We start from the raw sequence: 60,948 nt of genomic DNA on the forward strand, positions 1-60,948 counted from the left end.
GACTTAGCAAAAGGCACAGAGACTTAGGCAGACAGGTAACCTGGCACTAGTCAAATCTGGGCCTCTCGGAGGTGTCTATGACTCCCTTCTGGAGAGAGGAGAAATGTTTACAGGAATCCTTCTTTCTGGGTTTTTCTTACAGTGCAATCCACAGGAATGGATTTCATCCAGATGCATCAGGACAATGCCTGAATTCTCTGCCTGTTTCCTGGGTGTCAGCCATGCCTGTCCCAGCTATTTGTTGCCATATAAATAAACCATCCAAAATGTAGTGGCTCAAAACCTCAATTATCACTCACAGTTTTGTGAGTCAGGCGTTTGGGCAGAGGATTCAGCTGGGCAATTCTTTTGCTCCTTGTGCTGTTGCCTGGGGTCACTAGTGGCTGTTCAGCTGGTGGCTGGTCTGGAGAGTCTAAGAAGGCTTCTCTCATATGCCTGATGTCTTGATAGAAAAATCTGGAAGCCTGGGCTCAGCTGGATCCCTCTCCCTCTCCATGGAGTCCCAGGGCCTTTCCATGTGGTCCTTCCTACAGGCTGGTGGGACTTCTTCCCTGGCAGCTCAGCCCTCTGAGAGACCAGAGTGGAAGCTGCAATACTCCCAAAGCCTAGACCTGGGAGTTGCCATGGTTCCCTATCGTACTCGGTTGTGGGAGCAGCCGCAGGGCAGCCCAGATTCAAGGAGAGGGGAAGGAGATTGTGCCTCTCAATAGAGGCCCCAAAGAAATGGCAGCCATCACAATACTCTCCCTCCGCTGAGCAAGACTTGGAGCTGTATGAAGACTGAGGCACCGAGCAAATCTTAGCTCAAGGTTACCCATGATGGAATGAAAACTGAGCTAGATCTCACTCCTGAGAAGCCAGGGTGGTTGGCCTCGGCCAGAGCCCACGTCTGTGGATCTCACTGGGATAGTCTAAACAATTAAAACTACAGTGAGGTACCACCTCACACCGGTCAGACTGGCCATCATCGAAAAGTCTACAGATGGTAAGTGGAGAGGATGTGGAGAAAAGGGAACCCTCCCACACTGTTGGTGGGAATATAAGTTGGTGCAGCTACTGTGGAGAAGAGTATGGAAGTTCCTTAAAAAACTAAAAATAGAACTACCATAAGACCCAGCAATCCCACTCCTAAACATATATCTGGAAAAGACTAAAACTTTAATTCAAAAAGATACCTGCACCCCAATGTTCACTGAGGCACTATTTACAATAGCCAAGACATGGAAGCAGCCTAAGTGTCCATCTACAGATAAATGGATAAAGAAGATGTGAGATATATATATATATATATGTATGGCGTACACACACACACACACACACACACACACTCACAATGGAATAATACTCAGCCATAAGAAAGAACGAAATATGCCATTTGCAGCAACATGGATGGATCTAGAGATTATCATACAAAGTGAAGTAAGTTAGACAGAGAAAGACAAATATCATATGATATCACTTATATGTGGAATCTAAAAAAATGGTACAAATGAACTTATTTACAAAACAGAAGTAGACTCGCACAGAAAACAAAATTATGGTTACCAAAGGGAAAAGCCGGGGAGGGATAAATTAGGAATTTTAATTTTTTTTTTTTTTTTTTTTTTTTTTTTTTGCGGTACGCGGGCCTCTCACTGCTGTGGCCTCTCCCACTGTGGAGCACAGGCTCCGGATGCGCAGGCTCAGCGGCCATGGCTCACGGGCCCAGCCGCTCCGCGGCATGTGGGATCTTCCCAGACCGGGGCACGAACCCGTGTCCCCTGCATCGGCAGGCGGACTCTCAACCACTGCGCCGCCAGGGAAGTCCAGGAATTTTGAATTAACAGATACATACTACTATATATAAAATAGATAAACAACAAAGGCCTACTGTATAGCATAAGGAAGTATACTCAATATCTTGTAATAACCTATAGTGGAAAAGAATCTATCTATCTGAATCACTTTGCTGTACACCTGAATCATTGTAAATCAACTATACTTTAATTAAAAATTAAAAATAATAAAAAATAAATGATCAGCCAGATCTTATCCTTGTGCTGCATCTGTCATTTTCCACTGCTCATTCAGATTTTCTCTGAGTTAAATCATGGTTCTCTCCTGGAGTCTTTCATCCTTTAGAGGCTTAACCAGTGGAACAAGTCTCTAGTGTCTTCTAAAAAGCTTCACAAATATTCAAAAAAGATTTAATGAGGTCTCATTAGAAAGGCAGATTTTTCTGACCACGAAAAAAAAAAAAGAGAAGAAGGAACTTCATGTTTGAAAAATATTTAAATATTGGGTCAGCTTCTGCAGAGAGCTTCAAAGAAAGAAAGTTATGTCTAAGTCAGAATCTGAACACAAAAGTTCGAAAGATGACATGACAATGCTCACTTGGCAACCCCATCTTCCTGACGGAAACGTAAACAGGCAAAGACAGAGCCTTTTTTCAAAATGGACTGTAAACACTAGGCCCTACCGCCATGCTAATTTGAAGATTATTTTATTACTGTGTACGTTTCAAGGCTAAATTGGAAACATCTGTCTTCCTGAGAACTAACAGGAAAAAGATTACAACTGAGGATGAGATGGCAAAGTTCATTTTAATTGCCTCATGCTGAAGGTGGGAGCATCTCCTGGGTGCAGGAAGCATCTCCTTTCATGCACCCCAGTATTTCATGAACTATAACTAAGAACATACCACAAGTACATAATGCACCCAGGCTCCTATTTTTGAAACGTAAGTTAATTCTCTAAGTTGCTTTTGAAAGGAAAAAAATTTCCCAAGAGCATCTGGAACCAGATGACCACAGGCCTTCCTGACTTGCATGTTCAAGTTAATCATGTTCTATTCCCTCCATGTCTAGATGCTCTGATTCTGATTTGCTTCCTCATTTCTTGAATCACAGGAAGGTGTGTCTTTTCCCAGGATCACCTTCTCCAGTAGTCCTCAAGGTCCTCATGAGAATTATGCACGTAACCAGATTGTTCCCTAGGCTTGCTCTCTGGGGTCCAGGTGAGCTCACCTAGAGTCAGGGCTGCTGCTCGCGCTCTCCAGACCCTCCCATCCAGGGTCCACTGCCCTCTCCATCCTTCTGCTCCACCACGGGGGCGTCCCCCACTGCGATGTCTCTGCCTCCCCAGCCCCGAGTGCCACTGATCTTGGAAGCCCTCACCTCCTACTTTGCAAAAGCCTTCCACACCTCCAGCCTCTGTGGATGTCCTTCTCAGATCTTGGGGAAATGCTTCCTGATCCTCAAGACCAGTCCACCCTCAGACAGACTTCCCACACCAGAACTGCTGAGCTCCTAAATTGGATATAGTTGTTTTCTTTATATTACAGCCCTTTTCTTCCCGGCATGCACAGGCACCAGAAGTTGGGGTGAGGGCTGCTGGAGGGGGAACCACTAGGTGGAGAACTGGTCAAGCACAGCCTCACCCTATAACTGGAACCACTGTACCTTGGTCAGTCGAACTGTGCCACTCAACCTGTCAACTCTTCCAGCCTTCCTTCTCAACCATTGTTGATCTTTTTTTCTCAGTAGCCAAGATATCCTTCCTAGAAATATGGCTTCCTTTAGGGACTCCCCAGTCAAGAATGGCCATTAGACTCATGGAAGAAGGCCTCTGCCTTGAGCCCCATGTTTTAGGGGTTCTGCTTTAGCTTTCTAGGTGTGTTTCATCTCATAGGGTGAAGTGTCCCCAGGCCCAAGGGAATATCCTCACCCGGAGACCATGGTCTTCCACGCTCCAGGCACCCAGGATCCTGGAATCCCTGCCCAAATGGCCCCAAGATCACTTCTAGAGTCTGCACACCCTCTTGTCTGGGGTCTGTTCTCCCAAGGGCAGGCTGAACCTCCAGGACATGAAGCCTAGACCTGGGAGGTGGTCCAGGGGCAACTGTTTGGGGGATTCCGAGGAAGAGCTTAGGAATGAGGCCTAGAGTGTCCACACACATAGACTTGAATCTTCTTTTGCTCCATCACAGATGGAGCTGATGTGCAGACAGAAGACAGGCAGATCTCAGGCCGGGGACATTTCCCCTCACTGCATTTCCCTCACTGTAAGCCTAGGGAAAAGGGCTTTAGTGGAACCACGTAGAAAACATCATGTGTGTCCCCTGCTTGGGGTACCCAGAGGACCAATGTCTGACTCATGCCTGATAAGTCTAAACAGGACAGGACTGGGTGGTTCCTGAACTGCGGGCAGAGGCAAGAACAGGCTGCTGCTGGGTTTGGTCTTAGCAACCTCGCAAAGGATGTGTAATGGGCAAAGGATGGGCCATGAGATCAAGCTGGGGAGGGACTGTCTTAGATCCTGCCCTAAAAGGGCTTCCCTAGAGGAGCAAGGGGACCCGAACAGAAAGAGACCAGAATATTACAATTAGAAACAGACCGTGCATAAATGGTGATGTGTATGTGACAGGTGAGAAATAACCCCATTTTCTCTCTCATCCCCATGACCTGGGCTGGGAGAATCCAGTGAAGGGGGAGCTGCCAGCCCACAGCTCTCACCCACCGGGCCTCTCCCCGCACCCCTGAGGCTTCCCTGCCTGCAGGCCACCCTTCACTCCCTGCTAAAACTGGCCAACGATCACTGAGTCTCAGACTCAGCTACTCACACACCAGGTCAGAAGTACCTGCAACCCCTCAGTGTCTGGTTTCTACATTTAAAAATTATCCAAGTCACACGTACATTCTCCTACAAAATCAACAATTCAAAGTTTATAGAGTAGAAATGAAAAATCTCCCTACACCTGCACCCCAGTCACATGTCCCTTAGCAGATGCGACCTCTAAGAAGGGTCTGTGCATTTCTTCCAGTTTGTCCTCATCCGTGCATTTACATACACACGACATAAACACACACACACTGCACATAAACACACACCCCACACACACGCACACACCCCCCACACATACACAACAACACACGCAGTTTGTATATTTCATAAGTGGGATCACACTGCCACCTATTCATTTCATCTTACAATATGTCTTGGCGTTCCTTGTAAGGATGTCCTGCGATTTACTGATTTTTAATCAGTCCTATTCTGAATGCAGGTTGTAGAGCAAGTGGTATAGAGCACACTCTCGCCAGCCCACCGGGAGTCAGATCACATCACAATTCTGGTAGCTGTGGGACCTCAAATAAACTGCTTCTTCACCCTGTGTGTCTCAGGCCCTTCATCTGTATAATAGGGATAATAAAAGCACGGACAGGGGTGTCACAGAACATTAAGTGAGTTCATTTATGTAAAGTGCCTAGAAAAGTAACAGCCCACAGAAGGTCTTGTATAAGTATTAGCCATTATTCACAGTAATAGCTATATTTCCAATTTTGCAATGATAATATTTTAGCAAACAACTTGTAGACAGTTCCGTGTGAGTATTTCTATGGGATAGATTTCTCTTCCTAGAAGTGGAATTGCTGTATTAAAAAGCATACACATATTAATTTTGCTCAACCCTACTAAACTGTATCTCCAAAAGGGAGAAGATATGTGTGATAGTGTGTATTTATTTGCACCTGCACCAGTACTGGGTGTCATCTCTGAGACTTTGGCAACCCATGGGTTGAAGTGGTGTTGTGATGATTAATTGCACTTTGCTGGTTACCATTAAGGGTGAGAATCCTTTCACAGATTTGTTTCACAAATTTGTCCCACCCCGTCCCTTTTTTCTTCTTCTGTGAATCCACGAGCCATGGTTTTTGCCTGTTTCATCACTGCATTACTTTTCTTTTTCTTATTGATTTGTAGTTGCTTTCTCTATATCATGGCTATTAGCCATTTGTGATTATATATGTTACAAAGGTTTTTCACCCAGTAAGTCATCTGCCTATTATTAGTTTGTCATGCAAAAGTATCAAATTTTTGGCGGTCAATTCTGAAAATCTTTTCCTTTGGCATTTTGTGTCTTGCTTAGAAAGGTTTTTCCCACCCTAACATCATGGAAAACAGTCCTCATTGCTGGAGGATAATTCGTACCAAGGAAATAATGAAAAAAGGTTTGGGTTGAGATTTTATCTGGAAAAAAAATGAAATTAAATAATTGTTTTTATATTATATCTAGCAACATTTCCATTACAATTTCAACTTCAGCTAGTTTTCAAAATGAACTAGAAATAAATCAAGGTTTTACAGAGGGGAATAATTTTTCAGACAAAATTCTATTATTGTGTAACATAGTTTCCATTTTTTACAGAATGGTCATTTTTACAAAACTATTTGCAGGTGTCATCAACTCTCCCAAAGGGTTCTCTGCATCCTTTCATGTCTAAATCATCCCATTTTGAAGAATCTGTCCTGATTTTCTTGTAAACTTCCCTGTCTTCTTTCCTTAACTGGTTCCATGCTTCCAGAGTCTTGTTTGCTGACAGCTTTGCACGAGATCTGAGCAGTGAGCTGCCAACATTTTCACCAACTTCATGAAAAATTCTACCTCTTTGGCCAGATTTGCATCGTCATTATGCAGTCTGTTTATTTGGGCACGAAAGTTTTGACTGTTTATAACACCAGACTCTAATCAGAGATCTTTGGTATCTGGGACAGATGTTTGAGCAGAGGAAGATTTTACTGTGGCCAATTCATTACTTACTATTTTCAGCATGTGTATAGTTTTGCTTTCTGGGGAACTCTGTAACTTCAGGAACTCAGATCATGAGCCCTGGGACAATGAGGACTCCTTAGCCAGCCATGCCATTTAATTCACCCAATATTGAGTGTGTGTGCTGAGCACTATTTTAGACACAGTGAATAAGGTACTGTGTTAGGGTTGTCCAAAGAAACTGAACCAATAAGATACATATAATATTTATATTAAATATAAATATATTTATTATGAGAAGTTGGTTCATGTGATTATGGGAGCTGAGAAGTCCCCTGATCTGCTCTATGTAAACTGGAGGCCCAGGAAAGCCAGTGGTGGATTTCCAGTCTGGGTCTGAAAGGTGCGAGCCCCAGTCGGAGGGAAGGAGAAGACACATGTCCCAGCCCTGCAGTCAGGCAGAAAGAGTGAATTCTCCCTTCTTCCGCCTAAGTGTTCTACTCAGGCCCTCACAGGTTGGGTGATGCGCCCCACATGGGGAGGACCACCGGCTTTACTCAGTCCCCTGATTCCAGTGCTAACCTCTCCTGGAAACACCCTCACAGGCACACCCAGACATGATGTTTAACCAGCTATCTGGGCATCCCATGGCCCAGTCAGGTTGACACAGAAAATTACCCATCGCAACATCTTTGGCAGTTGTATTTCCTATAGCTGCAGCATTTATCCCCTTTTCTACTGAAGAATAGGACACACTGAACAACTACTCCCTTAACCTCCCCCCTCCATCCCCTTCACATACACACACACATACACCAATACCACCTGGCCCACTTCCTCCTAATCGTTCCCATGAGAACCTCCAAAGATTGTTTCCAGAAACATCAGGGATAAACCAAAATGAACACCTGTGAGAAAGTTAAACCCTGGTCTGGGCAAGAGGAAAGTTCAGAAGTGAATGATGTAAGGAACACGTGGCCTCATCCTCTCACCTGACAAATGGTGGATGGCATCAAGCTGGGAAGAAGACGGACCCCACTGTCTTCCAGCTCTAGAACTCCATAACTCAGCATCGGGCTGTCTTGAGCCAGGACTGACTTGTGTTAGCCCAAGCTCCCCAGTATATTGTGTGAAACAACTGTTTCAGAGCCTCTGACAATACCAGACACTATGGTGAGGGAGGAAGATGAAAAGACCATGGTCCAGGGCTTCCCTGGTGGCGCTGTGGTTAAGAATCCTCCTGCCAATGCAGGGGACACGGGTTCGAGCCCTGGTCCGGGAAGATCCCACATGCCGCAGAGCAACTAAGCCCGTGTGCCACAACTACTTATCCTGCGCTCTAGAGCCCATGAGCCACACCTACTGAGCCCACACACCACAACTATTGAAGTCCGCACACCTAGAGCCTGTGCTCCGCAACAAGAGAAGCCACCGCAATGAGAAGCCCGCGCACCGCAACGAAGAGCAGCCCCCGCTCACTGCAACTAGAGAAAGCCCGCGCGCAGCAACGAAGACCCAACGCAGCCAAAAACAAACAAACAAACAAACAAATAAATCTTTTTTTTTTTTTAAAGAGCATGGTCCATGCTCTCAATGATATTCCAATACAGTTGGAGAACAGGTAACATTACAGCAAAGGCCGTGAGGGTCGCTCCTGAGTGTGTGAGTTTGGGGTGGTGGATTCACACTGGGTTCCGTGGGGTCCCAGAGGCTCCAGGAAGGTTTCCACGAGGCCACCACAAGAAGAGCCGGGCTCTGGGCTGCCCCCCACCTACCCGGACTTTGATGGGAGCAGCTGCTTTTATCAGGTTTACATTTGGGGTGTGATTAAAGATGTTATTGAAAGAAAAGATTGCTTTTAAAGATTAAAAACCTGTGATCTAGAGCAAGGGTCAGCCTGGGGACCCAATCTGGCCCATCCTCTATTTTTATAAATAAAATTAAATCGGAACCCAGCTGTGTTCGTGCATCCATCTCCCATGACTGCTTCATGCTCCAAGAAGCTGAGGGGAGTCGAGACAGAAACCGTGTGGCCCACAAAGCCAAAAATATTTACCCTCTGGCCTTTGACAGAAAAAGGTTGCCAATCCCTGATTTAGAGGAAAGACATCTGGAGCCAGACCAGCTCAGATAACTGTTCATCCACGGAGGCAGTGAGTCATGAGGCAGAGGCGGGACAAGCCCCAGTGGCCAGATCTCCTTCCCACGATCACCCAACATCACCATTAAAGTCTCATTCCCTCAGCCACCAACTGCAGTGCAAATCCGTCTGCCCTCCCCAGGGACGCTGGGCAAGTGGCCTCTGTGCCCTCCTGTCCCACCCGCGCTGTCCTCGAGGTGATTCACTGTGTGGAAAGGAAGCATGGCTTCAGGGCCTCTTCTGCAGCCTGGTACCAGGTTTTGCATTTTTTTCTTAAAGAGGGCCCCAAAAACGTGGAATCTGCTGCCAGTTCTCTTTAATACATTCCAGGTAGTACCTGCCCTGTCCGGTAGAGCGTTTGCCTCTCACCCCTTTAGACCTGTTGAGTTCAAAGGACAGTGAGCTCTCCACCCCCTCTCCCCCACAGGGCAGGCCCCTCCCTGCCAACCAGACCCCTTGTTGGGGAAGGGGGGTCGTTCCCCCACTGATGACTGAGGCTAGGTGGGTGTGATGATTCATCTTGTGTGTCAGCTTGGCTGGGCTGTGGTACCCAGACACTTGGTCAGACATTATTCTGGATGTTTCTGTGAGGGTGTTTTGTGGGTCAGTTTACCATTTAAATTCATAGAGTTTCAGGAAAGCAGATTGCCCTTCCTAGTGTGGATGGCCCTCATCTCATTAAAGGCCCACATAGAACAAATGCCTTCCTCCCCTGAGCAAGAAGTAATTCTGCCAGCAGACGCCCTTGAACTTGAACTGCAGCCTCATCTCCTCCCTGGGGGTCCTGCCTGCCAGCCCATCCTGCAGATTCTGGACTTGCCAGCCTCCATCATGGTGTCAGTCAATGCCTTAAAATACAATACGCCTCTCTACATAGACATCTCGATGTGTATCTCTCTACACACATCCTATTGGCTCCGTTCCTCTGGAGAGCCCTGACTGATCCCATGGGTAAACCAGGCCTGGCCTTCCTGTCCATCCACACAGGTTCAATTCGGGGCAGGAAGTGGGAGGTCCAGAACATTATCTGACCTGGCATTTCAGGGCCAGGCACTTTGAGGTCACTGGGTACTTGCTTTGTTACCATTAATAAAATCAATGCTTAGACCCCATTTGGACCCCTTAAGTCTGTTCTCTGTCAAATAGAGAGGGGAAAGGGACCAGCAGTTGGCACCCTTAACCTTCAACATTTATCACAGTCAGTTTAAAAGGGATCTGAAATTCATCCAGTCAAAAGTATAAATGGGGCTTCCCTGGTGGCACAGTGGTTGAGAGTCCGCCTGCCGATGCAGGGGACACGGGTTCGTGCCCCGGTCCGGGAAGATCCCACATGCTGCAGAGCAACTGGGCCCGTGAGCCATGGCCGCTGAGCCTGCGCGTCCGGAGCCTGTGCTCCTCAACGGGAGAGGCCACAACAGTGAGAGACCCGCGTACCGCAAAAAAAAAAAAAAAAAAAAAGGTGTAAATTATCTTCTGGAAAAACAAAATCTTTTTTTTCCCAGAGATATCTGAATTCCCAAAGGAACAACTTTTACTGGTTTTCCTAGTGGTTTTATTTTCTTCCTCATACTTCTGTGAATTTTCCATATATTCTTCAATTAGTAGATGTCATTTTTGTGTTGGAAAAATAAAATTTAAATATAAACTTAGGACTTTGCTGGAGGCAGGGTGGTTAAGAATCCGCCTGCCAATGCAGGGGACATGGGTTGGAGCCCTGGTCCAGGAAGATCCCACATGCCACAGAGCAACTAAGCCCGTGCACCACAAATACTGAGCCGGCACTCTAGAGCCCGCGAGCCACAACTACTGAGCCCGTGCACCACAACTACTGAAGCCCGCGCACCTAGAGCCCGTGCTCCACAATGAGAAGCCACCGCAATGAGAAGCCCAGGCACCGCAACGAAGAGTAGTCCCTGCTCGCCACAACTAGAGAAAGCCCACATGTAACAATGAAGACCCAACGCAGCCAAAAATAAATACATAAAATAAATAAATTTATTAAAAATAAACAAACAAATAAATAAATATAAACTTACTGGGTTTCACTGCTTCCTGTCCCCCAAATCGCTGTCATTTTCTACTTGCGTTTGATATTGAGGTGACCTGCATTGTAAACTCAAGCTGGAGTTCAACGCCCCTGTTTTTGCAGATGCATTTATTCATGTGCTGATTCACTCAACACATTTTCACTCAGCACCCATGTGTCCAGGCACTGTATCAGGTGCTGGGCCTCTGGAGTCAACTGGCCTGAGTTCACATCCCAGGTCTGCCCCTAATTAGCTGTGTGACCTCAGCCAAGTTACTTCATCGTAAAACAAGACAAACACTGGATGAAATGGGTCAGCAAGTGAAGGGGTTAAGGCAGCCTGAGGGGCTATAAGCTCTCAGTACCAATCAGCTGTTACCATTTCAGATGCTGATAAGGGAACAACTTTGGTGGCAGGAGTTTCTGTCGGCTGGTTTCTGTTTTCAGAGTGAAAGGGGCAATGGTCAGGCTGTCATTTTGAGGGGAGCAAAGAAGATGTGAAGAAAGAGGGAAGTGAACGGGATGGATGGTAGTGACTGGGGTCCATACACCCCTAGCAGCCGTGGGCTGGGGTCTTGTGATGCTCTCCAGGGCACAGTGTAGGAGCAGAAGGAAGGCCTGGATTAGTCCAGCTGGGTTCCACCTGGGTGTCATGGAAGGTTGTAGGATCCAGGGACCTGGGTGATAGCATGGCCATGTGACAGAAGAAGCAGACACAGGAGTGCGGTGCCCGGCCTGATGCCATAGAGGACACCAGGCTGTTACATAACTAGAAGGGGCCTCCCCATGGCTCAGGGCACAAGGCGGGCAGCATCACTTGTATTTTCAAACTGAACCCGCCTCAGGCTCTAACACACCAGATTAGTAAAAAGTTAAATATCCCCGGCTTGCGGTTTCCCACCAACCTCCTATCATTGTCCAAAAGCGCATGGGCTTATTAGTGTCTCCAAGGCCAGTCCCATCCAGTCATGAAGCAAAAGCCAGACAAATGCCTTTGGGGCTGAAGGAAACCACAGTCACCCCCAGAACGCAGCTGTTCCAGAATTAGCAGCCCGGCCAGGCAGCGGGGATCACAAGAGCTACAAGCAAATAACTCATCTTGTCTGATTCACAGAAATCATTGATGCTACTGTGGGTTTCAAGATGGAGCAATTCTTCAAGTGGAATCCCACTTTCCAAGGATAAATCTACCCCAAACCAGCCCAGACCCCCAAAGTCCCACTGCAAACACACACTCTGTAGCTGGCAGTGAGGTGTCCCCACCCAACACTACTTCAGGACCATCTTCTCCCCAGGACACCCTAGATCATCCCATTGAGTCCAGGTCCCCTTCTCCTCGTGGCTGGGGGCTGAGGAAGGCCTTGGAGGGAGCTCTCCGTTGACCTGACTCAGGAACCTTCTCAATCGGTAAAGATCCAAATTACATTCAACCTCAAAAGGGAAAAGACTAGAGTTTCCGTTGCTTTCCACAAGGGAAGTTGTTTATCTTCCTATAGTTTGGTGAAGAGAGGGATGGGTGGCCTCAACCGAGTCACCACAAAGGTCTGCCCCACCTCCACAGGGCAGAAAAATAACTGGCAATGGCAGCTTCTCTCCACGGGGAAAAAAAACCCACTAAACTAAAAATTGATTAAAACTCAACAATAATAAACACCACAACTAAAAGATGGGCCAAAGACCTGAACAGACACCTCACCAAAGAAGATATACAGATGGCAAATAAGCACATGAAAAGATGCTCCACATTACACTGTTTACTTTGCAAGGAAATGCAAATTAAAACAACAGTGAGATACCACTGCATACCTTTTAGAACAGCCACAATCCAGAACACTGACGACACCAAACGCTGGTGATGATGTGGAGCAACAGGAACTCTCATTCATTGCTGGTGGGAATGCAAAAGAGTACAGCCGCTTTAGAAGTCAGTTTGGTAACTTCTTACAAACTCACATAGTCTTAATATACAATCCGGCAATCACGCTCCTTGGTGGTTACCTAAAGGACTTGAAAAACCTGCATATGATGTTTATAGCAGCTTTATTCATATTTGCCAAAACCTGGAAGCAACCAAGATGTCCTTCCATAGGTGAATGGATAAAAAAACTATGGTACATCCAGATAATGGAATATCATTTAGCACTAAAAAGAATCGAGCTATCAAGCTGTGAAAAGATATGGAAGAACCTTAAATGCCTATTCCTAAGTGAAAGAAGCCAATCTGAAATGGCCACATATTATATAATTCCAATTATATAACACATGGAAAAGGCGAAACTATGGAGACAGTAAAAGGATCAGTGGTTGCTAAAGGTTAGAGGAGAGGGAGGATTAGGTAGAGCATAGAGGATTTTTAGGGATGTCAAAGTACCGTATATGATAATGATGGATGCATGTCATCATACAGATGCTCCCTGACTTACGATGGTTCGCCACAGTTTTTCAACTTTACGATGGCGCAAAAGCAATACACATTCAGTAGAAACCATACTTCAGATTTTGAATTTTGACTTTTTCTGGGCTAGGGATATGCAGTGCGATCCTCCTTCATGCTGCCAGGCAGCAGCAGCTCCCCATCGGCCATGCGATCACGAGGGTAAACGACCAAACCGGTACATTTAGACCATTCTGAACCCAACCATTCTGTTTTTCACTTTCAGTACAGTACCCAACACATGACATGAGAAATTCAATGCTTTGTTATAGTATAGGCTTTGTGGTAGATTATTTTGCCCAACTGTAGGCTAATGTAAGTGTTCTGAGCGAATTTAAGGTAGGTGAGGCTAAGCTGTGGTATTCGGTAGGTTAGGGGTATTAAGTGCATTTTCAACTTTACTATATTTTCAACTTAAAATGGATTTATTGGGACATAACCCCACTGTAATTCAAGGAACGTCTTCTGTCCATTTGTTCAAGGCCTTAGAATGTACAACATCAAGGGGGAACCCTAATGTGAGCAGTGGCCTTTGGGTGATGATGACGTATCAACATAGGCTCCTCATTATAGGAGACTTACCACTCTGGTGGGCTATGGGGGAGACTGTGCCTGTGTGTGGGGCAGGGGGTCTAGGGGAAATCTCTGCACCTTCTCAATTTTGCTGTGAACCTAAGATTGCTCTAAAAAAATAAAATCTTGAAATGTTTTAAATAAATAAATGACTGATTAGTAAAGATACCATTGCCATTGCTTTATTCAAGCAGAAGTAGATGGGTTAGAGAGAGTATATTTCTTCTTTCAAAATTAGATTTACCTTGGACAATGGTCCTCATTCATTCAACTCACAAGTAGTTATTGCATGACTACTATGTGGCAGGCACTGCTCTAAGCACTGGGGATGCAGCAGCGAGCAAATAAACCAAGACCACTGCGCTTGTGAAACTTACATTCTCATTAGCTATGTGAGGTCATGAAGCGCAACAGAGGAAAATATCAGAGTCGGGGAGGGAGCGAAGAGCCCAGTGGTCCATAGGGTGGTCTGGGAAGGGCTCTCTCATAAGATGACTTTTGAGTAGAGACCTGGAGGATGGAAGGAATGTTTTTCAGGTGGAAGGAGCAGAGAGGGCAGAGGGCAGGACCCCACAGAGTGAGCTTAAGGAGGCTGGAGCAGGGTGAGGGAGGGCCACAGTGACGGGAGGCGAGATCAGAAGTTTGGGGTGGGCACAGAACATGCAGGGCCTTGATGTGAGAACTTTGTATTTTACTCTGTGTCGTATGGGCAGACACTGGATGGTTTGAGCAGGGAAATGATATGGTCTTGCTTCCATTTTAAAAGGACCATGCTGCGTAGGGTAGATAGCTAGTGGGAAGCAGCCGCATAGCACAGGGAGATCAGATCGGTGCTTTGTGACCACCTAGAGGGGTGGGATAGGGAGGGTGGGAGGGAGACACAAGAGGGAAGAGATATGGGAACATATGTATATGTATAACTGATTCACTTTGTTATAAAGCAGAAACTAACACACCATTGTAAAGCAATTATACTCCAATAAAGCTGTAAAAAAAATTAAAAAATAAAAGGACCATGCTGGCCCCTGGCTCCTACGTGGAGAAATAAGCCTTAAGGGGGCAAGTTAGAAATATGGAGACCTTAGTGGGAAGTTTTTTTCCAATAGTCTGAGGGTGATGTTGGCTTGGACGAGGCTGATGGTAGTGGTGGTAGTGAGAATTGGTAAAACGCTAGATAAAGTCATGAGGATTTGCCAGTGGGTTGGATGTGAGTACGAGAAAGAGAGTGAAGGATGAGCCTTTGGAAAGATGATGTGGCAATTTACCGAGATGAGGAAAACCAGAGAAGGGCTGGTTGGGATGCGGAGTTGGGAAGAAACCAAAAGTTTGATTTTAACTGTGCTTGATTCGAGATCCCTATTAGACATGCAGGGGTGACGTCAAGTCTGGAATTCAGGGGAAACGGCTGGAGTGGTTTGGAGTGGTCAGCATATAAATGGTACTGAACATGGAGAGACTGATGAGATGGCCGAGGGAGTGGATGTCGACGGGGAAGAGTGAGCCATGGGCATCCTAGTGCTTAGAGCTCAGAGATAAAGGGAAGAACAGGCAGTGCACCCTGGGAAGGGGTGGCCTGTGACATAGAAGGGAGAACCAGGGGAGAGCAGGGTCTTGGAAGTGGGGAACATGTTTCAAGAAGGGACTCAGCAACGATGTCAACCACACTTGGTCAAGATGAAGACTGAGACTTGGCCATTGGATTTGGAGAGTGAAAGTCACTTGTGGCCCCGACCCAGCAGTTTAGATGGAGTGTTAGAGGCAAAAACCTGATTGGAAAGAGACCCAAGAGAGGACAAGAAAAGAGGAGTGAGGACAGCAAGTATAGAAGACTCTTTTGAAGAGGTTCGCCACCAAGGAGGGCAAAGAAATGGGGTGGTAACTAGAGAGAGGTCTAGTGTTAATGTAAGGTATTTGGTTTTTCCTTGGTTTTGTTTTGTTTTAAGATGGATGATAAATGACTTAATAGAGAGAGAAGAAATGACAGATGCCAGACAGAGGGAACTATTCCCAACACTGTCTCTGGGTGAGTGAGAGAGGAGAGTTTCAGCGCACAGCAAGAGGTAGTGTTCTTATTTTGAGCCCAGAATAATTCCTCTCCTGCAACAGCGGAGATGCCTGGGAGTTTCTTTTCAACTTTTTGCCATCAGGTGGCAGTAGACAGCTTCGTATAAACCCAACGAGCCTTAAAGAACACCTCTGGGAAAATGGCAAAAGCTGAAGTCAATTAAAAAAAAAAAAAATTTAAGACTCGCTCTGAAGGACCACACTGCCCTCCAGCCTTCCAGCTTCGTCTTAAATAGCATCTTCTCGGTCAGTCCTTCCCTGTCCAATCTCGCCCTAAGTAGGTCCACAAGGCTTTCTGGAGGAGGTGATACCCAATCAGACCCAAAGGATGTGTGGTGCTCTCCGGGGAAGAGCATGGGGGAGGGTAACTGCCAGGCGGTTACTCAGGCAACTACCACTGGGACTGATTTGAGAACCAGGCTGAGGGCAGAAAAGAGTAGGATGGTGGCAGGAATCCAGCCAAGAGACGCTTGCCCACCCTCCACCCCACCCCTGGGACTGGAGCAGGGTGGTAAATATAGAAAGGACAGGAGGGCTTAACACATACTTAGGAGGTAATAGGAAAGGGACGCCTGGAGACTGGCTCTCAGGTCTCTATTGTGGGTGAACCGAATGCAGACGACCAGAACGGGGAAGGCAGAGCCAATTTCGAGGAAAGGTGACGGCCATGGTTTTGGACAGTGGGGTCTGAAACGTGTGGAGAGTATTCAGGGAAGATGCGCAATTTTACACATAAACACGGTGCCTGGAAGAGAGGGCTAGGCAGAGCTCAGTAATTATTGTGAACATAGTTAAAATACAAGAGAACTGGTTACTGTCAACATCGTTAAAACCTAAGAATAAGTGACATTTGTTGGGCAGAGCCTCTGTAATGAGAAAGAACATCAACACTGAGAACCATCAATATTTAACGATGAGCAGAGGATGAAAAACTCTCCAGAAGGAGAATGTGGAGGGGGAATCCAGGCCATAGTGCATTTCAATAAGGGAGGCTGCATTAGTCTGCTAGGGCTGCCATAACAAAGTACCACACACTGGGTGGCTAAAACAATAGCAATTTATTTTCTCATGTTTCTGGAAGCTAGAAGTCCAAAATCAAGTGGGTGGCAGAGTTGGTTTCATCTGAGGCCTCTCTCCTTAGCTTGTAGATGGTCGCCTTCTCCCTATGTCTTTACATGGTCTTCCCTCTGTGTCTGCATCCTAATTTCCTTTTCTTATAAAGACACCAGTCATCTTGGGTTAAGGCTCACCTTCATGACCCCCTTTTTTAAAATTTTTTAAAAATTTCTATTGGAGTATAGTTGATTTACAAGGTTGTGTTATTTTCTGGTGTACAGTAAAGTGAATCAGTTATACATACACATATATCCACTCTTTTTTAAATGCCTCTTAAAAGTTCTTGTGTCCAAATAAATAATAGTCACAATCTGAAGCACTAAGGGTTAGTACTTCAATATATGAATTCGGGGGGACACAATTCAGACCATCACAGTGGATATGATAGAGTCAAACACAGCACAGAGACCCGGTAATTTAAAGATGCATAGTGTCCTTTGGGTTTGGTGATGCAGAAATCATGGTTGACCTCAGTGGTGCTTGCTAAAACCAGATAACAGTGGGTTATGGGAAGTTCTTCAATGGAAACAAATACTCTTTAGAGAAAAGTGGATAAAGGCATATCCCTAGAGAGTTTGGAAGAGGAACTATTAATATCTCTGCCCACTTCTTTCATTTGGGAAGCAAGGTATTGATATAAGGATATTGGGTACCAAATAATTGAAATATTATGAATACTATGATCTCTAGAGTAGAATAATTTCATTTATTGAGCATTTTTTATGTGCTAGAAAAATTCATTTTAATCCTCACAACAAATCTATGAGGTAGTGTTTGTTAACTTCATTAACAAGTTAAGGAACTAAGGCTTTGGGAGTTTAAGCAATTTGCCCACAAAGACACCACTTCAGATGGCCTGGCTGGGTCTCAAACCTGTTTGAAAGCTCCAAAACCCTCGTCCTTACCCACTTCATTATATTGACTGTATTTAAAATAGACAGCAAATATGAGACAGTTTATTTACTAAAACTTTGTAAGTCATTTGCTTAGATCTTAGAATACATTTTCCCATGGAAATGTGATTGGTAGTGACTGGGTTCCCACCAGCCCACAAATGTATGTTTAAAGTATAATGTATGAAAAGATGCTTTTTATAAACTACCAAAAAAAGAAATATCTAAGGCTTTCTGCCATACTAATGATTAAATGAAACAGCAAAACAAGAATATCACTGAGTAAGAAGTTTTTAAAAATTATCTTAAATGGTAGGACTTGAAAATGTCAATTAGGAAGTAAGTCGGAGAAGATTCTGGAGCATTTTGGTTTTGAACATTTGAATTTTTGTGTGTGTGTGTGTGGTGCGCAGGCCTCTCACTGCTGTGGCCTCTCCCGTTGCGGAGCACAGGCTCCAGACGCGCAGGCTCAGCGGCCATGGCTCACAGGCCCAGCCGCTCTGTGGCATGTGGGATTTTCCTGGACCGGGTCCCAAACCCGTGTCCCCTGCATCAGCAGGCGGATTCCCAACCACTGCGCCACCAGGGAAGCCCTGAACATTTGAATTTGAAACCCAATTTATCTTTATCTTGTCCAATTTACTTCAAACATATGGTTTCCCTCCACTTTCCTGAATTCAAGTCATTCATTGGCCATGATTGGGGAGTTTCTTAACCAATAAATGTAATTTTAAGATGGTTAGAAATTTTTCTTGTAAATTAGTTAATATTTGTAAAATTTAGAATAGTGCCTGGCATAAAGTAATTAGGTTATAAGTGCCGAGTACTCTTCTAGGTTCTTTGAATCCACTATATTAACTCATTTCATCCTTATTAACAATTCTACTGTTGCCCCTGGCTTATATTGGGGGAAATGGGGCCCCAGAGAGACAAGGAACTCTCCCAAGGTAACACAGGTAGCAAATGGCAGAGCTAGGGTCCAAACCCAGATTTTTAATGCCTTTAAATGGTAGGAAAGAGGCTAATGAAGATGTGTGTATCCATTTGTGAAGGTTAGTTTTACGTGTCAACTTGGCTAGGCTAAGGTATCCATTTGTTTGGTCAAACACCAGTTGAGATGTTGCCATAAAGGGTTTTTTTTTTTTTTTTTAGATGTGACTTACATTTAAATTAGCAGACTTTGGGGAATTCCCTGGCGGTCCAGTGGTTAGGACTCACACTTTCACTGCAGTGGCCTGGGTTCAATCCCTGGTCAGGGAACTAAGATCCCGCAAGCCATGTGGCACAGCCAAAAAAAAAATTTTACATAAGTAGACTTTGGATAAAGCAGATTACCCTCCATAATGTGGGTGGGCCTCTTCTAATCAGTTGAAGGCCTTAAGAGCAAAGACTAAGGTTCCCTAGAAGCTGCCTCTAGACTGCAACAGAGAAATTCTGAGTTTCTAGCCTTCAGACTCAAGACTGCATCCACTCTTGTGCATTTCCAGCCGGCCTGCCCAGCAGCTTTCAGACTTGCTAGCATCAAAAACTTGTAGAAGCCAATTCCTTAAAATAAATAAATCTCTCTCTCTCATATTATACCTCCCTCCTAGTGGTCTGTTTCTGTTATCTAGCCTGAGCACCCTGACAGCACACAGGTCATAAATATTACCCAAGGTCAGCAATAAAGCTGTGAGAGTGAGAGGCAGACACGAAAGGGAAAGTTCAGCATGTGCAGCTCCCCTGCCTCAGGGGAGGACTTGTGGGGAAACGGCTCCCGTCGGCTCATGTTGGACTTAGACCCAGACAGCCCAGCTTCTGCAATGATGGCTTCTCTTGTTGCGGAGCACAGGCTTCAGTAGTTGTGGCACGTGGGCTCTGTAGTTGTGGCTCGCGGGCTCTAAAGCACAGGCTCAGTAGTTGTGGCACATGGGCTTAGTTGCTCTGCAGCATGTGGGATCTTCCCGGACCAGGGCTCGAACCCGTGTCCTCTGAATTGGCAGGCGGATTCTTAACCACTGCGCCACCGGGCAAGTCCCTACTTTCATCTTTATTTCTTTCTCCCTCATGATTTTTGTCAGCTTCTTTGAGATATAATTTCTATACAATAAAATTCATCAATTTGAAGTATCCAGTGTGATGAGTTATGACAAATGTACACACCCATAGTACCAATCACCACACTCATGCCACAGAACGTTTCCAGCTCTCCCAAAAGCTCCCTCGTGCCCCTTTGCAGTCAATCCCCACCCCACTCCTGGCAAGCACTCTGCTTTCTGTTACTGTAGTTTTGCTTTGTAGAGAATTTCATATAGTGGAATCATACAGTACGTACTCTTTTCCACCTAAGCTGCTTTCACTTAGCATTATATGTTTGAGCTTCATCCATATTGTTGCTTGTATCAATTCTTCATTCAGTTTGCTGAGTGGTGTTCCAGTGTATAGATATACTAAATTTGGGCGCCATTTACCAGTGAGTGGCACATTTGGATTGTTTCCAATTTTTGTCTATTGCGTAAAGTTACTCTGAGCAGTCAAGTACAGGCCTTTGCCTGGACATACGTTTTCAGTCTTTGGGGTAAATGCCCTAGAAGTGGGATTGCTGGATCATGTGGTAAGTGTATATTTAACTTTGTAAGAAACCGCCAGACTGTGTTTCCAAAGTGGTTGTATATGATTTTTAACTTACAACAAGAGGAAGGGGGAAAAGAAGAGATATATCTTGCTATTGTTTAGTAAAGATCAAGCCCCCCAAAAGGCTTTAAAGGAGGAAAAGCAGTTTGGGATTAACAGTGGGGTCTTCTATGTGCTATTCCTTTCCAGGGATCACAAAATCCAGAGCTGACTGTACCTTGATTTCTGCAAATTAACATAATGCGAGATGGTATGACTACTCTCAGACCTCAAATTCAAGTACACCAGAGAAAATGGATTTTGAAGGCTTTCTTTAGATCAAATTAATTTCGACTTGGTGCCCACATTCCCTGGGCTGGAAGGGAACTTGACCTCTATCCCTAGTAGGGCGCTCTTCCCATCTACAGGGAAGTGAAAAGGTGGCAGGTCTTCGCTGGACCAAGGCAAAGGGATGGGTCCTGTAGTCCTTGGTCACCAGCACCTCTGGGACAGCGAGTGACCAGTCCTCAGGTCACTTGACTGCACTGGAGAGTCACTAGGCTATTTTTGCCAATCTTAGAGGACTGACGACAGGAAGCCCCTGTTGGTCTAAGCAGATTCCAAATGTCAAGCGCCCTAATATGCCTACGAAATTCTTGGGGCACAGGGACATTTGACAAGGCTGAGGATACTGTACCCTGTTCCTCTCTGAGACGTTGCCGCCCCTGAGCGCAGGACACAGGTCCCAAAGAGGTTTGTAAATAAAAAGCAGAAAGAAAAATTCTGGGCGATCAGGTCTCCTTTCCACCCAAGTAACCTCTAGCTACTTGGAGAGGAGAAAGAAAGCCACAAGGAAGGAAAACAAATACTACAAAACATCCTGCCAGAGTATCGTTTGTTAACATGGTTCATAGTACTTCCTGCTTTGAAAAGATGACAAAATGAACACACAAAACTATTAGACGTACTGTTACCAAATGAAAAAGGGTTGACGTTTTTCTCACATTCTGCCTTTGAGATGAAGACACGTTTTAGGAGACCCCGTGCCCCCCCGAGTGGCCTTCAGATCGCTCCCCCAGAATCAGCCAGCTTCCTCAACCAGGCCTGGTGGAAGCCGAGGTGGGAGGTGAAGGCAGGCAGCCCCTCCTCAGAGCGGGGTGGGGGTCATGTCCACGGCCACAGCAGACCGGGTGGGGCTACGGGGCTTCTCTCAATAGACACGTCCTTTTAATCTCAGATGTTCAGCTTTTTCATGCAACAGAGAGTAGAAGCCAGACTCAGATGGAGACGATGAGGAGACTACAGGCACCAGGATGGTGAGGCTGTGTCGTGCGGTGCAGGAGGCTGATCCAACTCCACGCTCACGGTGATGACTGGGACTCATGCTGGTGAGACTATCTCAACGGATAGTCACTACGTATCTCTGCCAAGCGTTGTGGATGGATGGCAGTGGGACCTCCCCTGGCCAAAGTGCTGGGGTGTCATTCGCTGGAGCATCTGACTCCACTCAAACTGCTCGTGGTGAGGGAACCATCACCTCCATTTTGCCACATCCAGCGACAGTGCCCTAAGCTCACCCCCCAGAATCACCCAGGGGCTCACCAGCTCATCCCAGCAGATGCGTCCTTCCTCCTGGCACACCCTCTTCTCCGGGCTTCGTGATATCGCCGGTTTTCTGCCTTGTCTCTGGCCACTCTTCTCCCTTGCTGGCTCCCACCCCTACCAGACCTCTCAGTGGTGGCGTCTGTCCAGCTCAGCCCTCCCCCTCCACTGTCCTGACAGTCTCGTGTGTAGGTCACCTGCTGGAGGCACCGTCTCCTCCTGAGCAGCCTCTCTTCCGCTGCTCTACAGTTTGGATATCACCTGTAGGATCTGTCCGGGTCTCATGCGCTCCCAGATACTCTTTCTGGGAGGACGGAGTTAGGCGTGGCTGGGCGATAGGACAGAGCTGCTCAGCTGGGTCTTGGATACTCATTTCTTACCTCGATTAACAATCAGCTCTTTCCTTTGTTGATTGCAGCTGGGGATTTTTTTTTTTTTTTTTTTTTCTTTTTGCGGTATGCGGGCCTCTCACTGCTGTGGCCTCTCCCGTTGCGGAGCACAGGCTCCGGACGCGCAGGCCCAGCGGCCATGGCTCACGGGCCCAGCCGCTCCGCGGCATATGGGATCCTCCCAGACCGGGGCACGAACCCGTATCCCCTGCATCGGCAGGCGGACTCTCAACCACTGCGCCACCAGGGAGGCCGCAGCTGAGGATTTTTGCGGACTCTTATTATCCTTTGGTTGTTCACACTACTAGGTTTTAGAGGAAGGTTTTAAGATTGATTGATGGCTTCCCTGGTGGCGCAGTGGTTGATAGTCTGCCTGCCAATACAGGGGACACGGGTTCGTGCCCCGGTCCGAGAAAATCCCACATGCCGCGGAGCGGCTGGGCCCGTGAGCCATGGCCGCTGAGCCTGCGCGTCCGGAGCCTGTGCTCCACAACGGGAGAGGCCACAAGAGTGAGAGGCCCGTGTACAGCCAAAAAAAAAAAAAAAAAAAAAAGACTGATTGAAATCGACAGAGGGAAGTCCAAAGGTCAGAAATCCAATGAACGTTCTTTTGTTTTAAAATCTCATTAGAAGAAGTATATGTTTCTGTTGTATCACAACAAGCCTATCTATCATTTTCCTTTCCAGCCCTTATCACAGCTTATATTTATTATATGTATGTATTTGGGAAGTTATGTTTTAATTTCTCCATCAGAAACTCCATCAAGGACCTACTGTATAGCACAGGGAACTATACTCAGTATTTTGTAATAGCCTATAAGGGAAAAGAATCTGAAAAAGAATATATATGTATATAACTGAATCACTGTGCTGTACACCGGGAATTAACACATTGTATATCAACTATACGTCAATTAAAAAAAAAAAAAAAACTCCGTGAAGGCAAGTACTATATCTGCCTTGTGGCCTCAGTCATTATCAAACTGCCTGACATATGACAGGAGCACATAAAGTATCTGCTGGGTGAATGAATTATTTAATCAGCCAATCTGTCAAGCAATTAGTCTATGACTCGGGCCAGGCTATCCCTTCTTACTCACAGTAACAGCCAATCATGGCCCCTACTCTGACTTTGGGGAGTGTGTGTGAAGTTAGCATTGACAGGCCTATTTGAATAATAAGTATTTATGGTAGGCTGGATACTCTGCCACAGGCCAAGGTGAATGGATTTAAAGTATGAATCCTTCATGTCTTTTTGTCCCCATGCAGCTTATAAACTAAGCGACAGCAGCTAATAAGTGCCAGATTAAAAATATAGGCCTGGGCCTCCCTGGTGGCGCAGTGGTTGGGAGTCCGCCTGCCGATGCAGGGGATGCGGGTTCGTGCCCCGGTCCGGGAGGATCCCATGTGCCGCGGAGCGGCTGGGCCCGTGAGCCGTGGCCGCTGGGCCTGCGCGTCCGGAGCCTGTGCTCTGCAACGGGAGAGGCCACAGTGGTGGGAGGCCCGCGTACCGCAAAAAAAAAAAAAAAAAAAAAAATATATATATATATATATATATATATATAGGCCAAAATATATTGTAGTACCCACATATAATGGGGTATGATTTGGCCTTAGAAAGGAAAGGAATTCCAACAGATGCCACAACATAGAAGAACCTTGAGGACATTATGCTAAACGAGCCAGACCCAAGGGATAAACACTGTATGTTTCCACTTAAATTAGGGACCCAGAGTAGTCAAATTCAAAGACAGAAAGTAGAATGGTGGTTGTCAGGGGGTGAGGGGAGGGGGGCATGGGGAGTTATTTTTAATGGGTATAGAGTTTCAGCCTTGCAAGATGAAAACAGTGAAGATGGATGGCGGTAGGGTTGCCCAGGATTGTGAATACACTTATGCCACTGCACGGTACACTTAAAACTGGTTAAAACAGTAACTTTTATATGTTACCACAATTAATAAAAAACTTTTAAAAGCGTAGCCCAAATGCTGTGGGAGCTCAGAGGAAAGGCTTCCGTGCCTCCCAAGAGGGTTCTGAGGCCAGGTGCTAAACCTAGTAGAGGCTTAACCAAGATCACATGGGGGGGGCTTATGAGCTTAATGAAAGATGGCGTACAACAAGAGAAGGAAAATGTCTTCCAGTGTTTTTCGTGTAAAAGGACGTTTGGAAGCTCTCCCCAAGCAGGCTTCCAGTTTCTGAACAGCAATCTCAAATCTGCTCTTGTGGCTGGGCCACCACCTCCATTTCACTGTGGATCCCAGGACTCCTCACTTGTCAAGAGATTCACCAGGCTGAGCAGAGCTGCTCAATTACATTAGCTGCTTCCAAATCATGGGGTGTGGTTTTTTCCCCCCATTTTTAAAAAGCAAATTTCATATAACTGCCAATTCCCATCAGCACTTAACCACACAATGACATCAAATATCCCAACTGCTCCAAAAGGATGGAAACATGGACCCTGTACGTAGGTAGGCGGCTCTGAGGCCAATGGGAAACACCAAATAAGGGATGCGTCAAGGGGAGTGACGGAGGCCTTGTGGGTCCCTTTACGAGAGACAGGCTGTGGTGGGAAGCGTTATTTAGAGTCATCTCCGCGGAGCCTGACGAACGCCGCTCTTACCTATCATCTCTGTTTGGCCTCCTCTCTCCCCGACCCGGCATGGGCCTTGGTTAGTTCCACCAAGATGGTCCTGAGTTTCCACAGCCGCAGGAGCTGGAGTGCCCTGGATAAAGGGGCTGCCCCACTGGCGTGAACCACCAACACAGCTCGGTCACTCTGGATGCTTCTCACAGCGAGGGAGCCGAAAGCCATCAGCGCCGATGGTTCCATCTGATTCCATAGCACTCCAGTGACGGGATTCCCTTTTAGCTCCTTTTAGCGTTCAGTGCCTCAAAAATACAATAAAATTTTCCTTCTAAGGCACTCAGTCCTTTTAAGAAGCACAAAAGCAGCCACAGATTCACAACCTGATCAATTTCTTTAGATATAAAATCAACGTTATCATCTTTACTGAACTGGAAGTCTCTTTTTTCTCTGTTTTGAATACATCTAAGATAAAATCTGAGCACTTACCACTTTTCCTAACGGAGCAAAGGCTCCCCGTCCGACTTGCATAAAAGCCAACACTATGGCGCCGGCTCTTGAGAAAAGAGCCTTCTTGTAAGCTCGGCCGACAAAGCTCTCAAATCTGTCTCCGGGACCCAGGGCTTGGGGCGAAATTTAAGGAGATAGGGGAATTTCAAACTTGGAAGCTGATTGGTTAGTTTTCAATCATTCCATATAAGGTACTCGTGCTGTTGGAAGCCAGGTTTTCCTTATTGAAGGACCTCTTGCTTTGTAACGGGCTCCAGGGGGCAATGCTTCTTTCCTTTGAGTTCCAGGGACTGAAGGTTCTTGGTTCCTGAGTTCCCGTCTTCACATGTGCAGTGCTGTCTCTAAAATAACTCAAGGTTTGATTAATCAACCTATTTAAGGAGCCAAAAACAGTTTAAGCTGGGCAATGTTTTACATGTTGTTTCACTTTTACATGGGAAAAAGCTTTTTTTTTTTTTGCGGTACGTGGGCCTCTCACTGTTGTGGCCTCTCCCGTTGCGGAGCACAGGCTCCGGACGCGCAGGCTCAGCGGCCATGGCTCACGGGCCCAGCCGCTCCGCGGCATGTGGGATCTTCCCAGACCGGGGCACGAACCCGTGCCCCCTGCATCGGCAGGCGGACTCTCAACCACTGTGCCACCAGGGAAGCCCCGGAAAAAGCTTTTTAAAAAAATTTTATTTTATTGAAGTATAGTTGATTTACAGTGTTGTGTTAATTTCTACTATAAAGCAAAGTGATTCAGTTATACATATACATACTTTTTTTTTTTGCGGTACGCGGGCCTCTCACCATTGTGGCCTCTCTCGTTGCGGAGCACAGGCTCCGGACGTGCAGGCTCAGCGGCCGTGGCTCACGGGCCCAGCCGCTCCGCGGCATGTGGGATCTTCCTGGACCCGGGGCACGAACGCGTGTCCCCTGCATCGGGAGGCGGACTCTCAGCCACTGCGCCACCAGGGAAGCCCTATATTCATCTCTTATCAAATGAAAAAAGCTGGAAGGTTTGTTTCCTTCCTGCCTTTCCTTTGCCATTTGTGGCGCAGCAATCTTGGAGGTGCTGGGATCAGGGAGATAAGAAGGCAGCAGGCAGAGAAGAACCAAGCCTTCTAAGACTCTGCTGGTGATTGGCCTGTTTTTAAATAATTAGGAGACAGATTACTCTTCCCACAAACCGATCTCAGTATTGCTGAAAATAGCCAACCATTACCGTTCTCGGTTAATGACTATTTCATCAGCCAAATATGCTACATCACTCTAAGTGGGCGAGCAGCCCGCCATGGTTCATTGACAATATGTTTTTAAAATAGGTGATCCCTGTTTCATTTGATGCTGGATCAGTGGATGAGGAATTGAAGTACCACGCGTTACCACACAGCCAATGGGTACCCTAGAAGTTCGCACAACGTGAGCTGCCCCAAAGACTGTTGTGTTCTACAGCTCTCCAGCCAGCCTGGCAGGATGTCTGGGCATTGGAAGAAATGAGTGTACATTAATTTGTCCAAAACCCATTGTTTTTAACAAATGCTTTATATGTGCATATGGGAATTCCGCTGTTCTAATAACCCAGGAACTTCTGAAAGAATACCTGGGTCAGGTGACTGAGCAACTCCAACTCTTGTGAGTTTCAGCTGCTCCTTGGAGATCTTTTGCTTCAAGTATCAATGCCTCCACCACTAGTGTCTGCTGCTCCTAGACCACCCAGATCCTTGCTTACTCTTAGCATAGCTGAGACAGGATGGTAAGAAATTTTTAAAAGATTATAATACAACATAGGTTCAAACAAAAGGGAACGTATAATTAGCAGAAAAACAGTTCAGCTTCAGGTAGAAAAACAGAGAGTGGAGTGAAGGTTACCAAGGGCGAGGGGGTGGGGGAAATGGGGAGATATTAGTCAAAGGGTACAAGCTTCCAGTTATAAGATTAACAGGTTCTGGGGATCTAATGTGCAGCCTTGTGATTATAGCTAATAACACTGAAATACACTTGAAATTCGCTAAAAGAGTAAATCTTAAATGCTCTCCCTACAGAAACGAAATGGTAATTATGTGAGGGGATGGAGGTATGAGCCAGCGCTATGGTGGTATCCTTTTGCAATACATAAATGTATCAAATCAACACACTGTACACCTTAAACTTACACAACGTTATATGTCAATTATACCTCAATAGAGCTGGTAAAATATTTTTTTAATTTTTAAATTAAAAAAATTTTAAATGTCGGGTTGACCAAAAAGTTCATTCAGGTTTTTCCATAACATCTTATAGAAATAAGGACATTTTATCTCACGTATTAAGAAGTCCAGGTGTGGGGCGCTCCCAGGGTTAGTTTATTCAGTCTCAACAACGTCATCAGGAACCAAAGTTCTCCCCACCCTGCAGTCTTCAGCCTGTTGGTTCCTCTTCTGTTGATTCCACTCGTGATCAGAAATGGTTACCAGAGCCAAGCATCACACTTCACACAGCCATGTGTTGAGGTAAAAAGTGGATTTTTTCCCCCAAGATATCTCTTTTTAGAAGCAAGGAAAGCCTTTCCCAGGAAGACCCCAGGGGACTGACTCTCATGTACCGTTGGCCAGAACCTGTGTCACCTTTTCAGTCCTAAACCAATCACTGGAAAGAGGGATGAGATCACATGACTAGCTTAGACCAATGAGGATTTACCTCTGAGCTCAGGGAGACCCTATCCCTGAGCACATGGGCTCTGTAAGCAAGACAGAAAGGGTAAGGGATAGATTTAGATATGCAACCAATGGTGTCTGCTAAGTGACCTTAATGATCTCTAAGGGTCTTTGCAGCTCCAACACCCAGTCACTATGTGAAAAAGCAACATGAAATCCTGGCTAAGTACTGTTCCTTATTTCTAATGTAAGATGTCAGAGGATTTCTCTCTTTACACAAGGCTTAGATCTTCCACCAAGAATTTCAAAAAGTCATCAGATTCATTCAGGAGCCCAGCCCAGGACTGGTACTTAGCTCTATACTAAAAAAGGACACAGAGTCACTAAATAGGGTAACCCAGGATGGGCTGTGGTAACAAATTAATCCTGAACTATCAGTAGCTTAACATAATGAAGACTTAGTTCTTCCTCATGGGGCACATCCAATGTGGTTCAGTAGAAGGCTCTGCAGTCACTCAGGAACCCAGGCTGACGGAGACTGTACCATCTTGTGATGCCACCATATTAACATAGCTTCAGTGTTTAATGGGACATGGAATATTCACACCTGCTCATAAGTGCCTCTGATTGGAAGTGACACTTGTTCCTTCTGCTTACAGCCCATTGGCCAGAACTGGTGATATGGCGCTAGCAAAACTGTGAGCTATCGGGGGAGTCTTCCCACATGCCCAGGAAGTAGAGGAAAATCCTGTGTGATGAGCATAGACATCATACACACTTTCTATCGTATACACTTTCCTTCTCTAATCATCAGAATCTGGACACTTTACCTGAGCATTTCTAGGTTCTAGTTCTACACTGACAACTGAATTGCCTTTTAGCTTTTTTTTGCCAATCAGCCTTTCAGCTAAGATCAAATGTCTACATTGAGATCTGCCATTTGAATTATCAATGATTTTGTATTTATACCTGATGACTTAATAATTTTTTTTTTTTTTGGCGGTACGCGGGCCCCTCACTGTTGTGGCCCCTCCCGTTGCGGAGCACAGGCTCCGGATGCGCAGGCTCAGCGGCCATGGCTCACGGGCCCAGCCGCTCCGCGGCATGTGGGATCTTCTCGGACAGAGGCACGAACTTGCGTCCCCTGCATCGGCAGGCGGACTCTCAACCACTGCGCCACCAGGGAAGCCCGACTTAATAATTTTTAAAGCAAAAAAAGAGAAAAGAAACAAGAAAGAATGAATGAATGAAAGAACTCCTTCAGTTTCATTTGCATGTTGTTTTTTTCAAGTCACGAACATACCATGTGAGTAGATGACCAAAAGAAACGAGCAGCAAACTGTGAAGTTGCGGTATCCATGAACAGAGTCTAGGACTGTAGTCAAATAATTGTATATTAAATAAGTTGACATATTCAATCACAAATACAATTAGTATTTGGCTCCATAGTAATAAGGCATAAAGGGTGGGCAGTCCATATAATTATAACTCATATTAATTCTAGGCAAACAGGGTTCTGAAACCAAGTCTCTGACACCATCTGGGTGTCCTGCAGCACAGTTCTGACGCTGACCACCTGGGGTGAGCAGCATACTCCACAGGCGTCAGGGCTGAGTCCACAATACAACCCTCACTTCAGACACCAGCCACAAGTGGGGTCCCCAGGCCACCTGCACATCTGATCAACCAGCTATATGCATTTGGGGTGTTCCCACAACCCCCTCAGTTTCAATAATTTGCTAGAATGACTCACAGAGATCATTTAAAACTTTACTTGTGATTACAGTATATTATAATATAAAGGATAAAATTCAGAAAGAACCAGATGAAGAGATGCACAGGGCAGGGTCTGGGGGGTCTGGGGGAAAGCAGAGCTTCCATGGCGCCTCCTTGTGGAATCTGGTCATACCACCCTCCCAGCCACATGAGTGTGTTCACCAACAAGGAAGCTCCACCAAAACCGGTCTCCAGAGCTTTTATTGGAGTCTCATTACTATGCATGATTGATTAAGTCAATGGCCACATGATTGAACTCAATCTCTACCCCATCCCCACTTCCTGGAGGTCAGGGTGGCCCAAAGTTCCAACCTTCTAACCATGTCGTCTTTCTGGTGACCAGTCCCCATCCTGAAGCTTTCTAGGGGCCCACCTTGAGTCACCTCGTTAGCATAACAAAGAACTCTTGTCTCTCAGGAAATTCCAAGCATTTTTGAGGCTTTGCCAGAAACTGAGGACAAAAACCGGGTATATGCGTTATTACAGCACACAAACAAAACTATATCTTCAATTTTTCTCTTCATGCTCTGTTAATATTACAGTGTTTCTAATCAGTGGTGACAATGACTGTTTTCCTAATAGGATCAGAGACCCAAGACATATTACTGGGAAGGACCTTAGAAAGTCCCCTTTTTTTAACAGATAAGGAAACTAAGACTCAGAAGTCACATTACTTGCCTAAAGCCACAGCTGGTTGGTGAAAGAGCTGCGATTAAATCCCGAGTCTTCTTTTTTGAAATGTGGACTTCACAGTCAACCATAACATCTCTCTCTTTTTTTTGGCCGAGCCACGCGGCTTGTGGGACCTTAGTTCACCGACCTGCGATCAACTCAGGGCCCACGGCAGTGAAAGCGCCAAGTCCTAACCACTGGACCACCAGGGAAGTCCCAACCATAATATCTCTTAATGCCATGTAGTGAAAGCACATTTTTTGAGGGGTTCAACTCCCAATCCAGAGTTCCCTAGAAACCTACCTCCAGAGCCCAAAGTTAAGCTTCTCTTGGTCACATTTGGTTCCAGCCCTCCATCCTCCAGCCCTAACTGGCCTGCAAGCCAAGTAAGGCACTCTCCCCACCCTCAGGCACAGGGTGGGGAAAAGATCCAGGCTCAGCTTCAGGGAGGATAGAAGGTTGGATTCACAGTGGTTTCCTAAAGCTGCGGAATCATGGGGGAGGGAGGGGACTCCGTGCTCAGGTAGCGCAAGTACCAGGTCCCAGCTGGCTCTGAGAAGACCTCTTTACTTCCTGAGGTTCCAGCCCCCAACTTCCATCCTGGTCTTTCCACGGAGGCAGAGAGATGACTGAGAGAAGAAACCTCAGTCCCTGCTCCAACCCTAGAATGACAAAGCAGGCTCAGAGCCAGACTAAACAAGGGTAGTATGATTACTGGGATATCAGAAAATCCCCCTCAAAAAAAAAATCCCTTCCCCATCATCTGCATTCTGAGGCTTTCAATTCCTTTCAGGTAAACAAATCCTTTCATTCTATGAGAGAGATGTCTCACAATTTCAAAACCCAGCAGAGGGAATATATTTATGCAAACGCTCATTAGAGTGATTGACCGCTATCTGATTTGGGGTCTTGTGTGCATCTCATTTTAAAGTCAGAGAGCGTTAACAACCACGAGGGCACCGAGTACATTCAGTGCATCCCCAAATTACACACTGAGCAGCTCACAGCAACACTGCATGTGCTTTTGCTCTTCATTTCTAACCCCTTGCTCCTGCTAATGGAGGAGACGTTTAGGAGAGTGAAATGGGCTCTGCGGGGAGAGGCAGGAAATGTGTATCAACTGTAAATTGACTAATAGGTCTTGAATTGCCTAATAACCAAGAATGATTGCCCAACTGCCTAATAATCAAGAATAACCAAGAATCCTCATATATCATTGCCTTCTTCCCTGCAAGACCAATGAATAAAGGAAGGTATGAACTTCTGACATAAGAGTAAAACTCAATATCAAAATAATTCAGAAATGAACTCATCTAAACATGTTTTTAAAAGCAGAAACCTACCATTTTATTCACGTAGGTCTTTCATCAGAAGAAATCCTTTCTACTCATTATATACCCCTTCCCCTCTAAGAAATAAATGAAATAAAATTTCTTCTAGACAATTCCATCCTCATGTTCCCCAAACCACTGATCAATTGCCTCAAAGATCAGAATTTCTTAAGACCCTTGAAGGAGGGTGAAATGTATTAAACCCTGACTGCTTTAAGCCAATGGATGGGGCGGGAGTTCTCCAAGGCTATGAACTAGGACCAGGCCGGCTTCATCAGAATCACCTGGGGGCTCCGTGACAATGAGACTAGTATCTACATGTATAAATGTGCTGTGCTCCTGTTTGGGGCACTCCCTTTGATCTGTAATATATCAAAATTGTTATTAAAAAACAATTGCCCTTCAAGGGATGCATAGTTTGTCTCAGCAAAACTGACTTTTTAAAAACTTTATGTATTTTTTCCTCAGAATAGTACATTCCTCTTAAGGCCATCCTTAAATGGAAAGACCATCAAAAGAAATATTCACTAAGTATCTGTAATATGGCTAAACTCTGCACCAAATGGAAAATTCATAACTTTTGACCATGTTAGCCTTTAATTCCGGAACGAATGCCTGGTTTCCTTGCCAAATAGATATTAAAGAATGTTCGTCCATCAAAAGAGTGATTATCTTAAAATGCTAATACTGGGAGTGAAAATAAAAGCGCAAAGACAAGTGCCATCTATCTCCCTTTTTATGTGCTAACACCACTCTCTAATGCAGACGAATAGGTCCGTATAGTTATTCAATAAAACCACCAGGCTATGAGTCACAAGAGCAGAGCTGCTACATAATCCACAGGGCCCTGAACAAAACAAAAAGGCAGGGCCCCTTATTCAAAAAGCAGGAAAACAAAAAAGGCTTTTCCTTTCTTCCATGATCTCTCCTGACCTGTCATGGTGGGTTTTATTTGTTTTTAATGTCACGCTCCGACAGGCATGAGGATGGTCACAGATGGAATGGTGGACACCCACCAGACACCCCCTCCCCTGGGGTAAATGTGCCCAAGCTCCCCCCCGGCCGAGCAGGGATGAGGAGTGGGGACTAACGACCATCCCTGAGAGGTGGGAGGTGGGAGGAGGAGATGCTTCGCCCCATCACGTGCTCCATTATCTCACCTGACTGCACTCCCAAGACACAAATTCAAAGATCAATCATTAAGAATTCCAAGACGGCAAAAGCAGAGCATTGGATCCCAAGCCCAGGCTCCCTTCTGAGCACAGACCTGAGTGTGACATATGATAAGCACCCCGTAAGAGCCCCCAGGTTATAGGACTATGCTGCGTGGTACTAGGACATCCAAAACTTTGTCAAAATAAAAGCTGCAGGACGCTGTCACTCATCTTAAAATACACACACGACTTATCATTCCTTTGGAAAAGAGAACAAAACCGAGGCTGTTTGATCAGGGGTGGGTAGATTATTTTACGTAAAGTGGCAGATAGTACACATTTTAGGCTTTGGAGACCATAGCATCTCAGCCACAACTACTCAGCTCTGCCCTTGTAGCTCCAACCTGGTCACAGACAATATGTAAACAAATGGGCATGACTGTGCTCTAAGAAACATTTTTTATAAGTGCTGAAATTTGGATTTGATATGATTTTCATGTGTCATGAAATATTCTTCTTTTTTTTTGCCCAACCATTTAAAAATGTAAAAACGATTAACTCAGCAGCTGAGCAAAAACAGGTGGCCAGCTGGACTTGACCTGTGGACTGTAGCTTGCCAACCCCTGCTTTAGAGTATAGTAGATTCAGTATGGAAAACTAAAGAAGCCTCTGATACTCCCTCAAATCTGTAAGTGTGTCATTTCAATAGCAGGGTCAAGAGGAGCAATATTTATGAGTATTCAGAAAAGGGATTGGGAATAAGAGTTAGGAAGCTTGGATTCTAGACCAGGTTCTGCTATGCACCAGCTAGTGCTATGGATTGAATTGTGTCCTCTCCAAAATGCGGATGTTGAAACCCTAGCCCCCAGTGTGACTGTATTTGGAGATAAGGCCTATAAGGAGGTAATTAAGGATAAATGAGGTCATAAGGGTGGGGCTCTGATCTGATAGGATTAGTGTCCTTATAAGAAGAGGCATACATAGAGGTGGTGTTTTAAGGTTTCCATAAAAAGTGAGAGGTGGAGTAACCAGGAAGATTTCCAGATGGGACTGAAAGGATGAACATGATTTCCTTTAAAGGAAAGAAGAAATTTAAGTCAGGAGGAAATGAATCGAATGTATTGGTGAAAAAGTCAAGAGGCCAGACTGCTTATAGCAGAAAACTATAAGAAATGACATTTAAAAGATACTTTTCAAATGAAAGCATAAAATAAATTTGGAAGATGGATTTACTATGTTGTTTTCTCCTCACAAGTATGTTGTACCAGAAACACACAGGATGAGCAAAAATCCAGGTGACCATGTAACCTATGCCAGGTTTCCAGATAAGGAGACAGAGTGGGGAGGGAATGTACCTGGGTTTGCAACCTGCATCCTCACTGAGAAGCTGGTGACCTTGGGCAAGTCACTTGAGTCCCCCAAGTCCCATTTCTTCAGCTGTGAACTGGGACCAGCGATGCCTGCATCTTAGGGTGGCGAGATGATCAAATGTACCAGGGCATCAACTACTGTGCAGGTGCTGACAGAGGAAACAACTTTCGCTCTTTTCAGTAGTCTATTTCCCAGGAAACTTAATCTAAGACATCCATGCAAAGTACTCAATAAAGAGAAGCTCTCATATTTCGAGTCTAAGAGGTATCAATCATATGATGCATGCTATAGACTGAATGTTTGTGTCCCCCCAGAACTCGTACGTTGAGACCCAATCCCCAGGGTGATGGTATTTGGAGGTGGGGCCTTTGGGAGGTCATAAGGGTGGAGGCCCCATGAATGGGATTACAGAGAAAGATCTGAGAGAGCTCCTGCACCCCTTCCACCATGTGAGGGCACAGTGAGAAGATAGCCATCTGTCTATGACCCCTCACCAGACACTGAATCTGCCTATGCCTTGATCTTGGGACTTGCCAGCCTCCAGAACTGTGAGAGATAAATGCTTGTTTTTTAAGCCCCCCACTCTATGATATTCTGTTCTAGCAGCCTGAATGGGCTAAGACAAAGCATGTTTTGGGGTTTTTTAACAAATTTATTTATTTATTTTTGGCTGCGTTGGGTCTTCGTTGCTGTGCGCGGGCTTTCTCTAGTTGCAGCGAGTGGGGGCTACTCCTCGTTGCAGTGCTGGGCTTCTCATTGCAGTGGCTTCTCTTCTTGTGGAGTGCAGGCTCTAGGCGTGTGGGCTTCAGTAGTTGTGGCGCGCGGGCTCAGTAGTTGTGGCTCGCGAGCTCTAGAGCGTAGGCTCAGTAGTTGTGGTGCACAGGCTCAGCAGTTGTGGCTCACGGGCTTGGCTGCTCCGCAGCATGTGGGATCTAGTTCCCTGACCAGGGCTCGAACTCATGTCCCCTGCATTGGCAGGTGGGTTCTTAACCACTACGCCACCAGAGAAGCCCCGACACATGTTATTAACTGAGGGGTCGGGCGCCTACAAAATCACCGAAAGGGCTGCAGGACTGAGCAGGCGCTAAGCTAGGCTTTCAGAAATAACTCCCAAGGCTTCCCTGGTGGTGCAGTGGTTGGGAGTCTGCCTGCCGGTGCAGGGGATGACGGTTTGAGTCGTGGTCCAGGAGGATGCTGCGTGCCATGGAGCACAGAATGAGTGCCAATCCACCACGACCACCCTGGGCAATTACGTAAAAAACCAGCACCATGCCTGTCCCCTGTGACATGCCTGGTGCATTTCCAGCTAAAGCAAACAACATGAAAAATGTTTCACCTTCTCCTGCTCAGCTTAAGAAAAACACAAAAGGGAAAAGCTAGCCTGTTTCTTTTCTCCTGAGTGACTTTTGTCCCCAAGCAGAAATGTCTCCCACGGTTATCTACTCAGCAATAACACAGATGGTTTTTTTTGAAGTAGCCATTTGCAAAGTAGTTGAGAAAGTGAAATTCCTCAATAAAGCAGTAAAAGAATGCTCCCTTCACCTAAGACAGCTGCCTCTCTTGCCCCCATAGCATATTCATTGCAAAACTTTTTCCCTTTAAGTTCCTTCTTAATGATTAAGCTAGTAAAGCCCTAGACGTTTCAGAAATGTTCTGAAATGTTTTACTTCTTGCTTCCCATGAAAAATCCTAAAACTCATGAAATTTGTTTCTTCAGAAGAGCGAGAACTCAAGGGACTCGTGTAACCAACATCTCCAAGTTAAAGGGGGACGGCGGCCTGTCCTTCTGGTACGTGTCCTATGGGAAGCGTGTCGGGAGCACGGGGTGACATCAAGTCCGTGCCCTGGTCCTTAAGTCACCCCTTTCCACGGGTGACAGGGATGCCAGGCTGAGAAGGGCAAGGTGAGTGCCCCTGGGGAGCAATGATTTCCTTTAGCAGAGAATCCAACTCACCAACTTTTCCCAATTCTGAAGGCCTAAGGCTCTGAGATTTAGACTTGTTTCTCCATTTTGACTTTTAATGTGATTTCATCCAAAGAAGCCAGAAAAACATGACAAATTGTTTCATTTGTGTTTACATATTATCCTGAAACCTCTGACCTTCTAGAATTTTTTGAAAATTCCAAATCTTAATTCTTCTCCTGTCAAACAAAGCCACTTTTGTTAATATTTTAAAAATAGACTTTATTTGGGGGGTAACAGTTTTAGGTTCACAGCAAAATCGAGAGGAAGGTACAGAGAGTTCCCAGACAGCCCCTCCACACGCCAGTCTACAGCCTGCCTAGTCCTTTTTAATGATCACCTCTAATAAAATGAAGAGGCGGAACCTTTTTTCATAAACCCCATGGAATAACTGCCTTGGCTAAATAGTCACATTCGAACCTGGCAAAAAAGTTATGGGAAATGTATCTATACTTGATAAAAATCATAATTCAACAAAGCTATCATTTTGCCTCCTTGCCTCCAAATTGTACCTTTTCTCCAAAGAAATCAAATAAACTCTATACCCACAGCAATGTTTTATGGGAGGGGGTTGGCGTTGTGGTTGTTTTTCAAATTGGACGTCCCCGTAACAATTTGAGTCCCCACGACTCAACCTCCATCTCCAGTGCTACCCCGTTCCTGTTGCCCTCAGAGTTCTTCTCTTTCTGCTTCTTTGGGATTATTACCAGAACTACTAGGTTCGGTACTTCACCTCCAGCAGACTCAAAACCCAGGATCTGCAGGAATATGCCCACAAACAACTCTTCACATGCAATAACCAAATTTTCCATATTTAGTCTATTTATCCCCAATTACTATCAACTTTACAGTGTTTCTCAAGTGTAGGTTTTTATTCCCTCACTGATTGCTCTAAACTGTGTTTCTTTTCAATCCCCAAAACCAGGCTGGGCACACTGTGTATTCCAGTTAAAACACAGGTGCTTTAGGGGCTTCCCGGGCTTCCCCCATGGCGCAGTGGTTAGGAATCTGCCTGCCAATGCAGGGGACACGGGTTCGATCCCTGGTCTCAGAAGAACCCCCATGCCGCGGAGCAACTAAGCCCGTGCGCCACAACTACTGAACCTGCACTCTAGAGCCCATGAGCCACAGCTACTGAGCCCGCGTGCCACAACTACTGAAGCCCACGTGCCTAGAGCCCGTGCTCTGCAATGAGAAGCCACCGCAACGAGAAGCCCACGCACCACAACGAAGAGTAGCCCCCGCTCGCCGCAACTAGAGAGAAAGCCCACGTGCAGCAACCAAGACCCAACACAGCCAAAAATAAAAATAAAAATAAATTTAAAAACAAACAAACAAAAAAACCCACACAGGTGCTTTAAACTGCCTTACAGAGTCAAAGAAGAACCCAGAGTCCTTCCAGATGGAAAAAAGGGAGACAGGAAAGCCTGCCATGACTTGTTAATAGGAAAGCCTCAGTGTTAAGTTCCTTCCCTAAAGGAAACTGGAATTGCTGTTCATTTTCTTAACAGTGTCTTTCGAGGAGCAAAAGTTTAATTTGATGAAATCCAACCGAGGGATTTTCTCTTTTATGGTTTACGCTTTTTGTGTCCTATTTAAGAAATCTTTGCCTAACCCAAGGCCACAGAGAATTTCTGCTATGTTCTCTCTTAGAAATGTTATACTTTAGCTCTTACATGTAAGTTTAGGGTTCACTTCAGGCTGTTTGTATATCGCTGTAGGAGGAATCCAAGGCTCACTGTGCTCCACGTGGATGTCCTGTTGTCCCAGCATCGTTTGCTGGTAGAACTACCCTTTCCTCGTTCAATTACCTCAGTGGCTTGTCGAAAACCAACTGATCACGTATCTGTGTATCTATTTCTAGATTTTTTTTTTCTGTTCTATTCATCGACATGGCTACCCTGGTGCCAGTACCACTCGGTCTTAGTTACTGTAACTTTGTAATAAATCTTGAAATCAAGTAGTGTAAGTGTTCCAGCTTTGTTCTTTTTCCTCCCTAAACTGTTCTCTTTCAGATCCACTGCATGTCCATATAAATTTTTAAGTCAATTTCTATTAAAAAAAAATCCTGCTGGCATACTACAACATTGGGTGAACTTTGAGGTGAAGCATGCCAGCTAAAAATTGGCACTTGCCGTCTGCCTCTACAAGGATTAGGTCACAAGCAACTGCAGCCACTGACCTTCAACACACCCCGAAAGGAGTTCAGGGTGGAGATCAGGAATGAAGCCCTCTGTGCTCTGGGGAAACTGGCAGAACAGGCCTTCAGATAGTTAGATATTTTCAGGAGATTATATGAGCCCAATTCTTGCATGTCCTCATATTTGGAAAAGCACTGAAGTCATTCATGGTGACATCTGCTCCTTGTGGCCAGCAGCCAGCATCTGCCAACACGTGTGACTGCACAGCGTCCCCTTCACTGAAATCACAGATAACGCTGACCTCTCCCCCTGCCTCTTTGGAGCAGTTTCTCAGAGCTCTCTGAGATGCTCTCAGGCTATGTCTTCATTTTGCCCCAAATAAAACAACGCACAACTCTCACGAGATTTTTTTGTTGACAAGTGAAATAAGCCAAACACAAAAGGACACACATTGTATGATTCCACTTATGTGAGGTCCCTGGAATAGTCAGATTCATAGCGAGGGAAAGGAGAATGACAGTTGCCAGGGGCTGGGGAGGGGAGGGATGGGGAGGGAGTGTTTAATGGAGACAGAGTCTCAGTTTGGGAAGCTGGAAAAGTTCTAGTGATGGATGGAGGTGACGGGTGCACAACAATGTGAATGTACTTACTGTCACTGAACTGTGCACTCAACACTGTTTAAAATGATGTATTTTATGTTATGTATATTTTATCACAGTTTTAAAAATGCATTATGCTTTAAAGAAAAAAAAAAGCCTGTTGGGAATGTACCGCAATTGCATTGAAACTTGTTCAATCTAGAGAGAACGGGTACCTTAAACATGTTATCTTCTCACCTGTGAGCATGGTGCTGTTTACCAAACCAGGTTTGTTTGCCCAACTCGCAGCCAGCCAAACGCTGAGATGCTGAGGTCTGCAGTGGAGAAGGGGTTTATTCACGAGGGGCCGGGAGAACAATTCAAATCCACCTCCCCGAAGGCCAGGGCTTGGGATACTCACGGGATAAAGCTGAGGCACGGGGAGTGTGGGAAAGGTGACTGGCAAGAAGAAAAAGGTGAGGTCATCATGGCTCTGCGCAGGTGCCACGAAGCTACAGGCTTCTCCATGGGACTCACACTCAGAAAACTGCGGCATCTACACGCTCTGAGGATGGAGTTTTCAGCTCTCTGACGTCAAAAGGTCCCCGATTGGACATTCACCCAAGTCCAGCTGGAGGGTCTCAAGGGTCCCAACCCATCTTAACCAGCTCAAACTTGAACTGGATGCAGCTGACACCAAGTTCCTGAAAACCAACTCGGGCAAACATCTTACTGTTCAGGCTACTTGATGTTTGGAAGGCAGAGAGTTTTTCTTAAAAAGTTAAAGCCAGCTTGATCAGTGAAGGCAGTTACAGTTCATTATTTATTAAGCAAGCTACAGTTTAATGGGTCTAACCGATGACAACCCTCAGTTTCAGCACCTCTTCATTTATGTCTTTCAGGAAGATTTGTGGTTTTCAGCATGCAGGTCTCACACATACTTTATTAAATTTCTTCCTATGTATTTTATGCTTATTGATGCTATTTCCAATTTTCATTACTAGCATCTAAAAGTTATAATAGATTTTTATGAATTGACCTTGCTAAATTTATGAGTTCTAGTAGGGTTTTTTTGGGTAAATCTCTACATAGGTGATTATGTCATCTGTAAATTAAGACAATTATTACTTCATCCTTTCCAACCTATATACATTTTCTTTCTTTCTATTGCATTATTATACCAGTTAGGACCTCAGTACAATGTTGAACACAAGTGGCAAGGGCAGACATCTTTGCCTTTTGCTCCCAGTCATAGGAAAAATTATTCAATCCTTCACTATAAAACATCCACAATGTTTTGTAGATGTCGCTTTGCAAGGTGAGGCGGTTCCCTTCCATTTCTAGTCTGCCGAGAGTGTTTTGTCTTTTTTAAGCCCTAAATAGGTATTGAACTTTATCATGCTTTCTCTGCATCTACGGAGGATCATATGGTTTCTCTTTAGCACATCAATATGGTAAATTACATTGACTGAGGTATGTTTCTTCTTGAGTAAACTTAGGTAATTTGTGTATTTCAAGGAATTTACCCATTTCATCTAAATTGTTGAATGTACTGGCATAATATTCCCTTTCTGTCATTTTAAAGTCTGTAGAATCTTTAGCAACACCTCCACATTCATTCTTGATACTAATTACTTTCTTTTTTTCCTCCTGGCTAGAGTCATCTGCCTAGAGGCTTATCAAGTTTATTCACCTTTCTGCAAAACTAGTTTTTGCTTTCTTTTACTCTATTGCTTTCCAGTTTTCTATTTCACTGATTTATGTTCTTTATTGTTTTCTTCCTTCTGCTTAATGTGGGCTTAATTCAATCTTCTTCTATCTAAGTTTACTCAAGAAGAAACAGACACCTTGAAATAGATTCACTGTATTAAATTCATAGATAAAAACCTTCCCACAGAGAACACTCCAGTCCCAGATGGCTTCACTGGTAAATTCTACCAAAAACCTAAAAAGGAATAGTATCAATTATTCACAATTCCAGATAATAAAAGAGGAAGGAAACTTTCCCAGCCATCATTATCTTGATACCAAAAACCAGACAGACAAGTAAACTACAGACCGATATACCTCATGAATGGAGACACCTTAACAAAAATTTGGCAAATTTTTGCAAACAAGTGAATCTAGCAAGACATTAAAGAAACACTATCCTATTTTTCCCCAATCCCACCATCCTATTCCTTTCCCCTTCTCTCTCTCCTACTAAAATCCCAAGTACATCTTCTAGTTAGTAAAGTCATTGAAATCATAATGAAAAACAATATTATAAATTAAGTTATACTGTATGAAACTGCTGATCATTCAAATGGATTTGACCTACAAAAGCAGCAATTTCATATGGCTCAACATTATGGTAACTCCAAAGTCCTTAAGACTTTTCAATATGAATTTTATATACTTAGAAATTAAGTACCACGGCACTAATAGGCCTTTATACTGGCAAGTGACCTGTTGATTCTCACCTTATAAACTGGAGAGCTTCTTCCACACCTGAACCTAGCAGCCAATCTGATCTAAAACCAGTCAACCTTTCTGGCACTGTCAGTTCCTTACTCACATAATCAAGGTTTCCTTTCTATTTGGAACCCACCTTGGAATCCTTAACCTGGTTTCGCAGATACTGCTCTTCAGACATGAGATGTTTAGCATTTAATGCCAAAGCTTCAACTGAACAATCTGGCATACAATAGAATAGACTATACCACCAGCAGCGAGAAGGAAAACCAATGGATCAGTCTGTGAAGAGGCAAGTACTGTGTTGTAGCATTCCACTTACATGAATTCTAGAAAAGATGTATCTAATCAACAGTAACAAAAAGAAGATCTGTGGTTGTTTAGGGCTGGTGGTAGAGAAACTGATTGGGAAAAGAGGTATAAGGGAACTTCTGAGGGAGACGGAAATGTTCTCTATCTTGACTGAGATGAAGGATACATGGTAGGGGGGTGTAAGTTTGTCAAAACTCAATGAAATGTACACTTAAAATGAATGTATTTTACTGTATGTAAACAGTACCTCAATCAAATTTACAAAAAACAAAACAGTATATTTTTAATTAACAAGTGAAACACAAACACTACCTTATTTTTTAAAAATTAATGCATAATGGATAAAGCTTAAGTTCCCTTTGACCACCCTCCCAATCCTGGTTTCCATCCTTTCTCTCTCCCATTTATACCTCCTCCCTCAAATAATCACTGCTGGGAGTTTGGGATGAGTTCTTCTGAACCTTTAAAAATATATTTACATACATATACAGCCCAAGAAGATGTACAGTATTGTTTTGTACATAGATATAACTTGTACACATTTCTGAAACTTGTTTATTTTCATTTAGCATGTCTCTGAGATCTATTCATGATAATATAGTTTATTTCTTTAAATCCAATATAGTAATCTATCATGTGACTATACCACATTTTATTTAGCCAGGCCTTTCCCCTTCTGATAAATACTTGGGTTGTTTTTCCCTTTTACAGTTCACCCGTGGTTACCCCGAGGTGGCCACAGGGATCACAGATGGTGCTCCAAGCGTTCTTTAGCCTTATCTGTAAGGTTTAATTTTTTTTTTTTCTGCGGTATGTGGGCCTCTCACTGTTGTGGCCTCTCCCGTTGTGGAGCACAGGCTCCAGACACGTAGGCTCAGCGGCCATGGCTCACGGGCCCAGCCGCTCTGCAGCATGTGGGATCTTCCCGGACTGGGGCACGAACCCGTGTCCCCTGCATCAGCAGGCGGACTCTCAACCACTGCGCCACCAGGGAAGCCCAAGGTTTAATTTTTTACAGTAAGAATGCATTTATGTATTAGTTATAAAGTTTAAATATTCACTTTAATTAAAGAATTTTCTGATACATAAATTATCAAAAAAAGAATGAAACAAAATCAGTAATAGGAGGCAATCATCCATTAAAATGTAAGGAAAACAAAGTTCTAGGGCATAATCAATGTACTCATGGTTTGACATGTAAGTATTGGTTGAAAAATAATGATCTGAGCACTAAACAGTCCATATAAGCACATTCTCCTACTCAAAGCAATTATGATAAAAATATCAGCATACTGGTTACCATGGCATAAGCATGATTAATACATGCACAAATACTTCGTTTATGTTTTTTGCTTTCTTCTTTTATGACTATGATGTCTTTCCCCATCCCTGAAATGAAAGGGGTGAAAAAACAATTATAAATGACAGGCACTTTAATATCAAAGCTTTAAAATAATAATTCGCAGTAATATACTGACATCAGATACAAACCAGAACAAGTTAAAACATGCCCTTAAAACTGAACAGTGACATGTTTTAGGAGTAGATAAAAAAAGTCCATCATTAAAACTACAGGACAAAATTGAGATGGGGATAAGGAAAACGGATTTTTTACCTGCGCTTTGGAGTTACACTTTAAAATGAACTCTGACTATATGTACCCGGTTGATGACCTGAGAGTTCATTGCAAACAGGATGCTGGAGTCATAGGAGGAGTTCAGATGTCTGATCTCTTCACCCTGGCCCCCATCTCAGCTCCCACAATTCATTCCCTCTCAGGGGTGGCCCTCAAAGACTATCCTACTGAGAAGTGTTTCCTGCTAATACTCAGTTTATCCTCTCTAAAGGAAGATTACTCATGTTTAGATTGTGAGGTTATCTAACATATGTAAGTCAATAGGGACTGACTGGACATGGCAAACATTACTTAAGTGGAAGAAGCACTGACAACCAGAAGAAGTGAGACAGCACAATTTCTGACAGCTAATCAAGAGTTAACGTGTGCAGGGGCTTCCCTGGCGGCGCAGTGGTCAAGAATCCACCTGCCGATGCAGGGCACACGGGTTCGAGCCCTGGTCTGGGAAGATCCCACGTGCTGCGGAGCAGCTACACCTGTGTGCTGCAACTACTGAGCCTGTGCTCTAGAGCCCGCGAGCCACAACTACTGAGCCCGCACAACTACTGAAGCCCGTGCGCCTGGAGCCCGTGCTCTGCAACAAGAGAAGCCACCACAGTGAGAAGCCTGCGCACCGCAATGAAGAGTAGCCCCCGCTCGCGGCAACGAGGACCCAATGCAGCCAAAAATAAATATAATAAATTTATTAAAAAAAAGTTAATGTGTGCATAATTATCACACATTATCATGCATTAAATGAATCAAAAGGGTTTACTAAGCAAATATTTCATTGTTATAAGAGAAGGACTAAATCACAGCTAGCTTTAACTCTATGAACTGAATGATAAGATGAGCAAAATTATTAAACCAGTAAGTCTTACTAATTCCTGATCGCCACCAGCCCTGGAGAGGTATCATTTAAAAGCCTATGCTAGGGCTTCCCTGGTGGCGCAGTGGTTGAGAGTCCGCCTGCCGATGCAGGGGACGTGGGTTCATGCCCCGGTCCGGGAAGATCCCACATGCCGCGGAGCAGCTGGGCCCGTGAGCCGTGGCCGCTGAGCCTGCGCGTCCAGAGCCTGTGCTCCGCAACGGGAGAGGCCACAACAGTGAGAGGCCCGCGTACCACAAAAAAAAAAAAAAAAAAAAAAAAAAAAAAAAAAAAAAAAAGCCTATTGCTAGACAAGCACTGTGCAAATAATACTAAATAAGACATGGACCCGCTTTCAACGAGCTCAGTCTAGTAGAGAAAGAAATAACTTACGTTCAGTAAAAAGTAGGTGGCGGGCAGAGTGGTAACAAAATGGGAAAGATCAGCTCTGTCTGAATGAGTGAAAAAGGCTTCATGGAAATGACTAAGCTGGGTCCTAAAGGATGAGGAGGAGTTTACCGAAGGCTTAAAGGACTCCCCAGTGGCGCAGTGAGTTAAGACTCCGTGCTCCCAATGCAGGGGGCCCAGGTTCAGTCCCTGGTCAGGGAACTAGATCCCACATGCATGCTGCCACTAAGAGTTCAAATGGCAGTGAGCTGCAACTAAGGCAACCACGTGCCGAAACTAAGACTCAGCGCTACCAAACAAATAAATAAATAAATATTTTTTAAAAAAAACAAAAAAACCAGGCAGCAGAACATGAGGTGGAAAGGCGTGGATGAGACATAGTGCGGATGAGGAACTGTGAGTAACCCGGGCTGGCTAGAGCAGAAGTTATGTATTTCTCGGGGGAAGGGCAAAATACAAAGTAGGTAGGCAGGTGCCCTGCTCCTGGAGGTCTTGAGAGCTGTTCTGAAGAATGTGAACTCTACCACCGAGGAGTTGTAAGAGGTGGAAGTTCACTCTGGCAGCAGGGCAGGGATGGATCCATATGGGACAAGCCTACAGAGGGAACAATGAGGAGAACAGCCATCGTTTTCCAGATGACAGCCTTAAGGACAGAGAGGAGGAGAAGCGTGTGAGGTATCTTCACACACAACTGACTATTAGGACCAGATGGTAAGGAGTAAAAGGGAGCTTCTAACGTGAGTCCTCGACTGCTCGCTTAGGTGAACACATGATGGCCGTCCATTAACCAGGACAGCAGTACTGGCGGAAAAGGAGCAGACCAAGAAAAAGTCAAGTTCAGGCGTAGACCTGACAAATTTGAGATCCACGTAGATAGATGCCCAGTAAGCAGCTGGATACAGGAACAGACCTCGGTCCATCTGAATTCATTATTTCAGTATTACTTTATATCTCCCCAGCTTTCACAATTTTATCAGGAATACCAACAAGGGCAAAACTGCCTGCCATTAAAGCTTAGACCTTCTCTCTGACTTTATAACATCCTTTATCTGATGAATTAGCAAGAGAAAGAAAGGATGAGAAAGAGAAACAAGAAAGGGAGGGAGGGACACAGAAAGGACTGAAGAAAGATCTAGGCAAACACCTTTTTAACCTGGTTAACTTTCTACCTAGACATTACTTTCCCATCTCCTGGTGAGGAAACAAGTAATAAAAAAGGGAAACCGCACCAAGCAGGCAGATAGAGCTGTGGATATTTGAACTGAAACAGGATGAATGTTAAGAATCTTCATCAATTGTTTCTCTCCTCACCTTAATTTACTTACAAGCCATTTTCTCAGCATGGCCTATGACAGAAGGACCTTTTGCTTCTCAAACATCAACAATTCGACAGCGAATGACGCAGTGTTGGGCTTACCTCTCTTTCCTTCTTCTTGAGTCCCAGTGTTTGTCCTTATCTTTGCTCCTTTTGTGTTTATGGGGGCTCCTACTCCGGTCCCTTCTATGTCGTGAACACTCCGCATCCAGATAGCTTCCCCCAGACTGCCTTGAGTCTACTGAAGCCGACCGCCTTTCTTCATTCCTGAAACAGAAAGAACACTAAACAGTTAGTTTTAACTATGGTCTCCAGTACAGACCAGCCTAAAGCTCAATATTCTGTATCAGACCAGTGACAGATAGAGACTAAACACGTATAACCTTGCACTCCAGATAAGAGGGCAGGCAAAGAAACTTAGCTCTTAATGGTATGTTTCACAACTGTGGTAAAATAAAGAACAGTAAGCGTTCTGATGAATTACAGCGTGCTACTAATGGTCTTGGAGGTGCTAAAATTCAGTTGAACAATTACAGGTGACGGAATAAAAAGAGAACTCTTTTCACCAACTGACGCACTGACATACTTCTCCGCATCGTCCTCTGCTTTCTCCTGCTCCTCCTGCCACTGGCTGCTGAGTTCCTCCATGTGCACGTTGATCACATCCCGAATCACCTACGGAGAATTAAGTACCGAATTTCAGATAAGAGAGCTGCTCAGGGACTTCCCTGGTGGCGCAGTGGTTAAGAATCCGCCTGCCAATGCAGGGGACACGGGTTCGAGCCCTGGTCCGGGAAGATCCCACATGCAGAGGAGCAACTAAGCCCGTGTGCCACAACTACTGAGCCCACGTGCCACAATTACTGAAGCCCGTGCACCTAGAGCCCGTGCTCTGCAACAAGAGAAGCCACCGCAATGAGGAGCCCATGCACCGCAATGAAGAGTAGCCCCTGCTCGCCGCAACCAGAGAAAGCCCGTGCGCAGCTACGAAGACCCAACGCAGCCAAAAATTAAATAAATAAATTTATTTTTTTTAAAAAAAGGTTAACCATAAAATTGTAAAGAACACTTAGCAACGACACTTACACTTGAGTTCAAGGTTATGAGACCAGAGAAGAAACAAGTGTTGAACCACCAAGGATGTGAGGGACTGTAAGACTCACTAGGGCGATGCCCGAGTAAGGTAAGTCTAAAACATGTACTTTAATTGTAAAAAGCACAGCATAAAACTAAGTGCTAAGCCGTCGGTACAGAGCATGAGTGCAGTAAGCCGGCAGATGGCTCAGGGCCATCAACACCTCATGGAAACAGTGAGTGGGCATCAAGTTTCCAAACAGCAAAACAAAAGGCACCGCAGATGAGACATGTATTAGGATACCAAGGTAAGAATAAATACGTGTGATCAGATACAGTTTAACAGACATGCTTGACTAAAGCAAAAGAAAACGCTTGGTAAAATGAGGCCAGATTATGGAAGGTCTCTGAAATCATAAAAGGAAAGAAGAAAAACATGGGAACAATTAGAGATTCAATGAGGAAATTATTTACAGCATTTAGGCAAGGTGATTCGTGTACCAAAAATTCATCAACTCTACCCACTAAATGACATCTGAAAATAAGTCTAGATATACATCAAGAGGTTAATGTACTTAAATTTTATAATATACATAAAATTATTTTATAATATAAATTATAAAAAATTTATACCAAGACATTTCTTAAGCCCAAATGTTTAGTAAAGTACATCAACGCGCACTAAAATTTCTGCCAAGAAAGATAACTATTTACTGAACAATTTCTTTGTCCATAAGCATTATTTCAATTACTTCTCACAATAACCCTGCAGTCTGTATTACTATAAAATGAAAAAATCTGAATCTTAAAAAGCCCAAATAATTTGCCCAAGTCAAATAGCCAATGATAAATTGCAGAATCAAAACTCAAGCCCAGGTCTGTCTAAAGCCAAAATCTATGTTCTCATCATGATGTAATACCACTTTCTCAAAAGCAGTGTTTTTTGTAAGACTGCACAACCTTTTTTTTTTTTTTTTTTTGCGGTATGCGGGCCTCTCACTGTTGTGGCCTCTCCCGTTGCGGAGCACAGGCTCCAGACGCGCAGGCTCAGTGGCCATGGCTCACAGGCCCAGCCGCTCCGCGGCATGTGGGATCCTCCCAGACCGGGACACGAACCTGCGTCCCCTGCATCGGCAGGCGGACTCTCAACCACTGCGCCACCAGGGAAGCCCTGCACCACCTCTTTATAGAAGGGCTTTGTACCCTGAAAAGCCTTTGTCTGGTAAAGGGTGGGTCTGAGAGTGATGGAGCAAATACAAAGCAGGTGTGGCCACCGTGGAGCCACTTCCTCTCACAAAACGTCTAAGGAACTGTGGAAATCCACGGGACAGAGGACAACTATCTAAGGGAAATCTCTGTGTTCACCAAAGCTCTATACAATTATGTAAAACATACCTCAGTATATGATTTCTTGGTTATGTGAACATTCTTAGCTCTATAGGACTGGCGTCTTCTTTTATAATCTCTCACTTCTGCCAGGATTTCAAGGTAAGATTTTGGACTTTTTCGACTATTATCTAATAAAAGAACAAAATAAAATTATTACATCCTCAGAAGCTATAAATTCTTATGAATTAGTGGGAAGGAACACCATAATCATCCGATATTTCAACATGCTTTAATGTATTGTAATAATATAGCACTCAAAAATATTCTAAAAATTCTGTTATATAAATGGACTAAGTTTTATATCACTCCTTTTCTCTAACCATTAATTGAACGTAAGAGTGCTTAGGTACAGAGATTAAAGTAACATCCCAGCTCAAGGAACATTCTTACAGAAGTAAGGTATGCTTAATGTAACAATCAGAGAGCAAAATTTCAAGTACTAAGTAAACATCTTAATATATATGTAAATAACAGATGATACAAAACCATCCAACTCCAAGCGGCCTGACAAGTCATCTTAGTAACACTCAAAGGATGGAATGACAATTAAGAAATAGAAAACTATGACATTCGTCTCAAACCTTGATTGACTTTGGCAGCCAAGTCTACAAAGAGATCGCTGTCATTTTCAATAATTTGAGAATCTGAGCGCTTTTTCTTTGTCTCCTCGATTACAAAATCATAGAGGGCAAGACGATCGGCTTGGGTTAGATCACAAACAAACCGTTTGTGATTCAGAGGAACTTCAACAGGCAATGAAGAATACATCCCTAGAGTAAAAATAAAATCACAAGAATAAACAATACATGAAGCTTTGTGGATTTATGATCTACTATACTTATCTTTAAACATGCGCTGTAATAATGCAACATTAAATTAACACAAGCAATCTGTTTTCATAGTAATCCCTAAACATACAAAACATCAATCTGTGTGATAACGGTCAACACTGACTCTATCCTGAATGCTACATCCACAGAACGTTTGCTGTTGTGGACGTTTGCTATTCTTTCCAACAATGTTAAGACAGATCCCATGAAGGCAGGCAATAATAACCATGAGACAATTTACTAAGAAAAAAATCTTTTAAAAGGCTACCCACACTGTAAAAGTAGATATTAACTTTCTTTCTGTCTATGTGCTTTTCCCCATAAAAGCTGGGAAAAAAATGTTTTTAATAGGTTATACACATTACAGTCCCTTTGAAGATAAATTATAGAAATATGAAAAATGTGTAAAAAATATAATTTTTTATGAGAGACATGATTCAAGCTAGATGTTCCATAGTCAAAATACAACCCATTTGTGCAATGACTTAGAGCTAGGGACCAAGAAACAGTTAACTAGCAGAAATCCCAAGAAAGACCAGAGAAAGACAGACTGAGACTAACCCTGATTTAATTTTCGGAAGCAGCAGCATATTGACTTCACCAAATTAACTGAAAAACGTTAACAATACCACCACCCCCAAAGTCACAGAACTTTCTAAAATCTGCTCATTAATGAAAAAAAGTAAATACAATACCTGGATATGATGTATTAAACATTGAAGAAAATTTGTTTTGAGATTCAAATTTTCTCAAAGAAACAAAAAAATTACTGTAACTGTAAATAAAGCAATTTAAAACGATTCTTTCTAGACTTCATTATTCACGAATGCAAACAAAGAACATGAGCTACTAAAGGAATCCTTTTATTGTTTGTTAGTTACCCTAAAGTAATAACTTAGGTTCACAGAACAATGTAAAATCAGTAGCTCTTCTCAAATACTTATATTTGATAAAGTTTAATCTCACTGACTTCCTAGGTAAAGAGGCAAAACAAAAATTCAAATGAGAGCACCCTATGAACTAAGCATTACAACACAAGAAAAGAGATGACTTTACATTTGTCTACAAATTAAGAGGAGAGCTACACTGAATCTGAGTCCGTGGTGTAACAGCTATAGATAACCATCTGTACTAGCAGAAGGCTTCTGAATTAGTGCGGAAGGAGGGTTCCCTCCTTTTCAATCTTACTCTAATTCTGGTAGAAGCTAGGGAAAGCCCGATGTTAAAACATTTAATTTTATAATATAAAAATGAGATGGCTTTGATAAACCTAATTTATCTGAATATAGGTTATATATTCTGGGAGAAAAATACAAAAGATTAGAAAACACTGATGTATTATAAACAAGCTCCATATAAACCTCTCTCTGTTCTTTTTAAACAAAGAAGTATAATTTCCTCCTTAAAATATTTTGGAGTTTTCTTTATTCACCTTAAATTTCTGTATGGTCAAGACTGATAGTTAAATTCTTTGAAATTCAACTAAAATTCCAAATCAAGACTATAATGTTGTGACAATGATTAAGATAAAGTTTAGAAATTTGAGTGATACTTTTAAAAGGATATCATTTGCAAAAAGGATACTGCATATCTTTAAATAAGGAGTACATTCAGGTTCCTAATTCCTCTTTATACTCACCCCAATTACTGAAAAAGAAAAAGTACAGGAAAAGTTAAACAACAAACTGCATTCAAATCATTCAGAACATAGATATTTCTGACAAAAAAATAATAATAAACACACTTAAATAAGCTTACATTTCCACAAAATGTAAAAGTTCAAACGCAAGTTTCTATACAATTTAGAGGTATATCTGAATGAGCTGTAATCATACTAATTCTGTGACCCTCTATCTACTTTTTTTTATAGTTTTAAAAAACTGTGGAAAAATATACACATGAAATTTACCATTTTAACCATTTTCAGGTGTACAGTTCAGTGGCACTTAGTACATTCATACTGTTGTGCGACCATCACTTCTATCCATCTCCAGAACTTTTTCATCATCCCAAACTGAAACTCTAATCTACTTTTTCAATAACTTGAACTCTTCATTCTTCTGTGTTAGTCCTTTCTGCCAACACAGGGCATCTCAAACGTGTGAGATACAATATTAAATATTAATAGTATTAATATTAAATAATAATATATTTAACAATATTAAACATTAACTCGTGTTAAAGGTACAAATTCAGAATTTTGCGAAGAATTCATACAGAGTCAATTTCCTAACACTGGAGATGAAGAAATGAGGCCCTTGGAAGTAAAACGATTTGCCAACATCTCACAAGTGGTAGGAACAGATCAGGTCTAGAACCATAATCTCCTGTCTCTTTGGGGTTCTTTAGCGTAGTACACTGATGTTCAAATCATGGCCACCACCCAAACAGATGCCATGAAACTGAAGTACAGCAATTTGAATTTTTAATGTTGAAGGAAAAAGATAAACCACGAATTATAAATGATTGTTTATGACTGAAATTAGTATCTTGGTTATAAAATTAACCAAAGTAACTATATCTGAAAATAAATAAGTAGATCTAATGGCTGTTTAAGCTTTGACAAAGATTAACGAATTGAGAACCCTATACCTTGAGTTTAGACCTGATGTGACTGATGAAATGAAAACATAAAAAACTTACAATTTAGTACATAACAAAATATTAATGAAATGGAAAATGTAAAACTATTCACGTTAGTCACTCTTCCTTCAAAGTAAACATCAATAAGAAAGTATTAAAGAGATTTTTGTCCTGGGGTAAAAAATTTTAGATGTGTAAGACGTAAGTGCGCCACAAAAATTGATCTCTATTGAGAAATTGCAGAACTCTACACAGGTGAAAAAAAGTTTTAAAAAGAGGGTTACAGATCATATAACATGTTATTCTTAACAAATAAGTCTTAATTTAAGACAATACAAAAATTCAAAATCAAATAGAAGTTCCTCTTAACTATTCATTCAAAGTAATTATTTGCTTTTGTAAAGAATTAAACTCAATGTGCAAATCCTCAAAATTCAGAACTTGGCTCTCAATCCAGCTTTCCTATATTATAGCAAAGGGGTGCTAATTCACTTCTGTGTGCCTCTTTTTCTTCATCTAAAATGAAAGGGCAAATACTTGTTCAACCTATCACAAGTTTGTTGTCAAAGGGAAATGAAATGCATAAGAGAGCTTTGAGAAAAAAAAATCTCTTCTAAAATATAAAAGCACTGAGGACCTTTAGAACAAGCACCCCAGAACTTTCTCTCTATCAGACAGGATTTGTTTCCTGATCTGTAAAAAGCAGAAGCTGGATTAGATGATCTCCAAGTTCTCTTTCAACTCTAAAATAAATTCAGTAAATCTATCTAACTAGCTAAGGTCAAAAAAATTCCTTTAACTAGTAACCCCTCCAAAAAACAAAACCAAAATCCTTTACTTTTTTAATTGGTTCACTAACTGAACAGGGGTCAAAAAAGGCTTGACTGACTATAGCTCAGTAATCTCTTCAAATAAGATGAAAGTCAAATGTCTCCCTCAAAGAATAAAACCTGCAATTTAGCACAAAAAGTACTAAATGGGATCTTCAAAACAGGAAATACAAGAAATATGCTTCTGGCTGTTACAAGGAACCAATGTAATGCAGACTAAGAAGACTTCTTCCTTCTGCAGCCATAGGGCAACTGAGGGAGAAATGAAGCCCAGATACTGGCTTAGAACAATGGGATTAAGACCCTGAACATCAACACAGGAGAAAAGAAATCGTAACTATGGGCTGGTGAGTATCATTCAGCTAAAAAGAAGAGTGAAGGAGAAAAAGGTAAGATGTCCAGAAAAAGCTACCTTCAGGAGGCTTAAAGAAGTCAACTGAGAATTCTTATCAGAGCCAGTAAGCTTTGGCTGGATGGTCTACCTAGAGCCAGAAATCTGTTAACTCCATTTACTTGTCTTCTTCTATCATTTTGAAGGATTAAGGTTTCTTTCAATTTCCTAGAAGCTCAAACTTAAAAATTCTAACCTAGTCTCTGCTGAAGTTAGGTCCCAGGCAGAAACTCTTAAGCCAGCCTTCCAAAGCTGGGCATGCAGGGATCCACAAACCCTCTGAAATTGTATATAAAACTGTTGTTTGTGCTTCACTGAGGAGTAGCTGTGGAGACAGATTAGCCCGAGCCTTTCCTCTTACGTTGCATTTCGACATTCCTACATTTAACACTGGGCTAATTCTCAAGAGAGAGGGGAAATGTCAGGGTGAGACAGTCTACTCAATGGGATTTATTTACTAAATAATCATAATTAAGAAAAAATTATCTACGAGGCAATCTCACCTATTAGGTAATTCCAAAGCATGAATCCCTAGCTAAAACAGTGTCCTGGTGAGACTGGTGTATCTCAGTGGAATATATCTAACAAATGAAGCTGACACCAAGCACTGAGTCTAATGTCAAATGTAAAACTTAGCCTTTCTCATAACTGTTCTCGTAAGATTTCTCTTGAAAATTAGTAACATGTGCTATAGAAGAAAAAGTTTTACTAATTAGTTCAAACTTTGATGCCACTTACTTTGATTATAATAATCACCATCGTTTCCAACTGCATCTCTAGCTTGTTTAATTATGTGGAATTGTGAGTCCTTATCTGTCAAAAAAATCCATAAATACAATATGAATCATCAGTGTCCACAATGAAATTAACTGGGTTCCAATCCAAGCTCCTTGGGCACATTGAGAAACCTTCCAGAATCTTAACACCCACAGTGTTGCCAAGGTACTCTGAATGCAGAATTCTTTCAGATCTACCTAGAATCCAGAAGTAACCAGACTTCAAGCAATTCAGAAAACACTATAATCAAGCATGCAGCAGTAGCTGCTACAAATTTTATCAACCAATATAATATCTAACATTTCTTGAACCCCAGCTAAGTGTCAGGCAGTATTCTAACCATATTACATATATCATTACATCATTTAATCCTCACAAGGGTGCTATTATCATCATCCGCATTTTATAAAGAAATTTAGGCAACAAACAGGTTAATTACCTTACTGAAAGTCACACAACTATTAGTGACAAAATTAGTTGTCTCAGGGCATTCTGATTCCAAAGTCCAAGACTTCAACCTCTATGTATGCTGTGAACACTTGGAACACATTTCCATCCTCAGTTCTATCGTCAAATTATGTGTGTGGCCAGATTTTGTTATAATCAAGAAGGAAGGCATCTGTCCTATTGTACAAAGCTTTGGAGGATTTTCATTGCCTATTATAAGCCTGGTCTCTACATTTCAGATTGAGCAAACTAGTGTCACTACAGGAAATATCCTTCTTGGGACTTCCCTGGCAGTCCAGTGGTTAAGACTTCGCCTTCCAATACAGGGGGTGCGGGTTTGATTCCTGGTTGGGGAGCTAAGATCCCACATGCCTCGCAGCCAAAAAACCAAAAAAACATAAAACAGAGGCAATATTTTAACAAATTCAATAAAGACTTTAAAAAACGTTCCACATCAAAAAAAAAATTCTTTAAAAAAAAAAGAAATATCCTTCTTAATCAACCATAAGCATACTTATAAAGTCCATTCTTTTGATAATTCAAAAATGAAACATCAGGACTTCCCTGGTGGCGCAGTGTTAAGAATCCGCCTACCAATGCAGGGCACACGGGTTCAGTCCCTAGACTGGGAAGATCCCACATGACAAGGAGCAACTAAGCCCGTGCACCACAACTACGGAGCGCTCTAGAGCCCACGAGCTGCAACTACTGAAGCCCACGCGCCTAGAGCCCGTGCTCCACAACTAGGTAAGCCACTGTGACAAGAAGCCCATGCACCGCAATGAAGAGTAGTCCCCGCTTGCCACAACTAGAGAAAGCCCGCGTGCAGCAACGAAGACCCAATGCAGCCAAAAATAAATAAAAATACCAATACCTATACAGGTACAGCTACACTAAAATATTTTAAAATTATATTAATACTTACTCAAGGTAACTGAAGGTATCTTCGCATTCTCATAGAAAAAGTCAGAATTATACATTTTATCCTAAACAATAAAAAAAAACAAAATCTTAGTGTTTTTCAGTATCATATGACTATTTTAAGATTTGAGATAAACCAACAATAGATTAATATCATTTAAACATTTCTTGCAATAATTTGCAAAATGAGGCAAGTACCATTGCACCCCTCAAATGACTATTATTTTGTCAGAAAACATCACACTGTACCTTCCAAATACTGTGAACTTACTAAGGCATGAATTACACAACATACACATAATAGATATATGGTACCTCTTCTTCTTTGGTATAGCCCAGTTTCCTCAATCTACAAGATACCATGTGCTTTGCTAAAGACGACTTAGGCATGTGATGATTGGAATCATAAGGGCATATGGCAACTTCATCCTATAAAGATCAAACAGAAGCAAAGAAAAACGGTACATAATTTTTAAGGTAATATTTATACCATTAAATGTTTTTATATCCTCTTCTGTAGGCCTCTCCCGACGCCCCTGTGTGAGTGTATATACACAGGAAAAAAAAAAAAAAACCTCCCTCATTCTCTCTCCCCCTTACAGCCTCTGCCCCCCTTCAACCCATCAAAGCCCAACTCTTGAAAGATGTGTTTACACTCGCTGCCTGGACAACCTCACCTACCAATCAGCTAGTCTTTTCTCCTCCTAACGAACTCTGAAATCCTTCCACATAATCCATGCCCACTGCCATGTCCCCATGCAGGAGATCATCACCGCCCTCCTAGGTTACAAGGGCCACTGCCTAACTGCTCTCTCTACTTCCGGTCTGGCTGTTCTCCATTCTCCACACTGCAGCTAGCTTGAATCCCAGGTCTGCCACTTACTGACTGTATGAACTTAGTCAAGGTACTGAACCTTACTTTGCCTCAGTTTCCTCATCTATAAAAGGGGTGTAACAGCAGGACCTCTCTCACAAAGCTATGAGTTTATACACATAAAGCAATTTGGACAGGGCCTGGTAAATAGTAAGCATTCAATAAATATAAGCAATTATTATTTTATTAAGAGGCAAGTATAATCATGATATGTCTTGGCTTAAAATACTCCCATGCGGGGCTTCCCTGGTGGCGCAGTGGTTAAGCATCCTCCTGCCAATGCAGGGGATGCGGGTTCGAGCCCTGGTCTGGGAAGATCCCACATGCCGCGGAGCAACTAAGCCCGTGCGCCACAACTACTGAGCCTGTGCTCTAGAGCCCACGAGCCACAACTACTGAGCCCGCGAGCCACAACTACAGAAGCCCATGTGCCTAGAGCCCGTGCTCCACAACAAGAGGAGCCACCGCAATGAGAAGCCCGCGCACAGCAACGAAGAGTAGCCCCTGCTCGCCGCAACTAGAGAAAATCCATGTGGAGCAACAGAGACCCGACGCAGCCAAAAATAAATAAATTAAAGAAAAAAACAAAACTTCCATGCCTCCCCCACCGTTCTCATTAAGAAAAAAAATAAATAAATCCAGATTCTTTAACACGGCTGACACAAGGACCTTTAAGCTCTGGCCCCTACTGACCATCATTCCCCTCCTTCCCCATAGCCTATGCTCTTAGCTACCCTTAACTACCGGAGGTTTCCTGATCTGCTCACACCCTTGTCTCTGGTGGATTTCTACACATGCTGTTGATGCTTTCTCTGTGCTTCACTAGCTAATTCAGCTCACATTCGTTTATCAACTTAGAATTCACGTTACCCAGGAAGTCCTGGCCATCCCCTCACGGCCTACAATAACTGGCACTACCGCACTTCCAACCCAGCCTTCATGGACTTTATCACATTCCAACGTAGGGGCTGATCTCTCTGTATTCCCCCTCATCCCCACCGCCAGCCGTTGAGCTCTGTGAGGATGGGAACTGCGACGCTGTTCACTCAACTTCAGTATGAAAACACTCCAGCAGAAAAGTGAAGATTCACTGCCTATCTGGACTGCACCTGGTCTAGGAAGTATGAATGTCACGTACCAGGATGTTAAAGCCAGTCCCTCTCCTGAATATCAGACACTGGTCTTGAAAAGGTCAGATACACACCCACAGACGATCGCCCGAAGTTTGGAATTTCAGAGAGGAGTTTTAGAGCGGCTGCATACCAATTAGGCCCAGGCACTCTCAGAGCAGAATGCCTGGGGGTTCAAATCCTAACCACCACCTCTCAGCGATGTGTCCTGGAACAAAGTATCACCTCTTCTGGTTTGTTTCCTCATCTGTAAAAAATGGCTAACGGTACCTACCTCATAGGGTAACTATAAATATTAAAGGAGCTAATTATAGTAAGTGGCATATACAAAGCTCTGTTTAACTGTAAATAAAAGAAATCTAAATTTACTAAATCGCTGGGTAAACAGTGGTGTGGAAAGGCTTGGCAGGCCCCACTCAATGGAATTCGCAGCTTCAAATAATCTTCTAAACAAATAATGAAAGTGTTGCTGCTGTTTTCTCCTCTGGCCGGGCAGCACGCGGGATCTTAGTTCCCAGGCCTGGGACTGAATTGAACCCGGGCCCCCTGCAGCGGAAGCGCGGAATCCTAACCCCTGGACCGCCAGGGAATTCCCAAAAGTGTTTTTTTTTAAATGGTAAACCCAGAAAGAATAGTCGACCGCAGGAATAATGATGCCACACTGGAGCACTTCCCTTCCTCCCATCCCATTAAAAAAAACATCAGGATTGTTCACCCCACTACTCTTGCCTCCCTCTCTTCCTAACGTCCAGGAGAACTGCTAGTACCGACTCTAGGTTGACAGCCTTTAATAATCCTGGAATCGGTGCACAGTCTGGAGGCAGAGAAAGGTGACCTGCACTCCCAAGCCCTCCCGACACCGAGTCTGGTGCAACTGCGGACTCCACGCGACAGATGACAGGGCAAACCGCCGCCGCCTCCGCGAGCAGCACCCCGAGACCCGCCCGCTTATCTCCCAGTCACACCCCAGCCCGGCTATCCGCTCCGCTCTGCACCCGTCGCGATCCCTCGGCTCCTTAGGGCGAGGTTCCGCAGGGGTGCGCAGCCCGGGGGTGGGTGAGAGCATCCCGGGGGCGTCAGGCGCTGCAGGCCGGATCCCACGCCTCCCACGGCCCTGCAGACGCGGGGCCGCGCCCGCCGCCCGGGGCTCCGCAGGCTGACGGCCCCCGGGAGGACCCCGCGCCCCTCACCTCGGCCGCCTCCTCCTCCCCGGGCTCCAGCCGGTCCAGGCTCCAGCCCAGCGACGCCGTCACCTCCTCCAGCGTCCGGCAGCAGCTCTCCACGAACTCGCTCAGCTCCTGCCGCAGCCGCCGCCGCTCCTCCACCGGCGGAGGATCGCCCTCCATGGCCGCCACACGGCCGCTAACCCGCCTGCCGGCCCGGAAGGAACGGCCCAACTGCCGGCGGCGCGCGCGGGCCTCTGGGAGCGGTGGGCGGGGGCACACCGCCACGTGACTGGATCCGCCAACAGGGAAGGGCCCCGGGAAGGGCGGAAGCTGTTCCGTTGAGAAGCCTCTTCCGTCCCTTCCCGACGTCGCTGCCTTTGTAAGGCTCGTCGACGCCTTTGCACTTGGCCTTCCCTGAACGGCGTTCCCCGCTCCGCCCCAATTAAAAAAAAAAAAAAAAGGCTTATATCTATAGAAAAGTTTAAAGAGTAGTACAATGAGCATTCGCATAGCCGTCCTCCAGTTCATTAACTGCTTAACATTTGGCCTTTCTCCCACCGTCTCCATACACACAGCCCCGCACACTGATTTTTGACGAATTATTTGAAAGTTGCGGATACTTCACCCCCACAGACGTCTGTATGCATCTCCTAAGGACATAGCCCGACATAAGCACAATATATGATCAAACCTAGAAAATTAATGATTTCATAGTATCATCTAACATAATTCGTATTCAAATTTCCCGAGCTGCCCCCGAAATTCCTTTGATAGCCGTTTTATTATTTTTTTCAACCCATGAGCTATAATCGGCTCTTTTAATGCAGAACAGTCTCCTCCACTCTCCTCTGTAACTTGTCATTGAATTTTGTCCCGACTCCCCGCCCGTTGTCTGGTAGAATGTTCCTCCTTCTGGACTTGTTAGATCTTCCCCTTACGACTAGATTCAGTGTAAGCATTTTTTGCAAGACGTGTGTACCTCTTTATCACACCTCATAGAGGACACATATCTTAGATTATCCTGCTGTCAGTAATGCTAAATTTGATCACTCGGTAAAGACGGTGACTGCATGGCTCCATTGTAACTGTACATTTTCCTCTTGGTATTTGGTAAGTAATCTGAGGGATGCTACTTTGAGGCCATGTGAACATCCTGCTCCCAGCATACTCACACAATCCTTCACTGAATCTGTGATTACATTACTGATTATGTACCCGATGATTCTGTAACTCTGTCATGCTCCCACGTTTATTAGCTGCCATTCTTACCATGCCTTCATTTTTTCTATTGTTTGCTTCACTATGGAATCACAGTTTGGTTTTTTAAAAATCATTATTAAAGATTTTTTAAATTCGTTATTACATACTCCATTACCATCATAATTCTTGCTTTTTTTATAAGCAGAAAATGTGTTTGCAGAAATTATAAAGTGAATACAAAATACTGATATTTTTGAGAAAATTGAATTGGATCAAATCAATAATAAAAATTTTTCCATGGTTCCATGGACTTCTTCTGAATAGTAAGATCATTGGTATTTGACATAGCCATAATGATGCCGTCAACACAAAGTGAACAATGCAAGAGGCATTTACTAAAGACTATGAGTATTTGTTATATGGATTCAGCCCATTAATAATCAATGTCCATTTCCATCCTGTATCCTGGACTTAATTTTTTTTTTTAACCATCGTAATTCTTGTTGATGCTCAAATGGTCCCAAGTTTGACCCCTGGAAACCACTATAACCACCTGTGTCTCTTTGACACATTCCTGTTAGTCCTCAAGTACTTCCCTGCTTTGATTAACCCAAGTTTACTCTGTACATTTCCTACCCAAGACCCGGAACTAGCCCTTTTGGTTCCCCAAATGGTTTTAACTACCAGAATCTAATCCCTCTTATTTTTTTTTTCAAGTCTGATGCCAAATCTTTGCTTTCCTTTGCACTTGCTTCCATCAGGCAGTATACAGTGGAGTATACTTTTGTGAACAACTATTCTCAAAGGCAAATAGCAGTTCTCACACACACACACACAAAAAGGTGATAATATGGAAACAGGCCAGTAGCTACAAGTGAATGTGTGGCGAGAAGCAGTCTATTCATACTCTGCCCACAGCATCCTTACTTTTTGTTTGCAATTACATAGTTTGTTAAGCCTCCTGGAGAATGTGAGTCTATTTTTGGGCGTGAAGTGATGACTGTTTCTGAAAATTTCCATATACAGTTCCCTTTTCTGTGGATGTACAGTATACGTGAACCAGATCAAAACTCAGCCCAGGTCAAGTATGCCCTCTCTCCAGGATCCAGCCCTCTCATTTCACAGCTTAATGACCACTCTGGCAGCAGCTTGGAGGGGGTGTACCAGATCAACCTGAAGAACTCCTTTCCATCGATTCATGTTAATCTGTCCAATCACCATTTTCCTAAAGAGGTCTCCTGACCCCCGTTCTAGGTTAGACCTCTCTTCTGGGCTGAATTCTGTCCCCTCCAAAATTCAAAGTCCAAACCCCCA

The 60,948-nt window shown here is 43.9% G+C and overlaps 1 protein-coding gene across 2 annotated transcripts; it reads right to left on the minus strand.

The window, feature by feature from the left end:
* Nucleotides 1-42,348: 42,348 nt before the first annotated feature.
* On the minus strand, nucleotides 42,349-59,059 carry SNRNP48 (small nuclear ribonucleoprotein U11/U12 subunit 48). Of its 2 annotated transcripts, XM_082639069.1 has the most exons (9): nucleotides 58,459-58,673; nucleotides 55,580-55,693; nucleotides 55,269-55,329; nucleotides 53,858-53,932; nucleotides 49,067-49,255; nucleotides 48,492-48,613; nucleotides 46,609-46,697; nucleotides 46,125-46,289; nucleotides 42,349-43,205 (listed from the first exon to the last, which is right to left on the minus strand). In XM_082639069.1, exons 1-9 carry the CDS (start codon nucleotides 58,612-58,614, stop codon nucleotides 43,157-43,159), a joined length of 1,020 nt encoding a protein of 339 aa, XP_082495195.1. In that variant the 5' UTR covers nucleotides 58,615-58,673; the 3' UTR covers nucleotides 42,349-43,156. The 2 variants fall into 2 exon arrangements, with proteins under 2 accessions (XP_082495195.1, XP_082495196.1); XM_082639070.1 differs by lacking the exons at nucleotides 42,349-43,205; nucleotides 46,125-46,289; nucleotides 46,609-46,697; nucleotides 48,492-48,613; nucleotides 49,067-49,255 and adding an exon at nucleotides 50,827-50,962 and having other exon boundaries at nucleotides 58,459-59,059.
* Between the last annotated feature and the right edge of the window lie 1,889 nt (nucleotides 59,060-60,948).

Source organism: Mesoplodon mirus (genome assembly GCF_964341445.2).
Source record: "Mesoplodon mirus genome assembly, chromosome: 12".
Classification (NCBI taxonomy): Eukaryota; Metazoa; Chordata; class Mammalia; order Artiodactyla; family Ziphiidae; genus Mesoplodon; species Mesoplodon mirus.

Bases quoted from the DNA above. Each gene is read 5' to 3' on its own strand.
- SNRNP48 (XM_082639069.1), bottom strand. From the start codon at position 58,614: ATGGAGGGCGATCCTCCGCCGGTGGAGGAGCGGCGGCGGCTGCGGCAG. The intron at 53,933-55,268 runs GTAAGTATTAAT...TTTTTTTGACAG, and splicing joins GATACCTTCAGTTACCTTGA to ATAAGGACTCACAATTCCAC. The intron at 48,614-49,066 runs GTTTGAGACGAA...TTCTTTTATTAG, and splicing joins GGCTGCCAAAGTCAATCAAG to ATAATAGTCGAAAAAGTCCA.